Source organism: Scomber japonicus, chromosome 15 (assembly GCF_027409825.1).
Source record: "Scomber japonicus isolate fScoJap1 chromosome 15, fScoJap1.pri, whole genome shotgun sequence".
NCBI lineage: Eukaryota > Metazoa > Chordata > Actinopteri > Scombriformes > Scombridae > Scomber > Scomber japonicus.
The window spans coordinates 8,259,896-8,320,843 of record NC_070592.1 but is presented as its reverse complement, the minus strand read 5'-3'; the positions used below and the strand labels follow the sequence as shown (position 1 = coordinate 8,320,843).

General features: G+C 37.2%; 2 protein-coding genes across 2 annotated transcripts in view; both read right to left on the bottom strand.

The window, feature by feature from the left end:
• Positions 1 to 264: 264 nt before the first annotated feature.
• Positions 265 to 56,027, bottom strand: LOC128373986 (C-type lectin domain family 4 member E-like). Its single transcript, XM_053334187.1, has 10 exons — positions 56,007 to 56,027; positions 54,346 to 54,456; positions 53,897 to 53,974; positions 46,212 to 46,271; positions 25,168 to 25,319; positions 24,949 to 25,015; positions 18,105 to 18,139; positions 17,828 to 17,952; positions 9,602 to 9,621; positions 265 to 481 (listed from the first exon to the last, which is right to left on the bottom strand). The coding sequence occupies exons 4-10, from the start codon at positions 46,255 to 46,257 to the stop codon at positions 309 to 311; spliced, it is 618 nt and encodes a 205-aa protein (XP_053190162.1). The 5' UTR covers positions 46,258 to 46,271; positions 53,897 to 53,974; positions 54,346 to 54,456; positions 56,007 to 56,027; the 3' UTR covers positions 265 to 308.
• A 4,674-nt stretch (positions 56,028 to 60,701) lies between these two features.
• The window catches only part of LOC128373858 (C-type lectin domain family 4 member E-like), a 5,023-nt gene continuing 4,776 nt past the window's right edge, over positions 60,702 to 60,948 (bottom strand). Inside the window, exon 8 of the mRNA XM_053334053.1 lies at positions 60,702 to 60,948. This exon is cut by the window's right edge and continues 54 nt beyond it. Within this exon, the coding sequence (XP_053190028.1) occupies positions 60,807 to 60,948 (142 nt within the window). The 3' untranslated portion in view covers positions 60,702 to 60,806.

The following is a 60,948-nucleotide window of genomic DNA, read 5'->3' as shown; positions in this document are numbered from 1 at the left end:
TTTGAAATATACAACACATTAATGTTTGAAAGGTTTGGACAGTTTGCTGAACATAATGAACATTTAGATGTACATGTCTGACAGAGAGTAGAGAGACTAACTCAGAGCATCACTGGATCATATCAACATATTTGGGCTCATATATTTAAACTGACAAGCAAGAAATGTGAACACTGTTGTGAGAAAATGAACTGCAGATTAGAGAATAGCACACTGTGTTTAGAGAATCATGATTATTATTTCAGAATTGAGCCAAAACAGCTGATAAAAACTGTGATTAGTCTGAGAAGACTGAGCTCAACTGGATTTCAGACACACACATGATGACGTCCAGTTTGTGCTGGTTTCTCACAAATACTTCTGTAAAGATCGTTGCAGGATCGATCAAACCAGCTGTTCAGGTCTTTGGCTCCTCCTTTCTCTCCCATCCTCACACAGTCCTCTCCTTCAGGATTGGTCCCATTCCAATTGTCCGGCTCACCTTTGAACCAGAAAGACAAACTGAGGGATGAAGAACAGAAAGAGTTGGTTCAATAAAAACAAGTTGATTCAATTTTTGGATTTTTGGAAATGTTTTCATAACAATCAAACCTTGGATTCAGTGGTGAACCGTCCACCCAAATCCATTTGTTCTCTTCCTTTGAGTCTGTCAGTCCGATCCAGAACTTGTCCTCATGGCATCTCATTATATCTCCCAGTTTGTTATACAAGAATTTCTGAGGAGGAAAAGTTGGTGAAAGTTATGACATTATAACATGACTTTTCTGTGCTGAGACACCATGTTAACTGCTTCAGAAACACAAATATGTGATCAAATGCATGAGAGCACAGTCAGTGTGCTACATGAACCTGCTGCAGTGTTTTATACCTGCTCCTCCCTGCTCTCTATCTTCACCAGGTCTCCTCCTAGTCTTTGGCACTTGCGTCTGCTCTCTTCCCAGGATGAATATGTGTTGGAGATATAATAACACTTTCCTAAACCTTGCTCCCATTCTACATCACATTTCAGACTTGCATCACCTTTGAAGAGAGTTGAAACACATCACAGTTTATTATTTACTTCTGTTACCTGTCAATCCATTACTAATCTATAATCAGCATCAGAGGTTACAAAAGTGTGAAGGAAGAATCCATCACTTACTTGGTTCTGGTTCAGGAGTTTGAGAAGTTGTCACCATCATTTTAGAGAGTGTCTCTGTTAAAAAAGACAGCAGAGAAACACCAGTCAAAAAAAGTTGAGAATAATAATAATCAACAACAACTTAAAGATTTTATATCAGACAACTGGTCAGCTTAAATTAAATATACTATAATTCAAAATGTGTCAGATTTTAAACTAACATTACAGTGCTGCATGAGAAATGTGGACAGGACTTTGTAGAAAGTGTCAAACTCCTACCTGTTACATTTTTCTTCAAAGCTTCATTCTCATCTTTCAGTTCATTGAGACTTCTCTTGGTTTGAATGTTGTCCTCAGCTGTTTTTAAAACAAAAGCAGTCAGTAAAGCTTTAAACTCTCCTTTAGTAACTCAGTCAGTGTTTGATAATGAGCAGGACTTTGTAGAAAGTGTCAAACTCCTACCTGTTACATTTTTCTTCAAAGCTTCATTCTCATCTTTCAGTTCATTGAGACTTCTCTTGGTTTGAATGTTGTCCTCAGCTGTTTTTAAAACAAAAGCAGTCAGTAAAGTTTTAAACTCTCCTTTAGTAACTCAGTCAGTGCTTGATAATGAGTAGGACTCTGCTTATTAGAGGAAACTAAACTCCTTTCCAAGATTACACTGATGATGTTCATCTGATAACATAACTATGAATAATAACTACTGCAGATATGTGAACTTTGAAGGTTAATCTAAGTCAACCTGCTCTGATAAAACTGTTCAAACTTACAGAGACGATAGATAACAATGACAGCAGCACCCAAAAGAGCAGCTACACACAGCAGGGTCACTGTTTCTAATCTGACCTTTGACCCTCCACGTGACACTGCAGGTTGTTGGGAGGCCAAATCTTCACCTGTTACAGTTAGAAGAGACAGAGATGTAAATTAGACTTGAATATGTGTACAGAGTATTGACACAATAACATGTACGCCTGTTTAACATAATGCAGCCAAACTTAAAGGACAGGTTCACAATTTTTAAAGTCAATCTTAAAAAAAGTTAGAAGCCCAAATTAACTTTGAAACCTGTTTTTCTTGCTGTTATCATTCCTCCTGTTCACACCGACCATTAGAAGATCCCTTCATAACACTGACAATGTAAGCAACGGGGGATAAAATCCACAGTCCTCCTTCTGTGCAAAAATGTATTTAAAAGTTTATCTGAAGCTGAAGCCTCAGTAGTCCAGATGTGTCAAATCAAGTTTAGTTTAGTTTATTTTTATTAGGAACCCCATTAGCTGCAGCCTTGCTGAAGCTGTTCTTCCTGAGGTCTGACATTAGTATAAAAGAACACCAGAGAAAAAACCAAAACAAGGTATATGTATACCTTTACATGTATACCCACACATATTTACACACATATGTACACACATGGCGTAGAAGTAGGGTAAAGTAGATATGTTTCTACATTACAGTCTTTTTAGTGCCAAAGTCTTTTTGTTACTATACTTCCACCACAGCTCAACAGGGACACAAAGAGGGAATCTGATGCTAAAAAAGACTGTAAATGTGTCAGATATCCACTCGATATGACTAGCTGAGACTGCTGAAGCCTCATTTAAGATTCAGATAAACATTTTCAGAAGACAGGGACCCACTTAAATGGCAAGTATATTGTAAGCATAGTCAGAAGATATATTGTAATGGCCAACTCGAACAGGAGAAATAATTGCGTTAAAAACCTATTTCAATGTTCATTTGGGCTCCTGACTGTTGTCTTCAGACAGATTTGAAGAATTGGGAGCCTGTCCTTTTAAAATCTCTCTGATATAATCTCCACAGACACAGAATATTATACAGTAGCATTTCTTACAGGACTGTTGAATGAAGGATCGCACATGTTTATAATATCAGCAAAGTGATTTACCAAAAGATAAAGAGACCTTCACACTTGATACTTTGTGTGTCAGATAATACCCTTCATGGGTACTTCCTTATTTTGTCACCTGCCTTCCTGTCTTTACTCCATTTATGATAAAACTGTACATTTCCGTACAGCCTGTCTCTTTCTTTTTTGACTGTCAGGTTACAGTTGGGTAAAAACAGGAGAAAATAAACAAGAAAACAAGTTGGAAAAAAAGATGCACAAACATAGATCTGATTTAAAGTTGCAGTATATTTCCAATAAGGTTTGCTCAAACTTAGAAGTAGCTCTTTGTTTATTTTACAGCAGCTGAAGCCTGTCTGATGAACCTCTTTTCATCCTGAAGTTGCAGAAAAAAGTTTAATCAACTTAAAACTGGTCTTCAACATGATATCGCAGTACGGATAACGTATTAAATGGTAAAGAAGTCTAACCACAAACTGCTTCGCTCATTAAAAAAAGGAAATAGTTTACTGATGTCAAAATATATTTATAGGACACAACACTGAAGCTGGTTTCAAGCACTTTAAAATGACATGAGGATACAGCCTTTTAAAGGAAGAATACACCATTTCTGTTCAACTGGTTTATCTGATGGAGTCAGACTGGAGGTTATCATTCTCTCACCAGTAGATTTACCATCACCTCCATTTCTAGGTTTTACCTTCTGTGTGGCTCATCATGCAGAGTTTTCAATAATGTCTTCAGAGTGAAGGGTGACAGTAAAAGAGGAAGTTTACTCTGCAACAACAAAAACACAACAAACTGTTGTTAGGTCCTTTTTAAAATAATCTGTTTAACTGCAGAAGATAAAATGTACATTTATTCTGTAAATGTTCATATTTTACTCAAGTTATAATAAATACAAACACCTTGCTGAAACTAGACATCAAACTGTACGACTTATATGTAAACTTGAATTTGTTGTATGCAAAGTATTTATTTTATCTTACAGAGTAACTTCCTGATTATTTGAGAGGTTTTAATAGCTTTATCTTCATCTTGGAAAACAGTCAAAGAGATGTTGTAGTTTAATACAGAATACAAATGTTAGGTGTGATGTGAAGCACTTTAGACTTATGAATGTGACATTTGCTGACAAGACAAATAAGTTTGAGAGAATAGTCATTAGATTGTGAGTCTGTATTTCACTTCAGAAACAAAACCATGTCTTCTAAAATTGGTGTCAATTAGTTGAAGCTTTGATAAATCAACAGAGTACATTCATGGAATAAGTGAGAAATGATTCAATATCTGTTTTAAAGAGAGCATAGTGGAAATATATTTAACACTCACCACTGATGTTTCCCTGCTGCTGTCTGTAAGGTTGTGAGCGTCCAGATTAAACTGTGATAAGTTACCACTGTGTGAAAAACACCCTGTTACTGAACTTAATGTGTTACTTGCTGAGTTTCTTCCACTATGCAAAAATGAAGCCACAATATCTCTCATGATATGTTCCTCTTTTCCCTCCTTTTTTCATTGTATCATGATCAAACCATACGATTCATCCTCGACTGAATAATAACGACATCAATCAACAAACAAACAAAAAAATGACTTAAAACTATAAACATGGGGTGTCATGTTCACAAGTACCAAAGCATTTAAATGAACATTTTTAAATCTTTACACATTTCTACTGTTTTAATGGTTTTACACTTCCATTTGTATTTTTAATAATTTCCATGTAAGATAAAGATCTTCCGTCTTATAAAAAAATCAATGTTTCTTTTTTCTAAATGAATAATAAAACCATTCATAATGTTAAAGGAATATTTTGTCAAGGAGTTAGGCCGTGCCTTTATAAAGTAAGATGTCGGCTACCCAGAACTACCAAAACCATACAGGAAGGTACCATCAATATTAATAATGCATTTTATTTAAAGGCGCCTTTCAAAGCACTCAAGGTCACCTTACAAGGCACATAAAACACAACAACAGTACATCAAACAATATAAATCAGACATTTAGTGCAAAGATAAAGAATAAATGTGAATGTGACTACAAAGTGCATTAGTACAATAAATAAACAAGAATGAAGATTGCATAGGTAGTGAGAGACAGAGTAGGCCACTCTGAATAGGTGCGTTTTCAGGCGGGATTTAAAGGTGGAGACAGAGTCCGAAGTGGGAATGTCTGGTGGGAGAGAGTTCCATAGGCGGGGGGCAGATCGGCTGAAAGCTCTTGACCCCATGGTGGTTAAGTTGGCAGATGGAGCGAAGAGCTGGTTGGCAGAGGAGGATCAGAGAGTTTGAGAAGGTGTGTAGATGTGAAGAAGTTCAGAAAGATATGATGGTGCCAGGTTGTGAAGGATCTTGAACGTGAGGAGTAGAATCTTAAAGTCAATGTGGGATTTGATAGGGAGCCAGTGAAGTTGCTGCAGGGCAGGAGTGATGTGTTCAATAGAGGGAGTTCTGGTTATGATACGAGCGGCTGCGTTCTGGACCAGTTGGAGTTTGTGGAGAGATTTCCGTGGAAGACCAAAGAGGAGAGAGTTACAGTAGTCCAGACGGGATATGATCAGGGTGTTTACCAGGATAGCGGTGCAGGTTGGTGAAAGTGAGAGACAGAGACGATTGATGTCACGCAGATAGTTACGTTATTGATGTTGGCTTGGAAAGATAGTGTGCTGTCCAGGATGACACCCAGGCTCTTTACTTGAGGGGATGGAGGAACAGTGGAATTGTCGATGGACATGGAGAGAGTGTTGAGTGTTGCTAAGGTTGGTCTGGTACCGATGAGGAGTACCTCAGATTTTCACCATTGAGTGAGAGCCATGATTTAATTTCCAGTAAGCAGTCAGATAGAGCTATGGGTGGCAGAGTGGAAGTAGGCTTAGTGGAAAGATAGAGTTGGGTATCATCAGCGTAACAGTGGAATTGTATGTCAAATTTGCAGAGAATGTGACCAAGAGGCAGAAGATAAATAATGAACAGGAGGGGGGCAAGGACAGAGCCCTGGGGAACACCACTAGAGACTGGAGAGGAGCCGGATCTCAGGTTTTTGATTTGACCAAAGGTGTGCGGCCAGAGAGATATGATGTGAACCAAGCCAGAGGGATGTCAGTGATTCCAATGGAGGCTAATCTGTCCAGGAGGATGTCATGAGAAATGGTGTCGAAAGCAGCACTCAGGTCGAGGAGAACCAGAATGGAGAGAAGTCCAGAGTCAGATGCCATCAGGAGGTGGTTTGTGATTTTCACTAGGGCTGTCTCAGTGCTGCGGAGAGGACGGAAGCCTGACTGAAATTGTTCATAGAGGTTGTTGTCAGACAGATGGGTGTGGACCTGAGCTGCAACAGTTCTTTCTAGTATTTTGGAGAGAAATGGAAAGTTTGAGATTGGACAGAAGTTGTTCAAGTCATTCGGATCGGCGCCAGGTTTCTTGAGTGTTGGTGTTATTGCAGCAGTCTTTAGTGATGATGGAACAACACCAGAAGTCAGTGAGGAATGATTGATGTCAGTTATTAATGCGGACAGGGCAGGTAGGCAGATTTTTACCAGGTGGGTAGGTAGGGGGTCTAACTGGCAGGTACATGACTTGGATTGATGAATGAGACCAGTTATTTCAGAAACAGTTGGCAGTATGAAGCTGGCGAGCGGAGAGCTGAAGGAAGATGTAGGCCAAGAGTGCAGAGAGGATGCACTGGCTCATAAAAGAGGGGTTCCTGGGGGAAGGTGCCATGTACGGTAGAGTTGAAGGGGTTCATTTAAGATTGAGATAAATGTTTGCAGAGAACATAAAAGGACCCACTTACATTGTAAGCATAGTCAGAAGACATATTTTAATGGCCAGCTTGAACTGGAGGAATAATTGCATTAAAAAAACTTTTTCAATGTTCATTTGGGCTCCTGACTGTCTTAAGACAGATTTGAAGAATTGGGAGCCTGTCCTTTAAAATCTCTGATATAATCTCCACAGACACAGAATATTATAAGGTAGCATTTCTTACAGGACTGTTGAATTAAGGATCGCACATGTTTATAATATCAGCAAAGTGATTTACCAAAAGATAAAGAGACCTTCACACTTGATACTTTGTGTATCAGATAACTTAAAGGTCTTCAAAAATATCCGTCATCGTTACTTCCTCATTTTGTCATCCGCCTTCCTGTCTTTACTCCATTTATGGTAAAACTGTACATTTCCGTACACCCAGTCTCTTTCTTTCTTTCTTTCTTTCTTTCTTTCTTTCTTTCTTTCTTTCTTTCTTTCTAAGGTTTGCTCAAACATGGAAGTATCGTATTTCATTTACAGCAGCTGAAGCCTGTCTGATGAACCTCTTCTGCTGCTGTTGAAGCAGTAAAACAGGCTTAAGTCCTCAATTATAATCCAAAGTATGCAAAATATAAATATGACTTCAGCTCAAATTTATGTGACTTTATGTGTACATTTGAGAGTTTCTGAAGTTGCAGAAAACAATTTCATCAACGTAAAACTGGTCTTAAGATGATATCACAGTATTAATGATGTGTTTACTGGTAAAGAAGTCTAACCACAAACTTCACTTACATTATAAAAAAGGAAATAGTTTACTGATGTCAAAATATATTTACAGGACACAACACTGAAGCTGGTTTCAAGCACTTTAAAATGACATGAGGATACAGCCTTTTAAAGGAAGAATACACCATTTCTGTTCAACTGGTGGCTGTTTGCCCTCAAACTTGAGGTTATTATCTCTCACCAGTAGATTTACCATCACCTCCATTTCTAGGTTTTACCTTCTGTGTGGCTCATCATGCAGAGTTTTCAATAATGTCTTCAGAGTGAAGGGTGACAGTAAAAGAGGAAGTTTTCTCTGCAACAAGAAACACTAAACCTTTGTTAGGTTGTTTTAAAATAATCAATCAATCTCTATTTGTATAGCGCCAAATCACAACAAAGTTTTCTCAAGGCACTTTACACGTAGAGCAGGTTCCAAACCGAACTCTTCAGGTTTTAATTTGAAAGAGACCCAACAGTGGCAAGAAAAAACTCCCTTTTAACAGGAAGAAACCTCAGGCAGAACCAGACTCAGAGTGGGAGAACATCTGCCTCGACCGGTTGGGGTAGAGAGGAGAGAAAGGAAGGATAGAGGAGAGAAGCACAATGAAGACCAACAATGAAGCTAGAAGGTCCGGGACTGGAATCTGTCATCCGGACGTCTACAGACCCAGATTACCTGTGAGACCAGAAAGCACAGACAACTCCGGGGAAGAAATTTAGATTATTTAATGCATTAATAGTACATGAATGTTAATGGATATAGATGGATGGATAGAGAGAGAGGGAGGAGGAGAGAGGAGCTCAGTGCATCATGGGAGTCCCCCGGCAGTCTAAGCCTATAGCAGCATAAGCTAAGATCTCTAAGAGCCCGAACTATAAGCTTTATCAAAAAGGAAAGTATTAAGCCTACTCTTAAATGTAGGGAGGGTGTCTGCCCCCCGGACCAATAATCTGTTTAACTGCGGCGGATAAACTTTACGTTTATTCTGTAAATGTTCATATGTTACTCAAGTTATAAAAAATACAAACACCTTGCTGAAATATTGATCTTTTAAGAAATACTCATTGTATCATCTTTCATATATTAAAAACATCAGTATTAAAACATATTGAGAAAAGGAAAGAAAACACAAAAAACCAAACTAAACAACATCAAACAATTTCTTGTATCTTTACAAAATGTTTCTTTAGCTCTGTGCATAAGATTAGTTGATAATAAGAAAAATATAGAAAATCACCAGCTTTATCCTTTAAGCACATTTTCTGAAACACTGTCACAGCTCTGTGAACACTAAGATGAATCACTATATTTTACACTGAGCAGCAAAACACTTAATTTGTCCTGCAAACGTCAATCACACACTCAAACCTTTTAACTCATGTCTCTAAACTAAATAATGTTTAGTGTCAATGTGACAGAATGTAGTTTGTCATTGAGACTTACATAAACCAACCAAATAATAAAGTCAAATAACCTCTGCAACCAACTAAGAAACAGGAATGTATGTGCATAAGTAAATATTTATAAATAAAAACAAAAACACAAAATTGTAAATGTGACCACTTGAACTGAAATGTTCATATTTTATTATATTTTTGAAACATACAACACATTAATGTTTGAAAGGTTTGGACAGTTTGCTGAACATAATGAACATTTTGATGTACATGTCTGACAGAGAGTAGAGAGACTAACTCAGAGCATCACTGGATCATATCAACATATTTGGGCTCATATATTTAAACTGACAAGCAAGAAATGTGAACACTGTTGTGAGAAAATGAACTGCAGATTAGAGAATAGCACACTGTGTTTAGAGAATCATGATTATTATTTCACAATTGAGCCAAAGCAGCTGATAAAAACTGTGATTAGTCTGAGAAGACTGAGCTCAACTGGATTTCAGAAACAGACGTCCTGAAGACGTCCAGTTTGCGCTGGTTTCTCACAAATACTTCTGTTATCACCATTGCATTGTCTATCAAACCAGCTCTTCTGGTCTTCAGCTCCTCCTCTCTCTCCTATTCCCACACAGTCCTCTCCTTCAGGATTTGTCCCTAAGTCTTTCCAATTGTCCGGCTCACCTTCGAACCAGAAAGACAAACTGAGGGATGAAGAACAGAAAGAGTTGGTTTATTAAATACAAGTTGATTAGATATTTTTTTCAATTTTTGGAAATGTTTTCATAACAATCAAACCTTTCGTTCAGCGGTGAACCGTCCACCCAAATCCATTTGTTCTCTTCCTTTGAGTCTGTCAGTCCGATCCAGAACTTGTCCTCATCATGCCCCATTTTGTTTAACACTTTCTTCTCTAAGAATTCCTGAAGAGGAAACGTTGGTGAAAGTTATGACATTATAACATGACTTTTCTGTGCTGAGACACCATGTGAACTGCTTCAGAAACACAAATATGTGATCAAATGCATGAGAGCACAGTCATTGTGCTACATGAACCTGCTGCAGTGTTTTATACCTGCTCCTCCCTGCTGTCTATCTTCACCAGGTCTCCTCCTCGTCTTTGGCACTTGCGTCTGCTCTTTTCCCAGGAAAAACGTGCGGTGGAGAAATAATAACACTTTCCTAAACCTTGCTCCCAGCCTGCATCACATTTCAGGCATGAATCACCTTTGAAGAGAGATGAAACACATCACTGTTTATTATTTACTTCTGTTACCTGTCAATCCATTACTAATCTATAATCAGCATCAGAGGTTACAAAAGTGTGAAGGAAGAATCCATCACTTACTTGGTTCTGGTTCAGGAGTTTGTGGGCAAGAAGGTGTCTCCATCATTTTAGAGAGTGTCTCTGTTTAAAAAAAAAAGTCACCAAGATCTTTCACACCAGTCAAAAAAAGTTGAGAAAATAATAATCAACAACAAGTTGGAAAATGCTGTATCAGAAAACTGGTCAGTTTAAATTAAATATACTTTAATGCAAAATACAAAAGATTTTTAACTAACATTACAGAGCTGCATGAGAAATGTGGACAGGACTTTGTAGAAAGTATCAAACTCCTACCTGTTAAATGTTTCTTCAAAGCTTCATACTCATCTTTCAGTTCATTGAAACTTCTCTTGGTTTCAGTGTCCGCAGCTGTTTTTAACACAAAAGCAGTCAGTAAAGCTTTAAACGCTCCTTTAGTAACTCAGTCAGTGCTTGATAATGAGCAGGACTTTGCTTATTAGAGGAAACTAAACTCCTTTCCAAGATTACACTGATGATGTTCATCTGATAACATAACTATGAATAATAAAGAGGGACCGGGAAAAAATCGATTCATGTACATGTTGCGATTTTTTTATAGGGTGACTTTTTTTTTTGGAGGCTTTATTTTGGCCAAATATTTAATTTTATTACCTCACAGCACTACCTCAGAGAGCAGTGTTTATGTGCAGCAGTATTTCCCCTATGTACATTCATCAAGCAAAAATGACTTTGCTTGAAGTAACGTGAAGTTAACTATGTTGATCACTTGCTTGATTTCATTAGAAGTTGATAGCAGCCAGTTAACCATATAACTTCGCTTTTTGGCTTCGGTGTAGGCTTCATAACACAACCTGCCCCCTCCCTTCATTAGCTACTGAAGTAGGAGGATAAAAGCAGACAACCCAACTCTCCCTGACGTCCTGTGGGTCTCCCGCATATTGATAGAGGCCCCTTGACTCCCGCAAATGAGACACAATCTCTCTCTCTGGAGCGACCAAGCAAGAGCGCGCACTAGAGTGACTGAGCGCGTGCGCGTGTATCAATGCAGCACGTGTGAGAGCACAGCGTACCGATAGATCTGTGTTGCTGCTTATTAGACCAATCGCACCTAAATCTTCTAAAGTGTAGGAGCAGTTCACACTACATAAAAGTAGAAAGTCTGTGCTGCATCCTGCAAAACGATCGGTTTCTATCGCTTTTGCGCGTCATATCAATGATATAATGTCACTGTGTGGATCATTAACCTTGCTGCAGTGTGCTCCCTGGTTATAGTTAGTAAACTATCAGCTTCTAGCTGCTCTGATCTCACAGTCAGCAGTAAAAGAGGAGGAAAGCAGCAGGGGAATCTAGCGCACATAGTTGGTATGGAAGCCTAATGATGGTAAAAATAAAACTGGTAACTACAAAAATAAACCATTATTATTCTTTATCTTTTATTTATTGTTCCAACAGCTCAGGTCGAGTGAACAACAGAAAATACCTCTTTTTGTGTAGCATACATGTGTATGTTATTTTGTTAAAGCTATCAGACATTAACATTTAGTTGTTTTGTTTGAATTATTATTTATAATTTAATATTACTTTAACAACTCAGGGAGGTCCAAGAAGCAACATGTTGTTTGAACACTTTTTTGCATTGTCAATTTGAAATAATGTTTTGTTTTTAAATGAAGGGGTTTATCCGACAATTCATTACATTGACACAGACTGATGTGCATTGTTTATGGGAATATCATTCGTGGTTTATCATCTCGAGAAGTGTATGATTCAATTTGTTTGTTTTTTAAGAAGGAAAAAAAAAATTGCAATTATTAATTATATCGAATCGCAATACTTGTAGAATCGCAATTATCAAGAATCGTGATAATAATCAAATCATGACCAAAGCATATTGTCCCACCCCTAATAATAACTACTGCAGATATGTGAACTTTGAAGGTTAATCTAAGTCAACCTGCTCTGATAAAACTGTTGAAACTTACAGAGACGATAGATAACCATGATAGCTGCACCCAAAAGAGCAGCGAGAAACAGCAGGGCCACTCTCTCTAATCTGACCTTTGACCCTCCACGTGATACTGCAGGTTGTTGGGAGGCCAAAGCTTCACCTGTTACAGTTAGAAGAGACAGAGATGTAAATTAGACTTGAATATGTGTTCAGAGTATTGACACAATAACATGTACGCCTGTTTAACATAATGCAGCCAAACTTAAAGGACAGGTTCACAATTTTTAAAGTCTGTCTTAAAACAAGTTAGAAGCCCAAATGGACATTGAACTAGGTTGTTCTTGCTGTAATCATTCCTCCTGTTCATACTGACCATCAGAAGATCCCTTCATAATGCACTGACAATGGAAGTGATGTAAGCGACGGGGAATAAAATCCACAGACTGCCTTCTGTGGAAAAACGTATTTAAAAGTTTAGCTCAAATCAAATAGATACATTTTAACACCAGTCTTTTCAAAGCAGAAGTCCCTCTTTTTGTTACTATACTTCCACCACAGCTCAACAGGGGAACACTAAGAGGAAATTTGATGCTGAAGCCTCATATAAGCATCAGATAAACATTTGCACAAAACAATGACCCACTTATATTGTAAGCATATTTAGAGGAGATGTTTTGACATTTTGTAACAGGAGGAATGATTACAGCGAGCAAAACCTGTTTCAATGTTCATTTGGGCTCCTGACTGTTGTTATAATGGAAACATTGGGGATTCCTATCCTTTACAATTTCTCTGACATAATCTCCACAAACACAGAATATTATAAAGTAGCATTTCTTGCAGGGCTGTTGAACGAGAGGATCACACAGATGGTCGTCCATCTGCGTCTGCAGAAACAGTAATATCGAATACTTTTATTTGTAATTTTAATTTTCTTTTTTTTTAATCATTAAATTAATGTATTATGTATTATGAAAAAAAGAATTAGCAAAGCTGAATGACCAACACAGCAAATGTATAAATATATTGTTTGCTATGTGCATTGAAACATATGAACAAAGATATACCGTAAAAATTGGTGAATACGACACAGTCTACTTTGGGGGGTCTCATGCTGGGAAAAACGCGATTCTATTAAAGACTGGTTTATTTAAATGCACCAGTAGTTATTCATTTATAAACACATATGTTTATACTCCAAAAAACACAATCAAAACACACATATTACACTAGAAACAGTGTGTCCAGAGGTATATTAACTCTGACTGGGTTCAGGTTAGGCTGAGTTTCAATTAAACCTTTTAAAAGAACACAGTAACTTTACATATTTAATACAGTGTGTACCTGTGTTTACTCGACTGCTGTACCCGAGTCACGCTTTTGCACATCGCACTTCAACATCAGTTTGGTCTGTAAATACTGAAACATCATCGCAACTAGTGTCCCCAAATACTTCTGATCAACACACGATCATTTTTCCATCCAACATACAGCAGCAGTTCATCAATAGTTGATCTATTATCATTAGCTGCGGAAACAGGTGGAGCGTGTTATAGTTCATAAGTGTGGACACTCACATTGTTATGTTTAGAGTTATAGTTATTGTTGTTATAGTATTTGTTCTTAATGTGGAAGGTCCTTTACATACCTATAATCATATCCAGATCCAACCTCTCTCTGTATTTCACTGGTGAATGAGACGCACCAGTGTATAAGACACATCCCACTTTTCAGTGAATAAATATTGCATTTAAAGTGCATCTTACACAGGCGGGGAGTTCCAGTCCTCTGAAATGAGGCCAATGCGGAAGTAACTCAGAACTGCATTATATCAAAAGACCACCAGGGGGCGACCGTTTTGGTGTCAAAAGGACTTCCGTCTCTATAAAAATCAATGGAGGATTCACCAACTTCTCACTTGATTTCTAACCTGATTTCAAAATGTGTTTATGGTCTCAATCGCTAGTTTAAAGCCTTCTTCAATGCAGTATGATGTTCATTTGTGAAGTTTTGGCCTCCCTTATTTTATATTTGATGATAAAGCAGGGTATGCATTATGGTGTGGCTACATCCTGATTGACAGGCAACCTATCGCAACCTCCCCGTTCCGCCCATGGCCCCACCTCATGCCCATATAAGTAGAATCTGTGTTTTTATTTTTCCCAGCATGCACCTGAAATTTTCAAGATGGCGCTGCCTAGATTCGAAACTATTGGCTTCCAAGCAGCAGTCCACAAACCAATGGGTGACGTCACGGATGTTACGTCCATTTCTTTTATACGGTCTATGGTCTTACACCGGTTTTAACAGCATTTAATATAGAAATGTGTAACATTTAAGATGAGTACTGCGCTATTGTTACATGAACTCAACATGCCGCATAACACGGTTACAGACTATTTCATCTTCTTTTGAAATAATTTCATTTGATTTATTTTGACATCAGATGTGACCACGGTCAGTATTTATCCAACTGCTAAAAGTTAAGTTTTGAACTTAAGTTGAAGAAAAAAGTAAAAATCTTTCAGGTTTATACTCAAAACTGAAAAACACTGCATACAGATAACAATCAGCAGTAATTTTAAGATAAGGAGACCTTCACGCTTGATACGTGATGTGTGTCACATAACTTAAAGTTCTTCATAAATGTGTTATCTGCCTTCCTGTCTCTGCATTTATGTTAATCTGTTAATCATTGGACTTCCGGTAATGGTGGCTTGCTGAGCCAAAAAAATCTGATAAATTTTCAAACTTTCCCTTGATAAAAAAAAAGGGAAATAGTTTACTGATGTCAAAATATATTTATAGGACACAACACTGAAGCTGGTTTCAAGCACTTTAAAATGACATGAGGATACAGCCTTTTAAAGGAAGAATACACCATTTCTGTTCAACTGGTGGCTGTTTGCCCTCAAACTTGAGGTTATTATCTCTCCCCAGTAGATTTACCATCACCTCCATTTCTAGGTTTTACCTTCTGTGTGGCTCATCATGCAGAGTTTTCAATAATGTCTTCAGAGTGAAGGGTGACAGTAAAAGAGGAAGTTTTCTCTGCAACAACAAAGAAACACAACACTAAACTTGTTAGGTTGTTATAAAATAATCTGTTTAACTGCAGAAGATAAACTTAAAATGTATTCCGTAAATGTTCATATTTTACTCAAGTTATCTTTTAAGATATAATCATCGTGTCATCTTTCACATATATTCAAATATGAAACATCAGTATTAAACATATTGAGAAACGGAAAGAAAACACAAAAACCAGACTAGACAACTACTGTGGAGAGGCACAATGACTGAATACGCACAGGACAGAGTTTTTCCACAAGTGTTAATATTTTTGGAGTGGAATATTTTTGGTTTTACAGCCATGACTTTGTCACAAAAACTCTCCCAGATGTCGTTTTTTCTGGTAATATTTCTTTTTGTTATAACTCAATATATTTGTCAACCTCTTCCACTAGAACCTGATCACATTTCATTTTGCTCTTGCAGCTTTCTGCTCATCGAAACTCTCCATAAAGACACGCAAAACCTCATTTAAATACTGCTGTCTCCACCCTGTTGCACCTGTTTTCATTTACGCAGTTATTCTTAGCAGATCACCCGCAAGACAAAAGCAAAAGAAGCGCGCAATCTGTAGCACTGTGCACGTAATGTAGTACCCTTTACTTGGGATCTTAGTAAATCAGGCCCCATGTTTTCTAAAATTGGTGTCAATTAGTTGAAGCTTTGATAAATCAACAGAGTACATTCATGGAATAAGTGAGAAATGGATTCAGTATCTGTTTTAAAGAGAGCATAGTGGAAATATATTTAACACTCACCACTGATGTTTCCCTGCTGCTGTCTGTAAGGTTGTGAGTGTCCAGATCAAACTGTGATATTTTACCACTGTGTGAAAAACTTCCTGTTATTGAGGTTATTGTGTTATTTGCTGAGTTTCTGCTACTATGCAAACATGAAGCCACAATATCTCTTTCGCTTTTTCCCCTCCTGTTTTTTCATTGTATCATGTTCAAACCGTAAGATTCATCCTTGACCAAAAAATAAGTACATAAACCGACAAAGAAAAAAAGACATAACTATATACATGGAATATCATGTTATCCAGTAACAAAGGCTTTACATATATACATCTTTACACATTTCTACTGTTTTAATGACTTCACAATTCCATTTGTATTTGTGAATGTAATAATTACCATATGTGATAAAGACGTTTACAATCAATATCATTCTTATCATAAAAACTACAATGTCTCTTTTTTCTAAATGATTAAACCAGTCATCATCTCAAAGAAATGCTCTATATTTAGCCAAAATCATTTTACACATAAGCAATCATAAATTAAATGAGAAATTAATGTGAACCTCCTAAGCAGGTAGCTCCTGCTGTCAAAAGTAGGAAAACGAAAACTGAAAATTTGGTTACCATTTTTAGTTTTTGGAGCCATTTATAGACAAACTAAGATGATCAAAGTCTTTGTGGTGAAGGAGCATGTCACCCAGTGCAGCAGTGTGACTCAGTGATGGGGTTTTTTTTTAAATAGTTTCTGGACAACAAAGTAGCTTGACATCACAGAGGAATAAGATATATCAGACTTTACATACACAAACAAAATACTTGTTAGTAGAATGAGTTCATGGTTGGTTTAGCTCTGCACATAAGATTAGTTGACAAGAAAAATATAGAAAATCACCAGCTTCATCCTTTAAGCACATTTTCTGAAACACTGTCACAGCTCTGTGAACACTAAGATGAATCACTATATTTTACACTGAGCAGCAAAACACTTAATTTGTCCTGCAAACGTCAATCACACACTCAAACCTTTTAACTCATGTCTCTAAACTAAATAATGTTTAGTGTCAGTGTGACAGAATGTAGTTTGTCATTGAGACTTACATAAACCAACCAAATAATAAAGTCAAATAACCTCTGCAGCCAACTAAAAAACAGGAATGTATATGTATAAGTAAATATTTATAAATAACAACAAAAACACAAAATTGTAAATGTGACCACTTGAACTGAAATGTTCATCTTTTATTATATTTTTGAAATATACAACACATTAATGTTTGAAAAGTTTGGACAGTTTGCTGAACATAATGAACATTTTGATGTACATGTCTGACAGAGAGTAGAGAGACTAACTCAGAGCATCACTGGATCATATCAACATATTTGGGCTCATATATTTAAACTGACAAGCAAGAAATGTGAACACTGTTGTGAGAAAATGAACTGCAGATTAGAAAATAGCACACTGTGTTTAGAGAATCATGATTATTATTTCACAATTGAGCCAAAGCAGCTGATAAAAACTGTGATTAGTCCGAGAAGACTGAGCTCAACTTTCAGACACAGACATCCTGAAGACGTCCAGTTTGTGCTGGTTTCTCACAAATACTTCTCTGAAGATCGTTGCAGGATTGATCAAACCAGCACTTCAGGTCTTTGGCTCCTCCTTTCTCTCCCATCCTCACACAGTCCTCTCCTTCAGGATTGGTCCCATTCCAATTGTCTGGCTCAGTTCCAAGCCAGAAAGACAAACTGAGGGATGAAGAACAGAAAGAGTTGGTTCAATAAAAACAAGTTGATTCGTTTTTTGGATTTTTGGAAATGTTTTCATAACAATCAAACCTTGGGTTCAGCGGTGAACCGTCCACCCAAATCCATTTGTTCTCTTCCTCTGAGTCTGTCAGTCCGATCCAGAACTTGTCCTCATGGCATCTCATTATCTCTCCCAGTGTTTTATTCAAGAATTCCTGAAGAGGAAAAGTTGGTGAAAGTTATGACATTATAACATGACTTTTCTGTGCTGAGACACCATGTTAACTGCTTCAGAAACACAAATATGTGATAAAATGCATGAGAGCACAGTCAGTGTGCTACATGAACCTGATGCAGTGTTTTATACCTGCTCCTCGCTGCTGTCTATCTTCACCAGGTCTCCTCCTCGTCTTTGGCACAAACATCTGCTCTCTTCCCAGGATGAATATGTGATGGAGAAATAATAACACTTTCCTAAATGTTGCTCCCAGCCTGCGTCACATTTCAGACTTGAATCACCTTTGAAGAGAGATGAAACACATCACTGTTTATTATTGACTTCTGTTACCTGTCAATCCATTACTAATCTATAATCAGCATCAGAGGTTACAAAGGTGTGAAGGAAGAATCCATCACTTACTTGGTTCTGGTTCAGGAGTTTGTGGACAAAAAGGTGTCACCATCATTTTAGAGAGTGTCTCTGTTAAAAAATGACAGGATAAAAACACCAGTCAAAAAAAGTTGAGAATAATAATAATCAACAACAACTTAAAGATTTTATATCAGACAACTGGTCAGTTTAAATTAAATATACTATAATTCAAAATATGTCAGATTTTAACTAACACTGCGGTGCTGCATGAGAAATGTGGACAGGACTTTGTAGAAAGTGTCTAACTCCTACCTGTTAAAGCTTTATTCTCATCTTTCAGTTCATTGAGACTTCTCTTGGTTTGAATGTTGTCAGCTGTTTTTAAAACAAAAGCAGTCAGTAAAGCTTTAAACGCTCCTTTAGTAACTCAGTCAGTGCTTGATAATGAGCAGGGCTCTGCTTATTAGAGGAAACTAAACTCCTTTTCAAGATTACACTGATGATGTTCATCTGATAACATAACTATGAATAATAACTACTGCAGATATGTGAACTTTGAAGGTTAATCTAAGCCAACCTGCTCTGATAAAACTGTTCAAACTTACAGAGACGGTAGATAACAATGATAGCTGCACCCAAAAGAGCAGCGAGAAACAGCAGGGCCACTCTCTCTAATCTGACCTTTGACCCTCCACGTGACACTGCAGGTTGTTGGGAGGCCAAAGCTTCACCTGTTACAGTTAGAAGAGACAGAGATGTAAATTAGACTTGAATATGTGTACAGAGTATTGACACAATAACATGTACGCCTGTTTAACATAATGCAGCCAAACTTAAAGGACAGGTTCACAATTTTTAAAGTCTATCTTAAAACAAGTTAACAAATTAACTTTGAAACCTGTTGTTCTTGCTGACAATGTAAGTGATGTAAGCGACAGGGGATAAAATCCACAGTCCTCCTTTCATGCAAAAACATATTTTAAAGTTTATCTGAAGCTAATATGAAGCCTCAGCAGTCCAGATGTGTCAAATCAAGTAGATATGTTTCAACATTACAATCTTTTTAGTGCCAAAGTCTCTCTTTAACTGGTAAAGAAGTCTGACCATAAACTTAACTTACATTATAAAAGAGGAAATAGTCATGACTGGCGTAATGAAAAATAGCTTCTGGGGACAAGCGCAGGGAGCGTGTCCCATAGTGAGATACTGAAATGAATGTTGAAAGAGAACTGGTCTTCAACGTGATATCGCAGTACTAATAACGTGTTAAATGGTAAAGAAGTCTAACCACAAACTGCTTTGCTTATTAAAAAAAGGAAATAGTTTACTGATGTCAAAATATATTTATAGGACACAACACTGAAGCTGGTTTCAAGCACTTTAAAATGACATGAGGATACAGCCTTTTAAAGGAAGAATACACCATTTCTGTTCAACTGGTGGCTGTTTGCCCTCAAACTTGAGGTTATTATCTCTCACCAGTAGATTTACCATCACCTCCATTTCTAGGTTTTACCTTCTGTGTGGATCATCATGCAGAGTTTTCAATATGGCGTCTTCAGAGTGAAGGGTGACAGTAAAAGAGGAAGTTTCTCTGCAACAACAAACTGTTGTTAGGTCCTTTTAAAATAATCTGTTTAACTGCAGAAGATAAAATTTACATTTATTCTGTAAATGTTTATATTTTATTCAAGTTATAATAAATACAAACACCTTTTTGAAATATTTGTTAAGATATAATCATTGTATCATCTTTCATATTAAAAAACATAAAAGCCGAACTAGACATCAAACTGTACGACTGAGATGTAAACTTGAACATGTTTTATGCAAAGTATTTATTTTATTTCACAGAGTAACTTCCTGATTATTTGAGAGGCTTCAATAGCTTTATCTTCATCTTGGAAATATATAATAGTCAAAGAGATGTTGTAGTTTAATACAGAACACAAATGTTAAGTGTGATGTGAAGCACTTTAGATTTATGAATGTGACATTTGCTGACAAGACAAATAAGTTTGAGAGAATAGTCATTAGATTGTGAGTCTGTATTTCAGTTCAGAAACAAAACCATGTCTTCTAAAATTGGTGTCAATTAGTTGAAGCTTTGATAAATCAACAGAGTACATTCATGGAATAAGTGAGAAATGGATTCAATATCATTTTTAAAGAGAGCATAGTTGAAATATATTTAACACTCACCACTGATGTTTCCCTGCTGCTGTCTGTAAGGTTGTGAGCGTTCAGATCAAACTGTGATATTTGTATACTGTATGAAAAACTTCCTGTTACTTAACTTAATGTGTTACTTGCTGAGTTTCTTCCACTATGCAAAAATGAAGCCACAATATCTCTCATGATATGTTCCTCTTTTCCCTCCTTTTTTCATTGTATCATGATCAAACCATACGATTCATCCTCGACTGAATAATAACGACATCAATCAACAAACAAACAAAAAAAATAACATAACAAAACTATAAACATGGGGTGTCATGTTCACAAGTACCAAAGCATTTAAATGAAAATATTTAAATCTTTACACATTTCTACTGTTTTAATGGTTTTACACTTCCATTTGTATTTGTGAATGTAATAATTTCCACGTAATATAAAGATTGGCAGAGGAGTATCAGAGAGTTGGAGAAGGTGTGTAGATGTGAATAAGTTCAGAGAGATATGATGGTGCCAGATTGTGAAGGATCTTGAACGTGAGGAGTAGAATCTTAAAGTCAGTGCGGGATTTGATAGGGAGCCAATGAAGTTGCTGCAGGGCAGGAGTGATGTGTTCAATAGAGGAAGTTCTGGTTATGATATGAGCGACTGCGTTCTCCACCAGTTGGAGTTTGTGGAGAGATTTCCACAGAAGACCAAAGAGGAGAGAGTTACAGTAGTCCAGACGGGATGTGATCAGGGTGTTTACCAGGATAGCGGTGCAGGTTGGTGAAAGTGAGGGACGGAGACGATTGATGTTACGTAGATGGAAGTATGCAGACCGAGTAACGTTATAGTGCTGTCCAGGATGACACCCAGGCTCTTTACCTGAGGGGATGGAGGAACAGTGGAATTGTTGATTGACATGGAGAAAGTGTTGAGTGTTGCTAAGGTTGATCTGGTACCGATGAGGAGGACCTCAGTTTTTTCGCCATTGAGTGAGAGCCATGATTTAATTTCCAGTAAGCAGTCGGATAGAGCTGTGGGTGGCAGAGTGGAAGTAGGCTTAGTGGAAAGATAGAGTTGGGTATCATCAGCGTAACAGTGGAATTGTATGTCAAATTTCCTGAGAATGTGACCAAGAGGCAGAAGAAAAATAATGAACAGGAGGGGGCCAAGGACAGAGCCCTGGGGAACACCACTAGAGACTGGAGAGGAGCCGGATCTCAGTTTCTTGATTTGAACAAACGGTGTGCGGCCAGAGAGATATGATGTGAACCAAGCCAGTGGGATGTCAGTGATTCCAATGGAGGCTAATCTGTCCAGGAGGATGTCATGAGAAACGGTGTCTAAAGCTGCACTCAGGTCGAGGAGAACCAGAATGGAGAGAAGTCCAGAGTCAGATGCCATCAGGAGGTGGTTTGTGATTTTCACTAGGGCTGTCTCAGTGCTGTGGAGGGCACGGAAGCCTGACTGAAATTGTTCATAGAGGTTGTTGTCAGACAGATGGGTGTGGACCTGAGCTGCAACAGTTCTTTCAAGTATTTTGGAGAGAAATGGAAAGTTAGAGATGGGACGGAAGTTGTTCAAGTCATTTAGATCGGCGCCAGGTTTCTTGAGTGTTGGTGTTATTGCAGCAGTCTTTAGTGATGATGGAACAACACCAGAAGTCAGTGAGGAATGAATGATGTCAGTTATTAACGCGGACTGGGCAGGTAGGCAGATTTTTACCAGGTGGGTAGGTAGGGGGTCTAACTGGCAGGTACATGACTTGGATTGATGAATGAGACCAGTTATTTCAGAAACAGTTGGCAGTATGAAGCTGGCGAGCGGAGAGCTGAAGGAAGATGTAGGCCAAGAGTGCAGAGAGGATGCACTGGCTTATAGAAGAGGGGTTGCTGGGGGAAGGTGCCATGTATGGTAGAGTTGAAGGGGTTCATTTCAGATTGAGATAAATGTTTGCAGAGAACATAAAAAGACCCACTTACATTGTAAGTATAGTCAGAAGACATATTTTAATGGCCAGCATGAAGAGGAGGAATAATTGCATTAAAAAAAACTTTTTCAATGTTCATTTGGGCTCCTGACTGTTGTCTTAAGACATATTTGAAGAATTGGGAGCCTGTCCTTTAAAATCTCTCTGATATAATCTCCACAGACACAGAATATTATAAGGTAGCATTTCTTACAGGACTGTTGAATGAAGTATCACATGTGTTTATAATATCAGCAAAGTGATTTACCAAAAGATAAAGAAACCTTCACACTTGATACTTTGTGTATCAGATAACTTAAACGTCTTCAAAAATATCCTTCATCATTACTTCCTCATTTTGTCTTCCGCCTTCCTCTCTTTACTCCATTTATGGTAAAACTGTACATTTCCGTACACCCAGTCTCTTTCTTTCTTTCTTTCTTTCTTTCTTTCTTTCTTTCTTTCTTTCTTTCTTTCTTTCTTTCTTTCTTTCTTTCTTTCTTTCTTTCTTTCTTTCTTTCTTTCTTTCTTTCTTTCTTTCTTTCTTTCTTTCTTTCTTTCTAAGGTTTGCTCAAACATGGAAGTATCGTATTTCATTTACAGCAGCTGAAGCCTGTCTGATGAACCTCTTCTGCTGCTGTTGAAGCAGTAAAACAGGCTTAAGTCCTCAATTATAATCCAAAGTATGCAAAATATAAATATGACTTCAGCTCAAATTTATGTGACGAAAAAATCTGATAAATTTGAGAGTTTCTGAAGTTGCAGAAAACAGTTTCATCAACGTAAAACTGGTCTTAAGATGATATCACAGTATTAATGATGTGTTTACTGGTAAAGAAGTCTAACCACAAACTTCACTTACGTTATAAAAAAGGAAATAGTTTACTGATGTCAAAATATATTTATAGGACACAACACTGAAGCTGGTTTCAAGCACTTTAAAATGACATGAGGATACAGCCTTTTAAAGGAAGAATACACCATTTCTGTTCAACTGGTGGCTGTTTGCCCTCAAACTTGAGGTTATTATCTCCCCCCAGTAGATTTACCAACACTTACATTTCTAGGTTTTACCTTCTGTGTGGCTCATCATGCAGAGTTTTCAGTATGGAGTCTTCAGAGTGAAGTTTGACAGTAAAAGAGGAAGTTTTCTCTGCAACAATAAACTGTTGTTAGGTCCTTTTAAAATAATCTGTTTAACTGAGGAAGATAAACTTTCCATTTATTCTGTAAATGTTCATATTTTACTCAAGTTATAATAAATACAAACACCTTGCTGAAATATTGATCTTTTACGATATAATCATCGTATCATTTTTCATCTATGTTCAAATCTGAAACATCAGTATTAAACATATTGAGAAAAGAAAGAAAACACAAAAACCAAACTAAACAACATCAAACTATTTTCTTGTATCTTTACAAAATATTTCTTTAGCTCTGTGCATAAGATTAGTTGATAATAAGAAAAATATAGAAAATCACCAGCTTTGTCCTTTAAGCACATTTTCTGAAACACTGTCACAGCTCTGTGAACACTAAGATGAATCACTATATTTTACACTAAGCAGCAAAACACTTCATTTGTCCTGTAAACGTCAATCACACTAAAACCTTTTAACTCATGTCTCTAAAATAAATAATGTTTAGGGTCAATGTGACAGAATGTAGTTTGTCATTGAGACTTACATAAACCAACCAAATAATAAAGTCAAATAACCTCTGCAGCCAACTGAAAAACAGGAATGTATGTGCATAAGTAAATATTTATGAATCAAAAACAAAAAGACAAAATTGTAAATGTGACCACTTGAACTGAAATGTTCATCTTTTATTATATTTTTGAAATATACAACACATTAATGTTTGAAAGGTTTGGACAGTTTGCTGAACATAATGAACATTTTGATGTACATGTCTGACAGAGAGTAGAGAGACTAACTCAGAGCATCACTGGATCATATCAACATATTTGGGCTCATATATTTAAACTGACAAGCAAGAAATGTGAACACTGTTGTGAGAAAATGAACTGCAGATTAGAGAATAGCACACTGTGTTTAGAGAATCATGATTATTATTTCACAATTGAGCCAAAGCAGCTGATAAAAACTGTGATTAGTCCGAGAAGACTGAGCTCAACTGGATTTCAGACACACACATGATGACGTCCAGTTTGTGCTGGTTTCTCACAAATACTTCTGTAAAGATCGTTGCAGGATCTATCAAACCAGCACTTCTGGTCTTTAAGTCCTCCTTTCTCTCCCATCCTCACACAGTCCTCTCCTTCAGGATTGGTCCCATTCCAATTGTCTGGCTCAGTTCCAAGCCAGAAAGACAAACTGAGGGATGAAGAACAGAAAGAGTTGGTCCAATAAAAACAAGTTGATTTGATTTTTGGATTTTTGGAAATGTTTTCATAACAATCAAACCTTTCGTTCAGCGGTGAACCGTCCACCCAAATCCATTTGTTCTCTTGCTCTGAGTCTGTCAGTCCGATCCAGAACTTGTCCTCGTGGCATCTCATTATATCTCCCAGTGTTTTATTCAAGAATTCCTGAAGAGGAAAAGTTGGTGAAAGTTATGACATTATAACATGACTTTTCTGTGCTGAGACACCATGTTAACTGCTTCAGAAACACAAATATGTGATCAAATGCATGAGAGCACAGTCAGTGTGCTACATGAACCTGCTGCAGTGTTTTATACCTGCTCCTCGCTGCTGTCTATCTTCACCAGGTCTCCTCCTAGAGTTTGGCACAAACGTCTGCTCACTTCCCAGGATGAAGTTGTGGTCGAGAAATAATAACACTTTCCTAAACCTTGCTGCCAGCCTGCATCACATTTCAGACTTGCATCACCTTTGAAGAGAGATGAAACACATCACTGTTTATTATTGACTTCTGTTACCTGTCAATCCATTACTAATCTATAATCAGCATCAGAGGTTACAAAAGTGTGAAGGAAGAATCCATCACTTACTAGTTTTTGATTCAGGAGTTTGTGGACAAGAAGGTGTCACCATCATTTTAGAGAGTGTCTCTGTTAAAAATGACAGGATAAAAACACCAGTCAAAAAAAGATGAGAATAATAATAATCAACAACAACTTAAAGATTTTATATCAGAAAACTGGCCAGTTTAAATTAATTATACTTTAATGCAAAATACAAAAGATTTTAAACTAACACTTTGTAGAAAGTGTCAAACTCCTACCTGTTACATTTTTCTTCAAAGCTTTATTCTCATCTTTCAGTTCATTGAGACTTCTCTTGGTTTGAATGTTGTCCTCAGCTGTTTTTAAAACAAAAGCAGTCAGTAAAGTTTTAAACTCTCCTTTAGTAACTCAGTCAGTGCTTGATAATGAGCAGGGCTCTGCTTATTAGAGGAAACTAAACTCCTTTCCAAGATTACACTGATGATGTTCATCTGATAACATAACTATGAATAATAACTACTGCAGATATGTGAAGGTTTGAAGGTTAATCTAAGTCAACCTGCTCTGATAAAACTGTTCAAACTTACAGAGACGATAGATAACAATGATGGCTGCACCCAAAAGAGCAGCTACACACAGCAGGGTCACTGTTTCTAATCTGACCTTTGACCCTCCACGTGACACTGCAGGTTGTTGGGAGGCCAAATCTTCACCTGTTACAGTTAGAAGAGACAGAGATGTAAATTAGACTTGAATATGTGTACAGAGTATTGACACAATAACATGTACGCCTGTTTAACATAATGCAGCCAAACTTAAAGGACAGGTTCACAATTTTTAAAGTCAATCTTAAAAAAAGTTAGAAGCCCAAATTAACTTTGAAACCTGTTGTTCTTGCTGTAATCATTCCTCCTGTTCACACTGACCATTAGAAGATCCCTTCATAATGCACTGACAATGTAAGCAACGGGGGATAAAATCCACAGTCCTCCTTCTGTGCAAAAATGTATTTAAAAGTTTATCTGAAGCTAAAGCCTCAGTAGTCCAGATGTGTCAAATCGAGTTTAGTTTAGTTTAGTTTAGTTTTATTAGGAACCCCATTAGCTGCAGCCTTGCTGAAGCTGTTCTTCCTGAGGTCTGACATTAGCATAAAAGAACACAAAGAATACAAAATATAACACAACATAATAAAGTAAAGAGAAAAAACAAAAAACAAGGTATATGTATACCTTTACTTGTGTACCTACACATATTTACACACATATGTACACACATGACGTAGAAGTAGGGTAAAGTAGATATATTTCTACATTACAGTCTTTTTAGTGCCAAAGTCTTTTTGTTACTATACTTCCACCACAGCTCAACAGAGACACAAAGAGGGAATCTGATGCTAAAAAAGACTGTAAATGTGTCAGATATCCACTCGATATGACTAGCTTAGACTGCTGAAGCCTCATTTAAGATTCAGATAAACATTTTCAGAAGACAGGGACCCACTTAAATGGCAAGTATATTTAGAAGATATATTGTAATGGCCAACTCGAACAGGAGGAATAATTGCGTTAAAAACCTATTTCAATGTTCATTTGGGCTCCTGACTATTGTATTAAGACAGACTGGAAAAATTGGGAGCCTGTCCTTTAAAATCTCTCTGATATAATCTCCACAGACACAGAATATTATAAGGTAGCATTTCTTACAGGACTGTTGAATGAAGGATCGCACATGTTTATAATATCAGCAAAGTGATTTACCAAAAGATAAAGAGACCTTCACACTTGATACTTTGTGTGTCAGATAATACCCTTCATGGGTACTTCCTCATTTTGTCACCCGCCTTCCTGTCTTTACTCCATTTATGGTAAAACTGTACATTTCCGTACAGCCTGTCTCTTTCTTTCTTTTTTGACTGTCAGGTTACAGTTGGATAAAAACAGGAGAAAATAAACCAGAAAATAAATCTGCACAAACATAGGTCTGATTTAAAGTTAGAGTATATTTCCAATAAGGTTTGCTCAAACTTGGAAGTAGCTCTGTGTTTCATTTACAGCAGCTGAAGCCTGTCTGATGAACCTCTTCTGCTGCTGTTGAAGCAGTAAAACAGGCTTAAATCCTCAATTATAATCCAAAGTATGCAAAATATAAATATGACTTTATCTCAAACTTCTCAATTAACATATCTGTAAACAAACCTCAAATTTATATGACAAAAAAATCAGATAAATTTGAGAATCCTGAAGTTGCAGAAAAAAGTTTCATCAACCTAAAACTGGTCTTCAACGTGATATCGCAGTACGGATAACATGTTAAATGGTAAAGAAGTCAAACCACAAACTGCTTCGCTTATTAAAAAAAGGGAAATAGTTTACTGATGTCAAAATATATTTATAGGACATAACACTGAAGCTGGTTTCAAGCACTTTAAAATGACATGAGGATACAGCCTTTTAAAGGAAGAATACACCATTTCTGTTCAACTGGTTTGTCTGATGGAGTCAGACTGGAGGTTATCATTCTCTCACCAGTAGATTTACCATCACCTCCATTTCTAGGTTTTACCTTCTGTGTGGCTCATCATGCAGAGTTTTCAGTATGGCGTCTTCAGAGTGAAGGGTGACAGTAAAAGAGGAAGTTTACTCTGCAACAACAAACTGTTGTTAGGTCCTTTTAAAATAATCTGTTTAACTGCGGAAGATAAAATTTACATTTATTCTGTAAATGTTTATATTTAACACCTTGTTGAAATATTTGTTATTAAGATATAATCATTGTATCATCTTTCATATTAAAATACACAAAAACCGAACTAGACATCAAACTGTACAACTGAGATGTAAACTTGAATATTATGCAAAGTATTTATTTTATCTCATAGAGTAACTTCCTGATTGTTTGAGAGGCTTCAATAGCTTTATCTTCATTTTAGAAATATATAATAGTCAAAGATATGTTGTAGTTTAATCTAGAACACAAATGTTAGGTGTGATGTGAAGCACTTTAGACTTATGAATGTGACATTTGCTGACAAGACAAATAAGTTTGAGAGAATAGTCATTAGATTGCGAGTCTGTATTTCACTTCAGAAACAAAACCATGTCTTCTAAAATTGGTGTCAATTAGTTGAAGCTTTGATAAATCAACAGAGTACATTCATGGAATAAGAGAGAAATGGATTCAATATCAGTTTTAAAGAGAGCATAGTGGAAATATATTTAACACTCACCACTGATGTTTCCCTGCTGCTGTCTGTAAGGTTGTGAGCGTTCAGATTAAACTGTGATATTTTAATACTGTGTGAAAAACACCCTGTTACTAAACTTAATGTGTTGCTTGCTGAGTTTCAAAACGTTTAACTTACGTCTCTAAAATAAATAACTTCCTCTACATGTTTAGTGTCAGTGTGACAGAATGTAGTTTGTCATTGAGACTTACATAAACCAACCAAATAATAAAGTCAAATAACCTCTGCAGTCTATTTACTGTCAGGGTTGATCTTTCTGGTATATCCTCTAATGACAATAATTATATCTGTAACAGTGATGTGAAAAAAGGACAAAACCAAAATTGAACAATGTCCAACAATTAAATGTTCACTTTTTATCATATTTTTGAAATATACAACACATTAATGTTTGAAACATACATGAAAATCACTCACCTTTCGGCGAAATTCGCCGCTTTGAAACCAAAATAGATGACCTACGTGAATCATGCAGATCCAATGAGAAAATATTTTTTTTTGGGGGGGGGGGCAGTGGTCAAGTGGCAAGTGATTGTGAGTAGACCATAGACTGTATAAGAAATGGACGTAACATCCGTGACGTCACCCATTGGTTTGTGGGCTGCTGCTCGGAAGCCAATAGTTTCGAATCTAGGCAGCGCAATCTTGAGAATTTGGGAAATGACGTAAAAGGGACCGTATGTGGTTTGTTCCATGGGTGTTTACGTTACGTGTTGGACTAAATACATGGACATATTGAGGAAAATATTTCGATTTTATGGAAACGGATTTCATATTTCACAAGAATGGATACTTGGCGAGCTGTACAGAAAGTCCTGAGTCATAAGATGATCGTTGTGGATAAAGGGAAGACTTTGAAGGTATGTAGGCATTATAGCTGTTCCTACTTTAGCTGAGTGGCTAGCCGAGCTAACCGCTAATACTGTTACGGCTGTGAGCAACCATATAATTCGTGAGTGGTCTTGAATGAATCAGGACAATCTAAGCTTTCCAACAATGTATGGCATGAATATAAATGTTTAAGGGTTGGTGTTTAAAACATTCAGAAGAACGTGTGGCTACCTCCTAACATCCGGTCCGTCCCGTAGGCGGAACAGCGTGTTTTAAGTGTCTGCAGTTCCGATCCTTCATGTTGGCTGAAACAGACAAGTCACCCTCAAACATGCTGAAAACCATATTGAAGTTTGGCCTGCAGTTAGTCTTCCCTACTGTTTATGTGGCTTTGAGGAAGCTCCTCACGTTGCCGGGGTGACAAACTGTGAGGGGGAGCGCTCATTTTGTCATTTGGGCAGAATCAAAAATGAGCTGAGAACAAGCATGAAACAAAAACGCCTGAAGTCCTTATCATTACTGGCAATAGAGTCTGAACTTGTCAGAGACCTGGACTTTAGCGATGTTGTGGAGAAGTTAGCTAGGAGAAAGGTCATTGCATAAGGGAGCTACTCTAGTGTGTGTGTGTGTGTGTGTGTGTGTGTGTGTGTGTGTGTGTGTGTGTGTTGTCTGACCACAAACTTACGTTATAAAAAAGGAAATAGTTTACTGATGTCAAAATATATTTATAGGACACAACACTGAAGCTGGTTTCAAGCACTTTAAAATGACATGAGGATACAGCCTTTTAAAGGAAGAATACACCATTTCTGTTCAACTGGTGGCTGTTTGTCTGATGATGACCTCTGACGTCAGACTGGAGTTTATCGTTTTCTTCATTTCTAGGTTTTACCTTCTGTGTGGCTCATCATGCAGAGTTTTCAGTATGGCGTCTTTAGACTGAAGGGTGACAGTAAAAGAGGAAGTTTCTCTGCAACAACAAAAAAACACAACACTAAACTTGTTAGGTTATTAATAATCTGTTTAACTGCAGAAGATAAACTTTGAATTAATTCTGTAAGTGAACATATTTTACTCAAGTTATAATAAATACAAACACCTTGTTGAAATATTTGTTATCTTTTAAGATATAATCATTGTATCATCTTTCACATATATTCAAATATGAAACATTAGTATTAAACATTTTGAGAAAAGGAAAGAAATACAAAAACCAAACTAGACAACATCAAACTGTACGACTGAGATAATAATAATAATAATAATAATAATAATAATAATAACTTTATTTTGTATAGCGCCTTTCATGAAACCCAAGGTCGCTTCACAATAACAAGAACCACGGACTAAAACACACACATTTAAAAGCAAAAGCCTGCAGGAACAAGTGCCTTTTCAACAATGATTTAAAATTGTCCAGAGTTGGTGCTCGGCGAATGTTAGGAGGGAGCGAGTACCACAGTGTAGGAGCTACCACACTGAAGGCCCTGCTCCCGAAGGTTTGCCATCTGGTGCGGGGGATGGACAGAGGCCCAAGTCGGCGGGGCGCAGGTCCCGTGAAGGGTGGTAGACATGGAGAAGGTCCGTCAGGTACTGGGGTGCAACGGCATGAAGCGATTTATAGGTGAGGAGAAGAAGTTTAAAAGTGATGCAGAACTTAATTGGAAGCCAGTGCAGCTGTTTGAGTGTGGGGGTGATGTTCTGCCAGGGTTTAGTTCAAATGAGAACCCTGGCAGCTGAGGTTTGGACGTGTTGGAGCCTGTCCAGCGTTTTATTGGGGACCCCATACAGGATGGCATTGCAATAGTCCAGACGTGAGGTGATGAATGCATGTATGAGAGTCTCTGCAACTGAGTCAGAGAGTGAAGGACGGAGTCTTGAAATGTTCCTTAGGTGGAAGAAGGCGGATTTGGTGACAGATTTAATGTGTGTGTCATATGAGAGTGTGGAGTCCAAAATAACACCGAGATTGCGCACCTCCGAGGACAGCGAGATGCAGGAGCCATGAACTTGAAGGACAAGATCATCAACTTTGTGGAGCAGATTCTTGGGAGCGACAAACATGAGTTCTGTTTTCTGACTGTTGAGTTTGAGCAGGTTGGTGGTCATCCAGACTTTTATGTCATGCAGGCAGTTGATGAGGGACTGTGGAGGGAGCTGGGTGGAAGGTGATGTGCTGAGATAGAGTTGGGTATCGTCAGCGTAGCAATGGAAATTCAAACCGTGGCGGCGGATGATCTGGCCGAGCGGGAGCATGTAGATGGTGAAGAGGAGGGGACCAAGTACGGAACCTTGTGGCACACCATGGTTAACTGTTTTCTGTTGGATAAATAGGAAGTGAACCAGGATAGAGCAGTACCAGTGAGTCCAAGGTGAGTAGAAAGGCGGTTGAGCAGGATTGAGTGGGAGACCATATCGAAAGCGGCCGTCAGGTCAGAGATGTAAACTTGAATATTATGCAAAGTATTTATTTCATCTCATAGAGTAACTTCCTGATTGTTTGAGAGCTTTTAATAGCTTTATCTTCATCTTAGAAATATATTATAGTCAAAGAGATGTTGTAGTTTAATCTAGAACACAAATGTTAGGTGTGATGTGAAGCACTTTCGACTTATGAATGTGACATTTGCTGACAAGACAAATAAGTTTGAGAGAATAGTCATTAGATTGTGAGTCTGTATTTCACTTCAGAAACAAAACCATGTTTTCTACAATTGGTGTCAATTAGTTGAAGCTTTGATAAATCAACAGAGTACATTCATGGAATAAGTGAGAAATGGATTCAGTATCAGTTTTAAAGAGAGCATAGTGGAAAATATTTAACACTCACCACTGATGTTTCCCTGCTGCTGTCTGTAAGGTTGTGAGCGTTCAGATCAAACTGTGATAAGTTACCACTGTATGAAAAACTTCTTGTTACTGAACTTAATGTGTTACTTGCTGAGTTTCTTCCACTATGCAAAAATGAAGCCACAATATCTCTCATATGTTCCTCTTTTCCCTCCTTTTTTCATTGTATTATGATCAAACCATACGATTCATCCTCGACTGAATAATAACGACATCAATCAATCAACAAACAAAAAAATTACTTAACAAAACTATAAACATGGGGTGTCATGTTAACAAGCACCAAAGCATTTAAATGAAAATATTTAAATCTTTACACATTTCTACTGTTTTAATGGTTTTACACTTCCATTTGTATTTGTGAATGTAATAATTTCCACCTAAGATAAAGATCTTTCTTATAGTAAAAAATTAAATGTTTCTTTTTTCTAAATGAATAATAAAACCATTCATAATGTTGTCAAGGGGTTAGGCCGTGCCCTATAAAGTAAGATGTCGGCTACCCAGAACTACCAAAACCATACAGGAAGGTACTATTGGCTTATAAAAGAGGGGTTCCTGGGGGAAGGTGCCATGTACGGTAGAGTTGAAGGGGTTCATTTAAGATTGAGATAAATGTTTGCAGAGAACATAAAAGGTCCCACTTACATTGTAAGTATAGTCAGAAGACATATTTTAATGGCCAGCTTGAACAGGAGGAATAATTGCATTAAAAAACCTATTTCAATGTTCATTTGGGCTCCTGACTGTTGTCTTAAGACAGATTTGAAGAATTGGGCGCCTGTCCTTTAACATCTCTCTGATATAATCTCCACAGACACAGAATATTATAAGGTAGCATTTCTTACAGGACTGTTGAATTAAGGATCGCACATGTTTATAATATCAGCAAAGTGATTTACCAAAAGATAAAGAGACCTTCACACTTGATACTTTGTGTGTCAGATAACTTAAAGGTCTTCAAAAATATCCTTCATCGAAGAATACACCATTTCTGTTCAACTGGTAGCTGCTTGCCCTCAAACTTGAGGTTATTATTTCTCCCCAGTAGATTTACCATCACCTCCATTTCTAGGTTTTACCTTCTGTGTGGCTCATCATGCAGAGTTTTCAGTATGGCGTCTTCAGAGTGAAGGGTGACAGTAAAAGAGGAAGTTTTCTCTGCAACACTAACTTGTTGTTAGGTCCTTTTAAAATAATCTGTTTAACCGAGGAAGATAAACTTTACATTTGTTCTGTAAATGTTCATATTTTACTTAAGTTATAATAAATACAAACACCTTGCTGAAATATTGATCTTTTAAGATGTAATCATCGTATCATCTTTCATATATATTCAAATATGAAACATCAGTATTAAACATATTGAGAAAAGAAAGAAAACACAAAAACCAAACTAGACAACATCAAACTATTTTCTTGTATCTTTACAAAATGTTTCTTTAGCTCTGTGCATAAGATTAGTTGATAATAAGAAAAATATAGAAAATCACCAGCTTTATCCTTTAAGCACATTTTCTGAAACACTGTCACAGCTCTGTGAACACTAAGATGAATCACTATATTTTACACTGAGCAGCAAAACACTTCATTTGTCCTGCAAACGTCAATCACACACTCAAACCTTTTAACTCATGTCTCTAAAATAAATAATGTTTAGGGTCAATGTGACAGAATGTAGTTTGTCATTGAGACTTACATAAACCAACCAAATAATAAAGTCAGATTACCGCTGCAGTCTATTTATGACAATAATTATATCTGTAACAGTGATGTGGAAAAAAAGGATAAAACAAGAATTGAACAATGTCCAACAATATTCATCTTTTATTATATTTTTGAAATATACAACACATTAATGTTTGAAAGGTTTGGACAGTTTGCTGAACATAATGAACATTTTGATGTACATGTCTGACAGAGAGTAGAGAGACTAACTCAGAGCATCACTGGATCATATCAACATATTTGGGCTCATATATTTAAACTGACAAGCAAGAAATGTGAACACTGTTGTGAGAAAATGAACTGCAGATTAGAGAATAGCACACTGTGTTTAGAGAATCATGATTATTATTTCACAATTGAGCCAAAGCAGCTGATAAAAACTGTGATTAGTCTGAGAAGACTGAGCTCAACTGGATTTCAGACACACACGTCCTGAAGACTTCCAGTTTGTGCTGGTTTCTCACAAATACTTCTGTGAGGATCGTTGCAGGATCTATCAAACCAGCACTTCAGGTCTTTAACTTCTCCTCTGTCTCCTATTCCCACACAGTCCTCTCCTGCAGGGTTGGTCCCTTTCCAATTGTCCGGCTCATGTCCAAACCAGAAAGACAAACTGAGGGATGAAGAACAGAAAGAGTTGGTTCAATAAAAATAAGCTGATTCGATTTTTGGATTTTTGGAAATGTTTTCATAACAATCAAACCTTTCGTTCAGCGGTGAACCGTCCACCCAAATCCATTTGTTCTCTTCCTTTGAGTCTGTCAGTCCGATCCAGAATTTGTCCTCATCATACCTCATTTTGTTTTTCACTTTCTTCTTCAAGAATTCCTGAAGAGGAAATGTTGGTGAAAGTTATGACATTATAACATGACTTTTCTGTGCTGAGACACCACGTGAACTGCTTCAGAAACACAAATATGTGATCAAATGCATGAGAGCACAGTCAGTGTGCTACATGAACCTGCGGCAGTGTTTTATACCTGCTCCTCGCTGCTGTCTATCTTCACCAGGCCTCCTCCTCGGCTTTGGCACAAACATCTGCTCTCTTCCCAGGTTGAATATGTGTTTGAGATATAATAACACTTTCCTAAACCTTGCTCCCAGCCTACGTCACGTTTCAGGCATGAATCACCTTTGAAGAGAGCTGAAACACATCACTGTTTATTTTTTACTTCTCAATCAATCAATCAATCTTTATTTGTATAGTGCCAAATCACAACAAAGTTATCTCAAGGCACTTTACACATAGAGCAGGTTCTAAACCAAACTCTTCAAGTTTTAACTTTAAAGAGACCCAACATTCCCACATGAGCAACAGTGGCGAGAAAAAACTCCCTTTTAACAGGAAGACACCTCAGAACCAGAGTCAGAGTGGGAGAACATCTGCCTCGACCGGTTGGAGTAGAGAGGAGAGAGAGTAAGGATAGAGGAGAGAAGCACAATGAAAATCAACAATGAAGCTACAAGGTCCGGGACTGGAATCTGTCATCCGGACGTCTACAGTCAGCATCAGAGGTTACAAAAGTGTGAAGGAAGAATCAATCACTTACTAGTTTTTGGTTCAGGAGTTTGAGAAGGAGTCACAATCATTTTAGAGAGTGTCTCTGTTAAAAAAAAGACAGGATAAAAACACCAGTCAAAAAAAGTTGAGAATAATAATAATCAACAACAACTTAGAGATTTTATATCAGACAACTGGTCAGTTTAAATTAAATATACTATAATTCAAAATGTGTCAGATTTTAAACTAACATTGTAGTGCTACATGAGAAATGTGGACAGGACTTTGTAGAAATTAAATATACTATAATTCAAAATGTGTCAGATTTTAAACTAACATTGTAGTGCTACATGAGAAATGTGGACAGGACTTTGTAGAAAGTGTCAAACTCCTACCTGTTACATTTTTCTTCCAAGCTTCATTCTCATCTTTCAGTTTGTTCAAACTTCTCCTGATTTGAATGTTGTCCGCAGCTGTTTTTAACACAAAAGCAGTCAGTAAAGCTTTAAACTCTCCTTTAGTAACTCAGTCAGTGCTTGATAATGAGCAGGACTCTGCTTATTAGAGGAAACTCCTTTCCAAGATTACACTGATGATGTTCATCTGATAACATAACTATGAATAATAACTACTGCAGATATGTGAACTTTGAAGGTTAATCTAAGTCAACCTGCTCTGATAAAACTGTTCAAACTTACAGAGACGATAGATAACCATGATAGCTGCACCCAAAAGAGCAGCGAGAAACAGCAGGGCCACTCTCTCTAATCTGACCTTTGACCCTCCACGTGACACTGCAGGTTGTTGGGAGGCCAAAGCTTCACCTGTTACAGTTAGAAGAGACAGAGATGTAAATTAGACTTGAATATGTGTACAGAGTATTGACACAATAACATGTACGCCTGTTTAACATAATGCAGCCAAACTTAAAGGACAGGTTCACAATTTTTAAAGTCTATCTTAGAAAATGTTAGAAGCCCAAATTAAAATTGAAACCTGTTTTTCTTGCTGTAATCATTCCTCCTGTTCATACTGATTAGATGATCCTTCATAATGCACTGACAATGTAAGTGATGTAAGCAACGGGGGATAAAATCCACAGTCCTCCTTCTGTGCAAAAATGTATTTAAAAGTTTATCTGAAGCTGAAGCCTCAGCAGTCCAGATGTGTCAAATCAAGTTTAGTTTAGTTTAGTTTTATTAGGAACCCCATTAGCCGCAGCCTTGCTGAAGCTGTTCTTCCTGAGGTCTGACATTAGCATAAAAGAACACAATGAATACAAAATATAACACAACATAATAAAGTAAAGAGAAAAAACAAAAACAAGGTATATGTATATACCTAACCCTAACCCTAACCCACACATATGTACACACATGACGTAGAAGTAGGGTAAAGTAGATATCATTCAACATTACAGTCTTTTTATTGCCAAAGTCTTTTTGTTACTATACTTCCACCACAGCTCAACAGGGACACAAAGAGGGAATCTGATGCTAAAAAAGACTGTAAATGTGTCAGATATCCACTCGATATGACTAGCTGAGACTGCTGAAGCCTCATTTAAGCTTCAGATAAACATTTTCAGAAGACAGGGACCCACTTAGATGGCAAGTATATTTAGAAGATATATTGTAATGGTCAACTCGAACAGGAGGAATAATTGCGTTAAAAAAAACTGTTTCAATGTTCATTTGGGCTCCTGACTATTGTATTAAGACAGACTTGAAAAATTGGGAGCCTGTCCTTTTAAAATCTCTCTGATATAATCTCCACAGACACAGAATATTATACAGTAGCATTTCTTACAGGACTGTTGAATGAAGGATCACACATGTTTATAATATCAGCAGTAAGTGATTTACCAAAAGATAAAGAAACCTTCACACTTGATACTTTGTGTGTCAGATGATACCCTTCATGGGTACTTCCTCATTTTGTCACCCGCCTTCCTGTCTTTGCTCTACTCCATTTATGGTAAAACTTTAAATCTCCTTATGCCCAGTGTCCTTCTTTCTTTCTTTCTTTTTTGACTGTCAGGTTACAGTTGGGTAAAAACAGGAGAGAATAAACCAGAAAACAAGACGGCACACGAAAAAAAGATGCACAACCATAGATCTGATTTAAAGTTACAGTATATTTCCAATAAGGTTTGCTCAAACTTGGAAGTAGCTCTGTGTTTCATTTACAGCAGCTGAAGCCTGTCTGATGAACCTCTTCTGCTGCTGTTGAAGCAGTAAAACAGGCTTAAGTCCTCAATTATAATCCAAAGTATGCAAAATATAAATATGAGTTCAGCTCAAATTTATGTGACGAAAAAATCTGATAAATTTGAGAATCCTGAAGTTGCAGAAAAAAGTTTCATCAACCTAAAACTGGTCTTCAATGTGATATCGCAGTACTAATAACATGTTAAATGGTAAAGAAGTCTAACCACAAACTGCTTCGCTTATTTAAAAAAAGGAAACAGTTTGCTGATGTCAAAATATATTTATAGGACACAACACTGAAGCTGGTTTCAAGCACTTTAAAATGACATGAGGATACAGCCTTTTAAAGGAAGAAGACACCATTTCTGTTCAACTGGTTTGTCTGATGGAGTCAGACTGGAGGTTATCATTCACTTCCCAGTAGATTTACCATCACCTTAATTTCTAGGTTTTACCTTCTGTGTGGCTCATCATGCAGAGTTTTCAGTATGGCGTCTTCAGAGTGAAGGGTAGTCAAATATGTTGTAGTTTAATCTAGAAGATGAATGTTAGGTGTGATGTGAAGCACTTTAGATTTATGAATGTGACATTTGCTGACAAGACAAATAAGTTTGAGAGAATAGTCATTAGATTGTGAGTCTGTATTTCAGTTCAGAAACAAGACCATGTCTTCTAAAATTGGTGTCAATTAGTTGAAGCATTGATAAATCAACAGAGTACATTCATGGAATAAGTGAGAAAAGGATTCAATATCTGTTTTAAAGAGAGCATAGTGTAAAAATATTTAACACTCACCACTGATGTTTCCCTGCTGCTGTCTGTAAGGTTGTGAGCGTTCAGATCAAACTGTGATATTTTAATACTGTGTGAAAAACACACTGTTACTAAACTTAATGTGTTACTTGATGAGTTTCAAAACGTTTAACTTACATCTCTAAAATAAATAACTTCTTCAACATGTTTAGTGTCAGTGTGACAGAATGTATTTTGTCATTGAGACTTACATAAACCAACCAAATAATAAAGTCAAATAACCTCTGCAGTCTATTTATTGTCAGGGTTGATCTTTCTGGTATATCCTCTAATGACAATCATTATATCTGTAACAGTGATGTGAAAAAAGGAGAAAACCAAAATTGAACAATGTCCAACATTTTTTTTATCATATTTTTGAAATATACAACACATTAACACAGCCGCTCGTATCATAATCAGAACTCCCTCTGTTGAACACATCACTCCTGCCCTGCAGCAACTTCACTGGCTCCCTATCAAATCCTGCATTGACTTTAAGATTCTACTCCTCACGTTCAAGATCCTTCACAACCTGGCACCATCATATCTCTCTGAACTTCTTCACATCTACACACCTTCTCCAACTCTCCGATCCTCCTCTGCCAACCAGCTCTTCGCTGCCAACTTAACTACCATGGGGTCAAGAGCTTTTCAGCCTATGGAACTCTCTCCCACCTGACATTCCCACTTCAGACTCTGTCTCCACCTTTAAATCCCACCTGAAAACGCACCTATTCAGAGTGGCCTATTCTGTCTCCCATTAACTATGTTCTGCCCTCACTGTGCGTAAAGCCACCCTTGCAAAACTAGGCAGACAGTTAACATCAGAAGGTGGGAAAAAAGACCAGGAGGAGACTAATTTCAGTTTGAAGGTCTTGTTTAGTTTTCTGATATTCTTTTCTGTCCTTTTAATTTTTGTAGAACTGCAATGACATGAAATACAAATAGAATGAATGTTACAGTGTGCTAAATAATGTTGTAAATATTTAACTTTTTTTAACAAGGTTTTTTATGAATCACATGAATTGTAACTGAAAATATTCCCAAAATAATAATGCACAAATCACTCTCAAAGTGCACAAATAAATCAAATCATGTGAGTGAACAGGAGAACTAAATCAGCATTAGCTCACAACAAAGGCCTCCAAGCCAGCATCACACACAATAAACTGAAGCCTAATGCTAAAGGCTAACTAGATAAGCTACATGACTAGAGCTGATTAGCAGCAAATGTTACATTTCTGCCACAGAGTGAAACACAAATGAACTATGAAACAGGTATCATTAATAAACATCAATGAGACAATGAATTACTACTTACAGACGTATATTCACCCGGGCTTGTCAACTAGAAATGAAAGCTGCACAAGGCTTGTTGTAGCATGACCCAAAACAGAAGTGAACTGAAAATACTACTGGAGTAAGTAATGTGAAAAGGTGTCAGTAGGAGGTGCTGTTGAGCAAACTGAAAGAGCTGAACAAACAGTGTACAGCATGAATATATATATGTTTAAGGGTTGGTGTTTAAAACATTCAGAAGAACTTGTGGCTACCTCCCAACTTCCGATCCGTCCCGTAGGCGGAACAGCGTGTTTTAAGTGTCTGCAGTTCCGGTCCTTCATGTTGGCTGAAACAGACAAGTCACCCTCAAACATGCTGAAAACCATATTGAAGTTTGGCCAGTGCAGTTAGTCTTCCCTAATGTTTATGTGGCTTTGAGGAAGCTCCTCACGTTGCCGGTGACAAACTGTGAGGGGGAGCGCTCATTTTCTCATTTGGGGAGAATCAAAAATGAGCTGAGAACAAGCATGAAACAAAAACGCCTGAAGTCCTTATCATTACTGGCAATAGAGTCTGAACTTGTCAGAGACCTGGACTTTAGCGATGTTGTGGAGAAGTTTGCTAGGAGAAAGGTCATTGCATAAGGGAGCTACTCTAATGTGTGTGTGTGTGTGTGTGTGTGTTGTCTGACCACAAACTTAACTTACGTTATAAAAAAGGAAATAGTTTACTGATGTCAATATATATTTATAGGACACAACACTGAAGCTGGTTTCAAGCACTTTAAAATGACATGAGGATACAGCCTTTTAAAGGAAGAATACACCATTTCTGTTCAACTGGTGGCTGTTTGTCTGATGATGACCTCTGACGTCAGACTGGAGTTTATCGGTTTCTTCATTTCTAGGTTTTACCTTCTGTGTGGCTCATCATGCAGAGTTTTCAGTATGGCGTCTTCAGAGTGAAGGGTTACAGTAAAAGAGGAAGTTTTCTCTGCAACAACAAAAACACAACACTAAACTTGTTAGGTTATTAATAATCTGTTTAACTGCAGAAGATAAACTTTGAATTAATTCCGTAAATGTTCATATTTTACTCAAGTTATAATAAATACAAACACCTTGTTGAAATATTTGTTATCTTTTAAGATATAGTCATCATATCATCTTTCATATATATTCAAATATGAAACATCAGTATTAAACATATTGAGAAAAGGAAAGAAACACAAAAACCAAACTAGACAACATCAAACTGTACGACTGAGATAATAATAATAAAAATAATAATGATAATAATAACTTTATTTTGTATAGAGCCTTTCATGAAACCCAAGGTCGCTTCACAATAACAAGAACCACGGACTAAAACACACACATTTAAAAGCAAAAGCCTGCAGGAACAAGTGCCTTTTCAACAATGATTTAAAATTGTCCAGAGTTGGTGCTCGGCGAATGTTAGGAGGGAGCGAGTACCACAGTGTAGGAGCTACCACACTGAAGGCCCTGCTCCCGAAGGTTTGCCATCTGGTGCGGGGGATGGACAGAGGCCCAAGTCGGCGGGGCGCAGGTCCCGTGAAGGGTGGTAGACATGGAGAAGGTCCGTCAGGTACTGGGGTGCAACGGCATGAAGCGATTTATAGGTGAGGAGAAGAAGTTTAAAAGTGATGCAGAACTTAATTGGAAGCCAGTGCAGCTGTTTGAGTGTGGGGGTGATGTTCTGCCAGGGTTTAGTTCAAATGAGAACCCTGGCAGCTGAGGTTTGGACGTGTTGGAGCCTGTCCAGCGTTTTATTGGGGACCCCATACAGGATGGCATTGCAATAGTCCAGACGTGAGGTGATGAATGCATGTATGAGAGTCTCTGCAACTGAGTCAGAGAGTGAAGGACGGAGTCTTGAAATGTTCCTTAGGTGGAAGAAGGCGGATTTGGTGACAGATTTAATGTGTGTGTCATATGAGAGTGTGGAGTCCAAAATAACACCGAGATTGCGCACCTCCGAGGACAGCGAGATGCAGGAGCCATGAACTTGAAGGACAAGATCATCAACTTTGTGGAGCAGATTCTTGGGAGCGACAAACATGAGTTCTGTTTTCTGACTGTTGAGTTTGAGCAGGTTGGTGGTCATCCAGACTTTTATGTCATGCAGGCAGTTGATGAGGGACTGTGGAGGGAGCTGGGTGGAAGGTGATGTGCTGAGATAGAGTTGGGTATCGTCAGCGTAGCAATGGAAATTCAAACCGTGGCGGCGGATGATCTGGCCGAGCGGGAGCATGTAGATGGTAAAGAGGAGGGGACCAAGTACGGAACCTTGTGGCACACCATGGTTAACTGTTTTCTGTTGGATAAATAGGAAGTGAACCAGGATAGAGCAGTACCAGTGAGTCCAAGGTGAGTAGAAAGGCGGTTGAGCAGGATTGAGTGGGAGACCATATCGAAAGCGGCCGTCAGGTCAGAGATGTAAACTTGAATATTATGCAAAGTATTTATTTCATCTCATAGAGTAACTTCCTGATTGTTTGAGAGCTTTTAATAGCTTTATCTTCATCTTAGAAATATATTATAGTCAAAGAGATGTTGTAGTTTAATCTAGAACACAAATGTTAGGTGTGATGTGAAGCACTTTAGACTTATGAATGTGACATTTGCTGACAAGACAAATAAGTTTGAGAGAATAGTCATTAGATTGTGAGTCTGTATTTCACTTCAGAAACAAACCATGTTTTCTACAATTGGTGTCAATTAGTTGAAGCTTTGATAAATCAACAGAGTACATTCATGGAATAAGTGAGAAATGGATTCAGTATCAGTTTTAAAGAGAGCATAGTGGAAATATATTTAACACTCACCACTGATGTTTCCCTGCTGCTGTCTGTAAGGTTGTGAGCGTTCAGATCAAACTGTGATAAGTTACCACTGTATGAAAAACTTCCTGTTACTGAACTTAATGTGTTACTTGCTGAGTTTCTTCCACTATGCAAAAATGAAGCCACAATATCTCTCATATGTTCCTCTTTTCCCTCCTTTTTTCATTGTATTATGATCAAACCATACGATTCATCCTCGACTGAATAATAACGACATCAATCAATCAACAAACAAAAAAATTACTTAACAAAACTATAAACATGGGGTGTCATGTTAACAAGCACCAAAGCATTTAAATGAAAATATTGAAATCTTTACACATTTCTACTGTTTTAATGGTTTTACACTTCCATTTGTATTTGTGAATGTAATAATTTCCACGTAAGATAAAGATCTTTCTTATAGGAAAAATTAAATGTTTCTTTTTTCTAAATGAATAATAAAACCATTCATAATGTTGTCAAGGGGTTAGGCCGTGCCCTATAAAGTAAGATGTCGGCTACCCAGAACTACCAAAACCATACAGGAAGGTACTATTGGCTTATAAAAGAGGGGTTCCTGGGGGAAGGTGCCATGTACGGTAGAGTTGAAGGGGTTCATTTAAGATTGAGATAAATGTTTGCAGAGAATATAAAAGGACCCACTTACATTGTAAGTATAGTCAGAAGACATATTTTAATGGCCAGCTTGAACAGGAGGAATAATTGCATTAAAAAACCTATTTCAATGTTCATTTGGGCTCCTGACTGTTGTCTTAAGACAGATTTGAAGAATTGGGCGCCTGTCCTTTAACATCTCTCTGATATAATCTCCACAGACACAGAATATTATAAGGTAGCATTTCTTACAGGACTGTTGAATTAAGGATCGCACATGTTTATAATATCAGCAAAGTGATTTACCAAAAGATAAAGAGACCTTCACACTTGATACTTTGTGTATCAGATAACTTAAAGGTCTTCAAAAATATCCTTCATCGTTACTTCCTCATTTTGTCATCCGCCTTCCTCTCTTTACTCCATTTATGGTAAAACTGTACATTTCCGTACACCCAGTCTCTTTCTTTCTTTCTTTCTTTCTTTCTTTCTAAGGTTTGCTCAAACTTGGAAGTATCGTATTTCTTTTACAGCAGCTGAAGCCTGTCTGATGAACCTCTTCTGGTGTTGTTGAAGCAGTAAAACAGGCTTAAGTCCTCAATTATAATCCAAAGTATGCAAAATATAAATATGACTTCAGCTCAAATTTATGTGACGAAAAAATCTGATAAATTTGAGAGTTTCTGAAGTTGCAGAAAACAGTTTCATCAACGTAAAACTGGTCTTAAGATGATATCACAGTATTAATGATGTGTTTACTGGTAAAGAAGTCTAACCACAAACTTCACTTACGTTATAAAAAAGGAAATAGTTTACTGATGTCAAAATATATTTATAGGACACAACACTGAAGCTGGTTTCAAGCACTTTAAAATGACATGAGGATACAGCCTTTTAAAGGAAGAATACACCATTTCTGTTCAACTGGTGGCTGTTTGCCCTCAAACTTGAGGTTATTATCTCTCCCCAGTAGATTTACCATCACCTCCATTTCTAGGTTTTACCTTCTGTGTGGCTCATCATGCAGAGTTTTCAATATGGCGTCTTCAGAGTGAAGGGTGACAGTAAAAGAGGAATTTTACTCTGCAACAACAAAAACACAACAAACTGTTGTTAGGTCCTTTTTAAAATGATCTTTTTAACTGAGGAAGATAAACTTTACATTTATTCTGTAAATGTTCATATTTTACTCAAGTTATAATAAATACAAACAACTTGTTGAAATATTGATCTTTTAAGATATAATCATCGTATTATCTTTCATATATGTTCAAATCTGAAACATCAGTATTAAACATATTGAGAAAAGGAAAGAAAACACAAAAACCAAACTAAACAACATCAAACTATTTTCTTGTATCTTTACAAAATATTTCTTTAGCTCTGTGCATAAGATTAGTTGATAATAAGAAAAATATAGAAAATCACCAGCTTCATCCTTTAAGCACATTTTCTGAAACACTGTCACAGCTCTGTGAACACTAAGATGAATCACTATATTTTACACTGAGCAGCAAAACACTTCATTTGTCCTGCAAACATCAATCACACACTCAAACCTTTTAACTCATGTCTCTAAAATAAATAATGTTTAGTGTCAGTGTGACAGAATGTAGTTTGTCATTGAGACTTACATAAACCAACCAAATAATAAAGTCAAATAACCTCTGCAGCCAACTAAAAAACAGGAACGTATGTGCATAAGTAAATATTTATAAATAAAAACAAGAACACAAAATTGTAAATGTGACCACATCTTTTATTATATTTTTGAAATATACAACACATTAATGTTTGAAAGGTTTGGACAGTTTGCTGAACATAATGAACATTTTGATGTACATGTCTGACAGAGAGTAGAGAGACTAACTCAGAGCATCACTGGATCATATCAACATATTTGGGCTCATATATTTAAACTGACAAGCAAGAAATGTGAACACTGTTGTGAGAAAATGAACTGCAGATTAGAGAATAGCACACTGTGTTTAGAGAATCATGATTATTATTTCACAATTGAGCCAAAGCAGCTGATAAAAACTGTGATTAGTCTGAGAAGACTGAGCTCAACTGGATTTCAGACACAGACATCCTGAAGACGTCCAGTGTTTGCTGGTTTCTCACAAATACTTCTCTGAAGATGGTTGCAGGATTTATCAAACCAGCACTTCAGGTCTTCAGCTCCTCCTTTCTCTCCCATCCTCACACAGTCCTCTCCTTCAGGATTTTCCTCTTTCCAATTGTCTGGCTCACGTCCAAGCCAGAAAGACAAACTGAGGGATGAAGATCAGAAAGAGTTGGTTCAATAAAAACAAGTTGATTTGATTTTTGGATTTTTGGAAATGTTTTCATAACAATCAAACCTTGGGTTCAGCGGTGAACCGTCCACCCAAATCCATTTGTTCTCTTGCTCTGAGTCTGTCAGTCCGATCCAGAACTTGTCCTCGTGGCATCTCATTATATCTCCCAGTGTTTTATTCAAGAATTCCTGAAGAGGAAACGTTGGTGAAAGTTATGACATTATAACATGACTTTTCTGTGCTGAGACACCATGTTAACTGCTTCAGAAACACAAATATGTGATCAAATGCATGAGAGCACAGTCAGTGTGCTACATGAACCTGCTGCAGTGTTTTATACCTGCTCCTCCCTGCTGTCTACCTTGACCAGGTCTCCTCCTAGAGTTTGGCACCAATGTCTGCTGTCTTCCCAGGATGAATATGAGTTGGAGAAATAATAACACTTTCCTAAATGTTGCTCCCAGCCTGCATCACATTTCAGACTTGCATCACCTTTGAAGAGAGATGAAACACATCACTGTTTATTATTGACTTCTGTTACCTGTCAATCCATTAGTAATCTATAATCAGCATCAGAGGTTACACAAGTGTGAAGGAAGAATCCATCACTTACTTGGTTCTGGTTCAGGAGTTTGTGGACAAGAAGGAGTCACCATCATTTTAGAGAGTGTCTCTGTTAAAAAAGACAGCAGAGAAACACCAGTCAAAAAAAGTTGAGAATAATAATAATCAACAACAACTTAAAGATTTTATATCAGACAACTGGTCAGTTTAAATTAAATATATACGTTAATGCAAAATGTGTCAGATTTTAACTAACACTGCGGTGCTGCATGAGAAATGTGGACAGGACTTTGTAGAAAGTGTCAAACTCCTACCTGTTAAAGCTTTATTCTCATCTTTCAGTTTATTGAAACTTCTCTTGGTTTGAATGTTGTCCTCAGCTGTTTTTAAAACAAAAGCAGTCAGTAAAGTTTTAAACTCTCCTTTAGTAACTCAGTCAGTGCTTGATAATGAGCAGGACTTTGCTTATAAGAGGAAACTAAACTCTTTTCCAAGATTACACTGATGATGTTCATCTGATAACATAACTATGAATAATAACTACTGCAGATATGTGAACTTTGAAGGTTAATCTAAGTCAACCTGCTCTGATAAAACTGTTCAAACTTACAGAGACGACAAATAACAATGACAGCAGCACCCAAAAGAGCAGCGAGAAACAGCAGGACCACTCTCTCTAATCTGACCTTTGACCCTCCACGTGACACTGCAGGTTGTTGGGAGGCCAAAGCTTCACCTGTTACAGTTAGAAGAGACAGAGATGTAAATTAGACTTGAATATGTGTACAGAGTATTGACACAATAACATGTATGCCTGTTTAACATAATGCAGCCAAACTTAAAGGACAGGTTCACAATTTTTAAAGTCTATCTTAGAAAAAGTTAGAAGCCCAAATTAACTTTGAAACCTGTTTTTCTTGCTGTTATCATTCCTCCTGTTCATACTGACCATTAGAAGATCCCTTCATAATGCACTGACAATGTAAGTGATGTAAGCGATGGGGGACAAAATCCACAGTCCTCCTTTCATGCAAAAACATATTTTAGAGTTTATCTGAAGCTAATATGAAGCCTCAGCAGTCCAGATGTGTCAAATCAAGTAGATATGTTTCAACATTACAATCTTTTTAGTGCCAAAGTCTCTCTTTAACTGGTAAAGAAGTCTGACCACAAACTTAACTTACGTTATAAAAGAGGAAATAGTCAGGACTGGCGTAATGAAAAATAGCTTCTGGGGACAAGCGCAGGGAGCGTGTCCCATAGTGAGATACTGAAATGAATGTTGAAAGAAAACTGGTCTTCAACGTGATATCGTAGTACTAATAACGTGTTAAATGGTAAAGAAGTCTAACCACAAACTGCTTTGCTTATTAAAAAAAGGGAAACAGTTTACTGATGTCAAAATATATTTATAGGACACAACACTGAAGCTGGTTTCAAGCACTTTAAATGACATGAGGATACAGCCTTTTAAAGGAAGAATACACCATTTCTGTTCAACTGGTTTGTCTGATGGAGTCAGACTGGAGGTTATCATTCTCTCCCCAGTAGATTTACCATCACCCCCATTTCTAGGTTTTACCTTCTGTGTGGCTCATCATGCAGAGTTTTCAGTATGGCGTCTTCAGAGTGAAGGGTGACAGTGAAAGAGGAAGTTTTCTCTGCAACAACAAACTGTTGTTAGGTCCTTTTAAAATAATCTGTTTAACTGCAGAAGATAAAATTTACATTTATTCTGTAAATGTTTATATTTTATTCAAGTTATAATAAATACAAACACCTTTTTGAAATATTTGTTATTAAGATATAATCATTGTATCATCTTTCATATTAAAAAACATAAAAACCGAACTAGACATCAAATTGTACGACTGAGATGTAAACTTGAATATAATGCAAAGTATTTATTTTATTTCACAGAGTAACTTCCTGATTATTTGAGAGGCTTCAATAGCTTTATCTTCATCTTGGAAATATATAATAGTCAAAGAGATGTTGTAGTTTAATCTAGAAGATGAATGTTAGGTGTGATGTGAAGCACTTTAGACTTATGAATGTGACATTTGCTGACAAAACAAATAAGTTTGAGAGAATAGTCATTAGATTGTGAGTCTGTATTTCAGTTCAGAAACAAAACCATGTCTTCTAAAATTGGTGTCAATTAGTTGAAGCTTTGATAAATCAACAGAGTACATTCATGGAATAAGTGAGAAATGGATTCAGTATCAGTTTTAAAGAGAGCATAGTGGAAAATATTTAACACTCACCACTGATGTTTCCCTGCTGCTGTCTGTAAGGTTGTGAGTGTTCAGATTAAACTCTGATATTTTACCACTGTGTGAAAAACTTCCTGTTACTGAACTTAATGTGTTACTTGCTGAGTTTCTTCCACTATGCAAAAATGAAGCCACAATATCTGTCATGATATGTTCCTCTTTTCCCTCCTTTTGTCATTGTGTCATGATCAAACCATACGATTCATCCTCGACTGAACTATAAACATGGGGTGTCATGTTAACAAGCACCAAAGCATTTAAATGAAAATATTGAAATCTTTAAACATTTCTACTGTTTTAATGGTTTTACACTTCCATTTGTATTTGTGAATGTAATAATTTCCACGTAATATAAAGATTGGCAGAGGAGTATCGGAGAGTTGGAGAAGGTGTGTAGATGTGAATAAGTTCAGAGAGATATGATGGTGCCAGGTTGTGAAGGATCTTGAATGTGAGGAGTAGAATCTTAAAGTCAATGTGGGATTTGATAGGGAGCCAGTGAAGTTGCTGCAGGGCAGGAGTGATGTGTTCAATACAGGGAGTTCTGGTTATGATATGAGCGGCTGCGTTCTGGACCAGTTGGAGTTTGTGGAGAGATTTCCACAGAAGACAAAAGAGGAGAGAGTTACAGTAGTCCAGACAGGATGTGATCAGGGTGTTTACCAGGATAGCGGTGCAGTTTGGTGAAAGTGAGGGACGGAGACGATTGATGTTACGTAGATGGAAGTATGCAGACCGAGTAACGTTATTGATGTTGGCCTGGAAAGATAGTGTGCTGTCCAGGATGACACCCAGGCTCTTTACCTGAGGGGATGGAGGAACAGTGGAATTGTTGGTGGACATGGAGAAAGTGTTGAGTGTTGCTAAGGTTGATCTGGTACCGATGAGGAGGACCTCAGTTTTTTCGCCATTGAGTGAGAGCCATGATTTAATTTCCAGTAAGCAGTCGGATAGAGCTGTGGGTGGCAGAGTGGAAGTAGGCTTAGTGGAAAGATAGAGTTGGGTATCATCAGCGTAACAGTGGAATTGTATGTCAAATTTCCTGAGAATGTGACCAAGAGGCAGAAGATAAATAATGACCAGGAGGGGGCCAAGGACAGAGCCCTGGGGAACACCACTAGAGACTGGAGAGGAGCCAGATCTCAGGTTTTTGATTTGAACAAACGGTGTGCGGCCAGAGAGATATGATGTGAACCAAGCCAGAGGGATGTCAGTGACTCCAATGGAGGCTAATCTGTCCAGGAGGATGTCATGAGAAACGGTGTCTAAAGCTGCACTCAGGTCGAGGAGAACCAGAATGGAGAGAAGTCCAGAGTCAGATGCCATCAGGAGGTTGTTTGTGATTTTCACTAGGGCTGTCTCAGTGCTGTGGAGGGCACGGAAGCCTGACTGAAATTGTTCATAGAGGTTGTTGTCAGACAGATGGGTGTGGACCTGAGCTGCAACAGTTCTTTCAAGTATTTTGGAGAGAAATGGAAAGTTAGAGATGGGACGGAAGTTGTTCAAGTCATTTAGATCGGCGCCAGGTTTCTTGAGTGTTGGTGTTATTGCAGCAGTCTTTAGTGATGATGGAACAACACCAGCAGTCAGTGAGGAATGAATGATGTCAGTTATTAACGCGGACTGGGCAGGTAGGCAGATTTTTACCAGGTGGGTAGGTAGGGGGTCTAACTGGCAGGTACATGACTTGGATTGATGAATGAGACCAGTTATTTCAGAGACAGTTGGCAGTATGAAGCTGGCGAGCGGAGAGCTGAAGGAAGATGTAGGCCAAGAGTGCAGAGAGGATGCACTGGCTCATAAAAGAGGGGTTCCTGGGGGAAGGTGCCATGTACGGTAGAGTTGAAGGGGTTCATTTAAGATTGAGATAAATGTTTGCAGAGAACATAAAAGGACCCACTTACATTGTAAGCATAGTCAGAAGACATATTTTAATGGCCAGCTTGAACAGGAGGAATAATTGCATTAAAAAAACTTTTTCAATGTTCATTTGGGCTCCTGACTGTTGTCTTAAGACAGATTTGAAGAATTGGGAGCCTGTCCTTTAATATCTCTCTGATATAATCTCCACAGACACAGAATATTATAAGGTAGCATTTCTTACAGGACTGTTGAATGAAGGATCACATGTGTTTATAATATCAGCAAAGTGATTTACCAAAAGATAAAGAAACCTTCACACTTGATACTTTGTGTATCAGATAACTTATAGGTCTTCAAAAATATCCTTCATCGTTACTTCCTCATTTTGTCATCCGCCTTCCTCTCTTTACTCCATTTATGGTAAAACTGTACATTTCCGTACAGCCAGTTTCTTTCTTTCTTTCTTTCTTTCTTTCTTTCTTTCTTTCTTTCTTTCTTTCTTTCTTTCTTTCTTTCTTTCTTTCTTTCTTTCTTTCTTTCTTTCTTTCTTTCTTTCTTTCTTTCTTTCTTTCTTTCTTTCTTCCTTCCTTTCTTTCTTTCTTTTCTTTCTTTCTCAGGTTTGCTCAAACTTGGAAGTAGCTCTGTATTTCATTTACAGCAGCTGAAGCCTGTCTGATGAACCTCTTCTGCTGCTGTTGAAGCAGTAAAACAGGCTTAACTCCTCAATTATAATCCAAAGTATGCAAAATATAAATATGACTTCAGCTCAAATTTATGTGACGAAAAAATCTGATCAATTTGAGAGTTTCTGAAGTTGCAGAAAACAGTTTCATCAACGTAAAACTGGTCTTAAGATGATATCACAGTATTAATGACGTGTTTACTGCTAAAGAAGTCTAACCACAAACTTCACTTACGTTATAAAAAAGGAAATAGTTTACTGATGTCAAAATATATTTATAGGACACAACACTGAAGCTGGTTTCAAGCACTTTAAAATGACATGAGGATACAGCCTTTTAAAGGAAGAATACACCATTTCTGTTCAACTGGTGGCTGTTTGCCCTCAACTTGAGGTTATCATCACTTCCCAGTAGATTTACCACAACCTCAATTTCTAGGTTTTACCTTCTGTGTGGCTCATCATGCAGAGTTTTCAATAATGTCTTCAGAGTGAAGGGTGACAGTAAAAGAGGAAGTTTATTCTGCAACAACAAGAAAACACAAAACTAAACTGCCTCGACCGGTTGGGGTTGAGAGGAGTGAAAGGAAGGATAGAGGAGAGAAGCACAATGAAAATCAACAATGAAGCTAGAAGGTCCGGGACTGTAATCTGTCATCCGGACGTCTACAGGCCCAGATTACTCCGGGGAAGAAGTTTAGGTTATTGAATGCATTAATAGGAGAGAGAGGGAGGAGGAGAGAGGAACTCAGTGCATCATGGGAGTCCCCCGGCAGTCTAAGCCTGTAGCAGCATAAGCTAAGAGCTCTAAGAGCCCTAACTATAAGCTTTATCACAAAGGAAAGTTTTAAGCCTACTCTTAAATGTAGGGAGGGTGTCTGCCCCCCGGACCAATAACCTGTTTAACTGTGGAGGGTAAACTTTATGTTTATTCTGTAAATGTTCATATTTTACTCAAGTTATAATAGTCATATAGTCATATATTAAAATCTGAAACATCAGTATTAAACATATTGAGAAAAGGAAAGAAAACACAAAAACCAAACTAAACAACATCAAACTATTTTCTTGTATCTTTACAAAATATTTCTTTAGCTCTGTGCATAAGATTAGTTGATAATAAGAAAAATATAGAAAATCACCAGCTTTATCCTTTAAGCACATTTTCTGAAACACTGTCACAGCTCTGTGAACACTAAGATGAATCACTATATTTTACACTGAGCAGCAAAACACTTCATTTGTCCTGCAAACGTCAATCACACACTCAAACCTTTTAACTCATGTCTCTAAAATAAATAATGTTTAGTGTCAGTGTGACAGAATGTAGTTTGTCATTGAGACGAACATAAACCAACCAAATTATAAAGTCAAATAACCTCTGCAACCAACTAAAAAACAGGAATGTATATGCATAAGTAAATATTTATAAATAACAACCAAAACACAAAATTGTAAACGTGACCACTTGAACTGAAATGTTCATATTTTATTATATTTTTGAAACATACAACACATTAATGTTTGAAAGGTTTGGACAGTTTGCTGAACATAATGAACATTTTGATGTACATGTCTGACAGAGAGTAGCGAGACTAACTCAGAGCATCACTGGATCATATCAACATATTTGGGCTCATATATTTAAACTGACAAGCAAGAAATGTGAACACTGTTGTGAGAAAATGAACTGCAGATTAGAGAATAGCACACTGTGTTTAGAGAATCATGATTATTATTTCACAATTGAGCCAAAGCAGCTGATAAAAACTGTGATTAGTCCGAGAAGACTGAGCTCAACTGGATTTCAGAAACAGACATCCTGAAGACGTCCAGTGTTTGCTGGTTTCTCACAAATACTTCTGTAAAGATCGTTGCAGGATCGATCAAACCAGCACTTCAGGTCTTTGGCTCCTCCTTTCTCTCCCATCCTCACACAGTCCTCTCCTTCAGGATTGGTCCCATTCTGCCCTTTCCAATCGTCCGGCTCACGGTTGGACCAGAAAGACAAACTGAGGGATGAAGAACAGAAAGAGTTGGTTCATTAAAAACAAGTTGATTCGATTTTTGGATTTTTGGAAATGTTTTCATAACAATCAAACCTTAGCGGTGAATCGTCCACCCAAATCCATTTGTTCTCTTCCTTTGAGTCTGTCAGTCCGATCCAGAACTTGTCCTCATGGCATCTCATTATCTCTCCCAGTGTTTTATTCAAGAATTCCTGAAGAGGAAACGTTGGTGAAAGTTATGACATTATAACATGACTTTTCTGTGCTGAGACACCATGTTAACTGCTTCAGAAACACAAATATGTGATCAAATGCATGAGAGCACAGTCAGTGTGCTACATGAACCTGCTGCAGTGTTTTATACCTGCTCCTCCCTGCTGTCTACCTTCACCAGGTCTCCTCCTAGAGTTTGGCACCAATGTCTGCTGTCTTCCCAGGATAAATATGAGTTGGAGAAATAATAACACTTTCCTAAATGTTGCTCCCAGCCTGCATCACATTTCAGACTTGCATCACCTTTGAAGAGAGATGAAACACATCACAGTTTATTATTTACTTCTGTTACCTGTCAATCCATTACTAATCTATAATCAGCATCAGAGGTTACAAAAGTGTGAAGGAAGAATCCATCACTTACTTGGTTTTGGTTCAGGAGTTTGTGGACAAGAAGGAGTCACCATCATTGTAGAGAGTGTCTCTGTTATAAAAAAAGACAGCAGAGAAACACCAGTCAAAAAAAGTTGAGAATAATAATAATCAACAACAACTTAAAGATTTTATATCAGACAACTGGTCAGTTTAAATTAAATATACTTTAATGCAAAATACATCTGATTTTTAACTAACATTGCAGAGCTGCATGAGAAATATGGACAGGACTTTGTAGAAAGTGTCAAACTCCTACCTGTTAAATTTTTCTTCAAAGCTTCATTCTCATCTTTCAGTTCATTGAAACTTCTCCTGGTTTGAATGTTGTCCTCAGCTGTTTTTAAAACAAAAGCAGTCAGTAAAGCTTTAAATGCTTCTTTAGTAACTCAGTCAGTGCTTGATAATGAGCAGGACTTTGTAGAAAGTGTCAAACTCCTACCTGTTAACGTTTTATTCTCATCTTTCAGAGTTTTGAGACTTCTCCTGATTTGAATGTTGTCATGAGCTGTTTTTAAAACAAAAGCAGTCAGTAAAGCTTTAAACACTCCTCTAGTAACTCAGTCAGTGCTTGATTATGAGCAGGACTCTGTTTATTAGAGGAAACTAAACTCTGATAACATAACTATGAATAATAACTACTGCAGATATGTGAACTTTGAAGGTTAATCTAAGTCAACCTGCTCTGATAAAACTGTTCAAACTTACAGACGTAACAAAGAGCGATGACCACAGCTGCCAAGAGAACACAGAGAATCAGCAGGGGAACTTTCTGTGATTTGACCTTTGACCCTTCATGTGACACCACTTGTTGGGGAGCTGTTGAACAGTTTGAAGACATGAGACATTTATACAAACTGTGCAAACAATAACATAAACATCTAGTTTTTGTTGTATATTACTCATTAATCATTGTTTTCTGTGCCTGTTTTAACTAGTGCTTTTTTAAATACCAGTGTGTTGGGGTCCTGGGAGACCCCTGATGAAAACACCCAATTCTTCCTGTGCTTTATAGAGTTCATGTTTGGCATTAAGGAGACAGACAGAGATGCACCCCAAGTTTAACTCACAAAAATAATAATAATAGATTTTTCCCAGACCGACATGAATTACAAAATAGATACTGTTCTTGCTAATGTACTAGTGTGCTTACAGTAGTTTATTATTGGTCAGTAGTCCTTAAATATGTTGGTAGGATGAGAGTTAGGATAGAAATTATCAGCTGAGCCAACAACACAGAAATGAAACATTATGAATGTGATCAAAGAGGCATTTTGCATTAGATGACACAGATGCTAATATTACTGTGTTCATCCCTTCTGTCTGCACATACACAAACATTTTTGTCTGTAGGAACATCGACGTGTCGATATTTCTGAGTGCAATTTTGGATTTGATTTTTGAAGTTTTGAATATCTAGAATAACTTCCTGAAAGTTCAGGATGTATGAGTATGTGCAGAATTAGGAAATGTTCTTAGTTATGTTGAGGCAACCTATAGTATAATTAGCTCAAGTTTTTGTTTCTTTTTGACATTTTCGCACACACACACACAAACACACACACACACACTTCTTCTAGTTCCTCTTCAGTTTATTGAGGAGACTCTGCAGACTTTACAGTTTAAAATCTAAATATCAGACACACAACTGTCAGTACTGATCTTATCTTTACACATACACACCCATACACAGAATCTTAATGTTAATACAACAGCAATGAATCAATGAAATGTGTTGTTATTTACCCAGACAGTAAAACTATGACAGACCATATCACAAAGAGAAAGACTAAAAGGAAACTCAAGACTTTACACTTTAAGGAACCCATGACTCAATGTTTATATATACGTGACTTATTTGTTTCCAGTTCCTCTTTTTATTTGTGCCTTGACTTCTACTCTTCAAACCATTTTACAGTAAACTGACATCAATTTTCCTGATTTACTTCATTTACAACTGCGATGACCATACATACCTCAAATCTACAGTAATAAAAAAATATATATATATCCTGGTTGAACCTTTAATGAATTTAGTTTATCCTCCTTTTAATTCAACGAAACATTATTGCTGAAGGTGGTTTCAAACTAATTTAAGTTACATGAGGATACTGTATTTTAAATATAAAAAAACCAAAGGTTCAGGTTGGCAGTTTCCTTTGTTTGATTCCTTTGTTGTAAATAATAAAGTTAGAGTTAGGGTTAAGTTTTTGTATTTTTAATATAATCGTATGCTTTTTGTTTCGAAGGACTGAGCAACACTTTTAGTGATCCAATGAAGATTAAAGAGCAGCATTTGTTTTAAAGCACACAATATTAAAAATGCCTGATGGCCACTGACTGACTTTTTCTCTCAGTTTGTTACCTACCAGTCAGCTCTGTGGACGGCTCGGTTTTGGTTTTTGCGATCCTCACTTCAGAGTAAGTGGTGTCCGCCAATGAGGAAGTGGTCTCTGCAACATACAAACGCAACCTGAAAGTGCTCTTACATTCACCACAAATATGTGCTGCCACTTTTAAAATCACCAGTGTGAATATAAAAACTGTGTTTTCCATGTATTCTGTAAATATTCACATTTAATAAAAGTGACACCTCTTGGAGGCAGTGCTCTGAAAGTCTTGGAAATGTAAGAAGGAGGTAAAATCTACCAAATCAATAGATAGAAATAGAGAGATCATTCATTAATAATAATTAATTCATTAATAATAATTAAGACTTACCATTGGACTCTCCCTTCGATCTTGTGAACTTAACATCAGAGTACAGTACTTCAGCTTCAGGCATTTTGCTGCTTCGTGGCTTCGTGGCAATCGGTGACTGTGACACAGAGAGAGAGTGAGCGAGAGAGAAAGAGAAAACCACATTTAGGTTTGACAAATCTTCCTGTATGAGGTCTGCAGAAGGGCTTTATCAAGATCATTGTTCGCTGTTTCAGAGTCTGGGTTAAGATCAAAGTGAAACAGCTCAAACAGCTCTGTAGTGCTGATTTTAACCATATTTGAAGAATTAGTGATGAATCGTAGAATATGAAATTGTGTATTAAAGTCATAATTTCTTATAATATTTTTCATTACAACCAATTAGAAAGCAACAAAAGTAGAACCCAAAAGGAACCTAACTAAAGGTCCACTTATTTTGGGAGCACATCTGAGACCACTATATGGGATTTTTTGATTTGTGTATTTATTTTGATAAACTTTCACACTCAATAATGATTAGTTTTCCAAAGCTTTCGATGACATTTCATGATCTTCATCAGTGGTGTTTGCTCAGTAAGTGGACCTACAGTTGACTTATAATGAACTTTATTCAAATGTCGAGAGATTTTATTTCAAATCTGACAGTAAATGGAGTTAACCATTTTTATTTTTGCATTTATTTTCTAATATAATTTAACTATGTCTCTTTTTGTGAGAGCTAAACATTAAACTAAACAGAATGGTCACACAATTAACTGAAATAGGTCAAGTCTGTTCATATCCACATGTACATCATGTCAACACAGGTTCTGACACAGCTATATACATGTTTATGTGTAATCATTACAATAAGAACAATAAACAATTTATTCCTTTATGCCAGTCTGTTCATTCATAAGCTGATGGCCACCTTGGGCTTGCATACCTCTGACCAGGGATGTGATGTCAGGTGTGATGGTTGTGAGACCAGTCTAAAGTCCTGGTGGACATGGAGGCTTTTGTTGTTATTGTTAAAAAGGAAACTGAAGGCTGACTCAGACAGGTATGTAGTGCTGAGTGGGAGAATAACACTTTTTACTGCGTGTTTGCCCAGTCTGGGAGTGACAGTGTGTCCTTTGACTATCCAAAACGTTTTGTATCTGTTCTCCTGGAAATATTTTGTGGACACAGAATCAGCTTGAATTTCACATAGCTCATCTTCAAAGCTGAGGTAATCCACATCCTTGAGGGTGGAAATGTAGGAGTCCATCACCCTACTTCCTTTGATAAATACTGTTAATCTTCTCACGGAGCAGATTCATGTGCCGGGTAAACTCTGTGCGTAAAGACGCACGCACAGTGCCATCAGACTGCTTCAGCAGCAGTGGAAAATGCTTTAACTCCCCTTTTGACATTTTTGCAAGTCTGTATACAAAAGCGTCCAGAGCATCTTTGCACTGCATGACGTTTGATTCAGGTCCCTGCATCCACTTGTCCGTCTCATAGTGGAGCGTGAATGTCTCCGCCAGGTATGCCGCTTTGATCCAAACACATCAGTCCACGAGACAACCACCGTACCTCAGTGTAGCAGTAGTGTTAGATGCACTTCTGGGCACAGCTGGGCAATAGTATCTTGTAAGAAGGGCGAGTTTTGATAACGTTTACAACTTTAACAGCAGGGTTGTCCTGTTCTCCCTGCGCGTTATGTACTTCGTGTACGTTATCACAGTTAAACGGTCAGCCAAACTCAGGTAACACAACACTTGAGCCAGGATCAGAGCGTCTTGCTCCCTTTATTTCCTTCTTTTATGGTGAAATACCACGAGTTCAACTGCAAATAGAAGACAATACAAAACCTTAGTTTCCTTTACAGCGTGTCGCTAATAAACAGTATAACACAACAGTAATGCTGTTTAAAGAATAGCTAAAGAACTACACGGCAGAAATTAGCCGTTTACATTAACAGTAGGTTGATACACATCGTTACTAAGCAACGCACACTTTACATTATCTCTCAAATTACTTTTAGCACGACTTCTAGTATGACTTCCCAGTTAATAAATATCACACGCTACAGTACTAAACTTAAAATTACATATTCATCTTCATTCGTATCAAATATCAAATTATCAAACTTACAGCCATTGCTTGCAAGCCGCCTTTCTTGTTGCTGGTTGCTATGATACCGCAGTGTGTAGCCTTCAAAATAAAATTCCAGATCGCTATACAACTTTAATTTTGTGTGTGTGTGTGTGTGTGTGTGTGTGTGTGTGTATGTATGCGCGTGTGTGTGAGCGCGCGCGCGCGTGTTTCTTATGCAGAATTTCTTACCATAAGTTTAATCTAATACATTCATTAAATTATTTCAAGTACCTTTAAACATAAAAAAATATTCTGAGAGCAGAACAAGGATGCTACTGAGGTCTTGAGTTTTACTGGCCAATGCTTGGCAGTGGAAAATCGCCTGTTGTTTTCTTCCATCCCTTGTTTTTTGTCCATCATCGCTGTGGACTGTTGCTTACGCAGGAGCCTATTGTCAGAGGTCACAGACGTGTTGGTAATAAATAGCTTAAAAATGTAAATGTGAACCAAAAATACGTTTTAATTTGGGTTATACAGAGTTTTGATTATCCGTTTGGGTGTGATATTGGGATTGTTTAAATTTAACATGCATAAATATAATTTTAACCTCACAACCTCAGAGCAGACAAAGCTCTGCCCCTATGTGATCTCTGGCGCCATCGTGTGGGGGAACGATGGTGTTACAGGTTGGTTTCAAGCACTTTGAAATTACATTATGATACAGCCTTTTAAAGCAGGAAAATACAATTTCGGTGCAAGTGGTGGCTCTTTGCCTGATGATGACCTCTGGAGTCAGACTGGAGGAAATCGTTCACTTCCCAGTAGATTTACCATCACCTCCATTTCTAGGTTTTACCTTCTGTGTGGCTCATCGTGCAGAGTTTTCAATAATGTCTTCAGGGTGAAGGGTGACAGTAAAAGAGGACGTTTTCTCTGCAACAACAAAAACATAACAAACTGTTGTTAGGTCCTATTAAAATAATTCGTTTAACTGTGGAGGATAAACTTTCTGTAAATGTTCATATTTTACTCAAGATATAACGTATATGAAGACCTTGTTGAAATGTTTGTTTTTTTTTTGAAGTGTTGGCAAAGACAAAAATGGACAGATAGAAATACATTTCATATGATCACATTAAGAAATAATCATTGTATCATCTTTCATATATATTCAAATATGAAACATCAGTATACATATTGAGAAAAGGAAAGAAAACACAAAAAACTAACTAGACAACATCAAACCACATGTATGTATAAATTTGAACATGTTTTATGCAAAGTATTTATTTTACCTCATGGAGTAACTTCCTGCTTGTTTGAGAGGTTTTAATAGCTTTATCTTCATCTTGGAAAACAGTCAAAGAGATGTTGTAGTTAAATACAGAACACAAATGTTAGGTGTGACATGAAGCACTTTCGACTTATGAATGTGACATTTGCTGACAAGACAAATAAGTTTGAGAAAATAGTCATTAGATTGTGAGTCTGTATTTCAGTTCAGAAACAAAACCATGTCTTCTAAAATTGGTGTCAATTAGTTGAAGCTTTGATAAATCAACAGAGTACATTCATGGAATAAGTGAGAAATGGATTCAATATCAGTTTTAAAGAGAGCATAGTGGAAATATATTTAACACTCACCACTGATGTTTCCCTGCTGCTGTCTGTAAGGTTGTGAGCGTCCAGATCAAACTCTGATAATTTACCACTGTGTGAAAAACTTCCTGTTACTGAATTTAATGTGCTACTTGCTGAGTTTCAAAACTTTTAACTCATGTCTCTTCTTCAACATGTTTAGTGTCAGTGTGACAGAATGTAGTTTGTCATTGAGACTTACATAAACCAACCAAATAATAAAGTCAAATAACCTCTGCAGTCTATTTATTTTCAGGGTTGATCTTTCTGGTATATCCTCTAATGACAATATTTATATCTGTAACAGTGATGTGAAAAAAAGGAGAAAACAAAAAAGAAAGCTCAATAAAAATGTCTCAATACAGGGATGCATGTGCATAAGTAAATATTTATAAATAAAAACAAAAACACAAAATTATAAATGTGACCACTTGAACTGAAATGTTCATCTTTTATTATATTTTTGAAATATACAACACATTAATGTTTGAAAGGTTTGGACAGTTTGCTGAACATGATGAAAATTTGGATGTACATGTCTGACAGAGAGTAGAGAGACTAACTCAGAGCATCACTGGATCATATCAACATATTTGGGCTCATATATTTAAACTGACAAGCAAGAAATATGAACACTGTTGTGAGAAAATGAACTGCAGATTAGAGAATAGCACACTGTGTTTAGAGAATCATGATTATTATTTCACAATTGAGCCAAAGCAGCTAATAAAAACTGTGATTAGTCTGAGAAGACTGAGCTCAACTGGATTTCAGACACAGACATCCTGAAGACTTCCAGTGTTTGCTGGTTTCTCACAAATACTTCTGTGAGGCATGTTGCAGGATCTATCAAACCAGCACTTCAGGTCTTCAGCTCCTCCTTTCTCTCCCATCCTTGCACAGTCCTCTCCT

Bases quoted from the DNA above. Each gene is read 5' to 3' on its own strand.
- LOC128373986 (XM_053334187.1), bottom strand. From the start codon at position 46,257: ATGATGGTGACTCCTTCTTGTCCACAAACTCCTGAACCAGAACCAA. The intron at 17,953-18,104 runs GTATAAAACACT...TTTCCTCTTCAG, and splicing joins TAGACAGCAGCGAGGAGCAG to GAATTCTTGAATAAAACACT. The intron at 482-9,601 runs GTGAGCCGGACA...TCTGGTTCAAAG, and splicing joins TTTGTCTTTCTGGTTCGAAG to GTGAGCCGGACAATTGGAAT.